Below are 72,089 nucleotides of genomic sequence, written 5' to 3'. Positions count from 1 at the left end.
TAAGGAATCATTCCTTTCAATAGATTTATAAGGATGCTTAACATACGTAGATTCAATACAAACTTGACATTTTGATTTATTGCACTCAAAATTAAGTAAAATTTCTAAGTTGATCAGTTCTCACAAGAGTTTGTAATTGATATGTCCCAAACGTTCATGACATAAACAATTTGACTCAAGCAAGTAAGAAGGACCAGAAATATTGAGTTTGAAAAGACCCTCCGTGAGGTTAGTCTTTTCCTACAAATATTTTGTTCTTACTTAATACAATTTTGTCAAATACAAACATTGTTTAAAGTCAACACATTGTTAGATATCCTTTCCAATAGGACCTTTCCATAACCTTCAATTTTGATTGTTTCAGAATTACCCATGAACATAGTCTCATCGGATCCAATAAGAGCATATGAACCAAATGCTTCTTTATAACAGAAAACATGACAGATGATTTTTTTTAACCAATATTCATGTCTATATAAATAATTATATTTTAATAGACATGTATTTTCATGAAAGATCACAACATTTTAAGTGACTTTTTTATAAGAGAACACAACTCTTTCATACTAGTCATATCATATTATATACTAGTAAAAGAGAAACTCAACTACCAAAATATACTCCAAGAATTTTATGGTCTAACATAATACAAGAATGTCATTCAATTTCATATCTTGTGTTTCCATAGTTAAATTAGACACCAAGTCTAATTTTATGTTTATCACAAGCAAAGAACCCCCACATTTTAAATATGATTTCAAAAATATTTTTCAAGTATTTGAAAATAATTTTCCACATTTTTTTCTCATTCTTTTAAATGTGTACTAGCAAAATACATATTGGCAACATAAACCCCTTCTAAAGATAACATTCTACAAAAGAATTGTAGTGTTTCCATTTCTTCTGACAATCTTTACATATTGTCAAAGTTTAATTCATAGATGCATTCATTGCAGGCACAAAGTCATTAATTTATGTCACTAGTATGTTTTTTCCCCTTCTGTCACAGTTAGACAGACCACTTAGTATTGAAAATACTAATACTAAAGACGGCTTCTTTGTACGATTTATTTCTACTTAACAATGAAGTTTTTTATTCTTCAAATCATCAACTGAATGAACTTTGAATGCTGATGAAGTTTTTATCACTTCAAATCAATTTCAAATTTAGACAGAGCAGAAAACCAAGAAGTTTTAATCTCCAAAAACCAAAAATACAGCACTGTTTCTAGTTAATGATGAAGTTTAATATTCTTCAAAGCGTTTACCCTTTATATTCTTGACGAAGTTTTTATACTCTTCAAGTAGGAATATTCATTCAAACACAGTGTTTAATAAATTAGTGAAGTTTTTATATTCTTCAGTTCAAATTCACATTCTGATTTATTCGGTGAAGTTTTTTATATTTTTCAAACCAAAGGAGTAGAAAATCAAAAGATTTTAGTCTCCAAACATAAGACACAAACGAATTCCACACAGAGTAGAAAACTACCCAAGTTTTAGTCTCCAAAACAGAATTAGAAAATCATAAGGATTAGATTTTCTTTTCAAAAACTTTCTCTCATTACCAAGTTTGTTGGACTGACTTCAAATCTATGAATGATAAATTCTATAGAGCTTCCACGTAGTCAGACCAAATAATATTTTCTTTTCTGGAATAAATTTAATATTTGATGAAGTTTTTTATATTCTTTAAATTGAATATTAAACTTTTCTTTTCTTCAAAAAAAATATCTTGCCATCTACATTCTTGGATTAAGATCCTTGAAAGATGCCTCCAATAGTGGATGTAATACACACAAAGGTATTTCTCTACCCAATTTTTATCACAACAGATAATAAACCTTTGAAAATAGTTTGTAAAAACTATTAAGACAATAATACATTATTTAACTTAATCATCTTTAATTTGACTAATGTTATGGTAAGAAAAAAAATACTACTTTGTACTATCAAGCCTAAGATTCCTTCATAATATACTTAGACATAACAGAATCATATAAATACCATGTAAATGACATCTAAGATCAGTCGTGCCCCAATCCAAAAATCTCAGATACAAGAAAAAATATTAAATTCCTTAAGCTTGTTATTCTTGTATCAAAGTTAGCAAACAAGAAACAATAAAGATGAAAATAAAACACAATATCCGAGTCCACAGAATTCACTGTATGTCCTTAAAGAATTTAATCCCCTCACTGTACCCGAGGTTATGGATTATTTCCTCCCAAAATAAAATGGATAAACTATTAAAGAAGTAGCGGTACCTCAAATTTCAATAATTTCAGCAAACTCAAAAGTCAGCAACAAAATCACACAAACACTCAACTTTGTTTGTAAGAAAATATATATGCAGAAGAGGGAGAAATTTGATGTTTAAAAATGAGAGGAAAATCATCTATTTATAGACAACAAATGATAGTGTGAACAGGTGCTTATTGTGATTTATCGAAAAAGTTACAACCCTTCACAAAAGTCACAACCTTTCAGAAAAGTCGCAACTCTTCAAAAAAGTCACAACCTTTCAAAAAGTCACAGCCTTTCGGAATTGGCACAACCCTTTGGAAAGGTCACAACCTTTCGAAACGGTCACAACCCTTTGGAAAAGGCACAACCTTTCATAAAGGTCACAACCTTTCATTTCTCATTCACACCTTTAAAACCCAACAAACATGTTACATCAAAAACCATGAACCCCTCAAGCTACAAATAAATAAACAAAGGCATATATAAATGTGTTCCTTGACAGTTAATACATTAACAAATCTTTCAAAACTCTCATGCCATAAAGGGAAAGCTTTAGATAAAATGCAGCCTTCGTACCAACACCGGTGAGTTCTTTGAAAAATATACTACTGTTGAAATGTTATTTAGGTAGAAACTGTAAGCTTGTTCAAATTTCAAATGTATCAAGTTGAGGGATTCAATATGTAACCAGCTCTGCCAGATTATTGCTTAGCAAGTTCCCTCTTACACATAATTATTATTCCTTTTCAAGTATAAACATTCTACCATCTTTGACACATCAATCTCACTATTTCCGTCTGGTAAGAGATAATTCTATGTCATTCTTCTGAGGGTAAAAAAATTTGAAATACAAAAGTTGGATATCTATAAGATTTCGAATTCCAAAAAGACATGAAATTTTATCCAATGAAAAATAATATAATTAAGTAGTTAATCAAAATCACACTTGTAAAACAACTAACATAAGATGATCTTATAATTGATTTGGAGTTAGTGAAAGTCCTATTTAGATTACTAACTACAAGAATGAGCTACCTCTGATGTTTATTCTTAACTAAGGTCCCAGGTTCAAGTGTTAGAAATTCAAAAACCTTTCAATAGGAAGCACTTTACCCTTTAGTGCACAATTCAGTAAACAACTAGGAGAATGATTAACGAACCTCGTTAGAGGCAACATCAAGCTTCTTCTGGTCCTCTCCTTGAAAATTAACAGCACCATAAACTCCAGTAAGTTTGGAAATACCAGCTCTTTGAACCAATGAAGCAATTTGCTTACAAGCCATCGAAATACTCGAAAGAACAATAGTAAGTTCAGCATCAATAACCCCATCTTGTTCTTGTTTCAACAGCCAGCTAGTTAAGGTCTGCAGCATATACACACTCTTTTTCTTAGTCTTTGTAGCCTCTGCTGCACTACTCTTCTCTAAAACCATGCACTTCACTTGATCTCCCCTGTGTTTACATTTTGTCTTTATTATGCTGTTTTTTGTGCACAAAAATGAAGTCTTTTTGTGTTGGAAAAAGATGGAATGAGTGCTGGAGAAGCTAAGGTTTGAAGTTGTTGATGTTGTAGCTGTTGATGCTGCCATTGGTAACTTTGCTTTACTTTTTTTAATTTTTACCTTAGTGAGTTGTGATCACACGTTTTGAATATCTAAAATTTTAATTCTATTTAACTTCAAAGATTAATCAAATTAACTCTCAAAAATCAAAAACTGTCACATAATAAGTGTTCAAAGAGAAGCTAACTTTCTTTTCTTTTCATATGACAGGACAAGAAGTTATGATCTTAATCATGGCACTATCTTTTTGTGGTTATAAGAATTTGCGTTTAAGATTAAAACGAGAAGTTTTAAATTAAACGTCGGTCTAAATACCAAAAAAAATCTCAATTTTCTTAAAGAAAAAAATATCATATGGGGGCTGATTGGCAATTGTGGGGATGAAATTTAGAGTTAAGTGGGTCCCACTTGTCCATCTTTTTGGAACTTCCCCTTTCATTCGTGGTTAAGATTTTCAAGTTATCCGCAAGGAGTCACATACATTCGACGTCGTATAAGGATTATAATTTTGAGACAAAATTTATTATTAATTCTATTTGAGATATTGGATGATTTTGGAATCATTTTATTCTACCACTTAATTATAACGATGAAATTACTATCTTATTATAAAAAAATAAATTAAAATAATCTCATAGGTAATTTTGTAAGTGCTTCCAAAAAGCTGTTCATAATGTTCTTCATAACTTTTATCAAATTTTTTCATATGATCGACTTCTATAGACATGCAAATTTTTCCTCAAAAGACTAAAAAGAAAAAATAAATAAAATGTTGTTGTAAGTGACGTTATGAGCTTCCTTTTTGAAGATAAATGATACTTGTCAGATAATTATTTGTTTTTTTTGACTTAATAAAATAATTTTAAAATAAAAATAATAATTCTTAAAACTTATGATTTTAAACTAAAAATATATAAAATATTTTTATTTTATTTTATATTACTTGACCCCTATTGATCTGACACACTCCTAAAAGACTTTAATTAAAGGGTTAATCATACAAAAGGATCGCTCGATTAATTCATTTACAAGAAAAATGGCCAAATTGGCCTTTTGGCTATAGCTTCTTCTTCCATTTATTTTAACCATAAATGGTTTCTCTTCATTTCTCCTCCTCCTTCGTATTTCTTTTTCTTTTTCTTTTTCTTATCGAAAAGATTTTATATCTAAATTTTGAGATTGATTAAAGGTGATTTTAAGTTAATCGAGATAAATAATCAATGTATACTTCATATATAGTTAACTTATATTCAGCTTTTTGAGTGTATCATAATGTATAGTCACTATATAACTCATGTATAGGTAAGCTATATTTCCTAGTCAATGTATATTTTCTAAGATTTTTGGCAAGCTATATTGTATAGTCATCTTATACATTCTATGACTTTTGACTATTTTTATGTAAGTAAAACATGACTATATTTGTTGTAAATTAATTATTGTATTGTATATAGGGCACAATGTCTGATTTACCCCTGAACTTTATGATATGGAGCTGATATACCCTCTGTTTAAAAACTAGCTCATATATACCCCTGTCGTTATAAATTATTTTTTATTAAATTAGAAATACATTTTTTTACTAACCTATATATAATATTTTTCACAAATGAATTATTTTTGAAAAAATATATATACCCATACATATACCCTTTTCTTCTAACGGAAGTGAAAAAATTATTTTTAAAATTATTTTTTAAAGTTTTTTATTAAAAAGAAAATACATATAGGGGTATATTTGATCTTTCTCACACATAATTTATTTTTTTGATTCAACGGCTAATTTGAATTTATTATTTAGATAGTCAAATTTATTTTTCTCACCACTTTTATAGTAAAATTTATTATACATGCCTCAATTTTTTTTATAGATACAAAAACTAAATTACAATATAGCATCAAAAAAATTTAGTTTTAAATTACAATATAGCTGCAAAATAGTTTTAATTTTTTTTTTATTTTTTTCTCTTTTTTTCCATTAACACTTTTTTTATTTCTCTTATATTTACACCAAAGAATGAAAATATAAAAATAAAATAAGAATTAGAAACTCAAATAATAATAATTAAAGAAGTCAAAAAAAATTATGTGTGAAAAAGATTATATATACCCCTAAACTTTGCTAAATTTTTTTTTTTTTTACATTTATGGGTATATAAATTATAATTTTTCATTTTTTTACTTTCTCAAAAAAGATATATACCCATTCATGAATTTTTTTAAAATTAAAAATCAAAAAATTATTTTTTTTCACTTTCTTAAGATGAAAGGGGTATATGTGAGCTATTTTTAATTTGTAACGGTGGAGGTATATATGTGTCATTTCAATAACGGCAGAGGTATATATGGGCTAGTTTTTAAACAGAGGGTATATCAGCTCCATATCATAAAGTTCAGGGATAAATCAGGATTTTTGCCCTTTATTAATGATGTTTTGAAACTCTAAATTTGATTATTACTATTTTATATAGTCATTTCTTACTAATGGTGCACTATTAAAATATCACTATTTTTCCACTGAAAAATATTCAGTAGATATTCTCACAGATATTTTGATTAAATCAGTGAAAAAGAAAAAATAGTAATATACATTTTTATACAGAAAAATTTGGAAGTTTTCCACTATTTAAGTAGGAATCGATTTCCCACCATACATTTTCCTAGTGAACTGATTCGATGGAAAATGAGTGAGTAAATCATGTTCTATAGGACAAATTTCCCACTGATTCACGATGGAAAAAACTTTTGTTTCTAATAGTGATAGTACGAAAAAAAAGTAATAAAATTCTCTTGATTTGTTATAATAAACAAACAAAATTTCTTGATTTGTGATTTTAATATGTCACGTAAAAAGTTAGAATAATTTTTTTTTAAAAAAAGAAAATAATATCTTATAAACAAATTGAACCGAAGAGCGTAAACAATTGAGTTTTGTTGCGTGCATGAAATGTTGAATGATTCCAATTCTTATAAACAAATTGAGCCAGTGACGTATGAATACTACCAGGAAACCTGTACCACTTGTAACACTAATATTGACAAAAATAAAAAGAAACCAACTTGTTAAGCTAGAAAAAGATATTAATACATGGGATTGACTTGACTCACTAAGAAGTGACTTGGGTAATTGAGGCGGTTAGACATTATAATTTAATTCTGCGTTTTATTACAAAAAATTCAAATTCACATAAGCAATATGAGGCTTGCGTATACCATAATGTTGGTATTAATTTCAATTTCATATCAATCCCATCATCAACGACACATTTATGTTTTTTTGGCGAAAGCTTTTCTTTTAAAATCTGTTGAGAAAGACAAGGTTAAAATTTAAAATAAAAATTTATTCGAGTTCATTGATCTAGTTTAAATAAAATTCACCATTTATATTATACCTTGTATGTGTCAATTTTAATTTAATAAACTAAACTTGACAAACAAAATATATTCAATCCCCAAATTATAAACTCAGTAAACTTATGTACTAGTATAATCAAATAGATTCTCTTCAATTTTTTGGTCCTAATAAGTAAAGTACAAGTTGTTGCTGCCATTTTTTTCCACGCAACACAAGCTGACCTTTGAATTTTTCTATAAAATGTCATGTATATGTTTAATTATGATCTCAGAGTTTAAAGTTAATAAAGCTATTAAATACAGTGATCCTTTAATAGTACGCGGTCAAAACATAGTTTATTTTTTTCGTTAGTGGGTTTGCATATAAATTTATAGTTTTGGAACCTAAAAGAATGTATTTAGCCAAATTCCAATTTAGTACTCCCTCAGTTTTTTTTACTTGATCTATTTTGACTTGACATTTCTCTTAAAAAAATATTAATTAGAGATTTATTTTATTAAATTAGTCTTATTGGTTATGTTTTTAAAATTTAAATTTGACTATTAGGAGTCGTTTGGGTGCTAGTAAAGAAGTAACATATTCATGTGTTAATTTTTGTATAGATTATATAACATTTAGTAGTTGGTTAGAAAATAAATTATTTATGTATAAAATTAATATAACATTTAATTTAGTTTGTAATCTATAAACCTGGATAACAAATAATATATGTATAAGTTACGAGAGAATTAGTGTATTTTCTTATACAGAGTAGAAGATGAAATAGCTAATACCGCATAATTCTAACTAGCTACCAAATGACTCCTTAATACTTCATGTAGTTATTTAGTGACAAGGTTAATTTTTAGAAACAAAATATTGAATTCTCTTGATTTGCTAAAATGAACAAGTAAAAAGAAAAAAAATATTTTTATTATTTGGGCCAAAAAAAATTAAATGGAGGGAGTGCTTAAGATTAATGATGGTTAAGCAAGCTAAAAACATAGTAATAATTGTGTCAACTAATTGTTGAAAACTTGGTTAAAAAATAAAATATACTGTTAGACTTTTAAGTGTCTACAAATAGCAAATGTAATGTGTTCAACTTTTAATCATCCCTCAAAATTAAAATTTCATAATTAGTAAAGCTCTTCTTTTTTTTTATTTTATCAAAACTCTACTCTAGAATCCTTTTAAATGGGGTATCTAGCAAACTCATTTTAGATATAATTTCGTGGATTCATAATGTTTTCTCTAATACAGTATAATTAAAATAAGGAAAAATCATCAAATTACACACCTTATATTTCTATATTTTTAATTATTTCCTACCATTTATAAAAAATTCAAAAATCTCTCTTCTAATACATAGGAATTGTTGGGGGAGGAAGCACCACAACTAAAGTTTGATATGATAATAAATAATGGAAATAAATTAGACACGAAGATTTTACGTGGAAACCCTCAAACAAATAGAGGAAAAAAACCACGGGATAGAAGGATTTTTACTATTATGATATGGAGTACACCGTTCTATCTAGAGCATTAAATTCTTTATTCTATAATAGAGACTTTAGAAGTTATGGTATGCCCAAATGGAGAGCAAATATGAATCACCTAGCATATGCAGATGACACAATAATATTTTCATTAGCAGATTTAAGATCTTTGGAGCTAATTATGAAGGTACTACAAGCATATGAGCAGGTTTCTGGACAACTTATAAACAAAGACAAGAGTGCTTTCTATGTATACAATAAGATTTCTGCTAACTTGATACAACAGGTGGAAACTATTACTGGTTTTAATAGAGGCAATTTTCCTTTTACATATCTGGGATGCCCTATCACTCATTTAAGGAAAAGAAAGGCTGATTATAATGATCTAATCAAGAAAGTGAAGAATAGGTTGCATACTTGGAAAGAAAGATTGCTATCATTTGGAGGGAAAGTTGTGCTGATCAATAATGTACTAATGAGTATGCCTATCAATCTCCTGTCAGCTATTAAACCTCCAAAATGTGTTATCAATGATATGCACAAAATATTTTCAGCTTTCTTCTGGAATAACTGTGAGGAGGGTAGAAGAAGACACTGGTCTTCATGGTTAAATCTATGCAAGCCAAAAGAAGAAGGAGGAATAGGAATTAGATCTTTGTTTGATGTATCACAAGCCTTAAGTGCAAAATTATGGTGGAAATTCAGAACAACAAACACCATATGGGCAAATTACATGTGGATCAAGTACTGTAAAAGGCACAATCCTCAGACAGTGCAGTGGAAGGGAGGATCTCAAGTATGAAAAACTATGATAGAGGCAAGAGATAAGATTGAGCAAGAAATATGGTGGGAACCAAGGAGTGGAACTGCAAATTTATGGTTTGACAACTGGACAAAGCTAGGAGCTCTACATCATATCATACCAGAAGATTTCCAAATAGATGAATGTGTTCAAGAAGTAAATGAAATAATGATGCATGAAGGTTGGAACTTACCAAAACTACAGCAGCTGCTCCCTGGGGATATTGTAGCACATATCCAAGAAGACTTACACTTTCATGAACAAAAAAAAGAATGGAATATATCAAGATAGATGATGACAGCATCAGGCAAGTTTACAGTAGGCACAACATAGGAATTACTGAAGAGCAAAGCAGTCAGGTCAGATGTTTACAACAATATATGGATATCAGGGGTCCCTTTTAAGATATCCTTCTTTTTCTAGAGATTGTGGAAAAACAAAATTCCACTTGGAGACGTATTAAGAAGCATTGGGATAGAAATTGAGACAACATGCTACTGCTGTGATCCCCCACAACATGAATCAGTGGAACACTTGTTTGTAACAGGAAAATTGGCTACAGCAGTGTGGAAGTATCTTAAAGCGGTTGTTGGCATCACAGCACAGTTTCAACAATTCAGGCAACTAGTTCAACTATGGTGGAATTTAGAGTTTCCATCAAAGTTAAGAACTAGCTTTAAAGCTATCCCAATGGTCACAATGTGGCAGATATGGAAATGGAGGAACACAGTGCTACATGGAGGGAAGATGTCCATCAACAAAGTGATTTATGAGATAAACATGATTACAGATCAATTGACTCGAATGAGCTACACAAGGCAGGAAAACTTACCAAGATGCATACCTCAAATACTGCAAAAATTTGAAATATACAGGGCAAGATTTGTAACTAGAATAGTGAAATGGGATTTTCCTGAACAGGGATGGTACAAATGTAATTCTGATGGAGCTTCTAGGGGAAACCCTGGACCAAGCTCAGTTGCCTTTTGTATTAGAAATGCAGTAGGAGACCTTCAGTATGTAGCAGCAAGAAGGATACCAGATGGATCAAATTTGATAGCAGAAGCGAGGGCATTACACGAGGGACTTCAGCACTGTGTTACACACAGACTCCTACCAGTGGTGTTGGAAACAGACTCAATGACAATGAAAATGATATTGACTGGACAGTGGGAGACTCCATGGAGCATATCAATGATCACAAATGATATCTCCAGACTGAGGAGGGATAAGGAAATGAGGGTGGAACATGTCTTGAGAGAAAGAAATGGGCTGGCTGATTTCTTAACAAACTATGCTCTTGATTTTGCAGGTAACCATCACTTTGATAATTTTTGTTCACTTCCTGTGACAGCAAGGAAGATGCTAAACACAGAAAAGTTACAAATACCATATCTGAGGATTAGGCGAGCTAAAGATCACCACATACCCGGAGATTAACAACTACCAGGAGAGCTGCAGTAAATATTTATGCATCACAACAATTCATGAGAAAAATAAGAACTTCGAAGCTGATTCGACGACAATCATTTTCATCTTCAACATAACGACAGCTACAACTGAAGGAACATAGAGAATTTCTACTACATCTTTCAAGCCTGAATTATTATTCTTTTGACTTTGAACCATAGCACCCGGTGAGAGCTTGTTGGTATCCGAAATGGTATTGAGGTAAGGCTGGAGGTCGCAACAGATAATTCCACTTGGTAGTTTGGCTGTAGATCATCACTTTAATTTTCTGCATTTGTTTATCTTCTTAGAATAGTTTGTACGGATCCTTTTATTCTAATAAATCACTACCAAATTTGTTTTGGTGGTTTTCGTTCAAAAAAAAAGGACTAGCCAAATATATGGAAACTTTGTGTTTTTCTTTTAGGAAAAGGAAAACTCAATTATACTAGGAAATTCTTTTCCTTTTCTGCTTACTTTTTCTGTCTACTCTTTCCTTCTTTGAATTGGACTTTACTTAGCAGCCTTTGTTGACTTTTCTTTTAGGAATAACGCTGATACATCACGATTTGATACTTAAGTCATTTTCATGATACATCTCTAGTTGATATACACCAAACACATAATGTATCAGTAAAATATAAGTTTTAATGCTATTTTTGTTGTGTTCATGCTAAATTAGGTGTTATAAGTTGATTCATAAGTTTTATTAATATTACAATGTTTGATTTGTATCAACTAGCGATGTATCATGAAAAAGACTTATGTATCAAATTGCGATGTATCAATGATATTCGTATGTATCAGAAATCTGGAAAAAAAAAAGAGAATTTGGATAATTACTAAAAAAGTCGAAATAAATTGTAATTAGACTTTTTCACTATGAGATTCTGAAAAAATTACCTTAAAATAACCGCATGAAATATTCTTATTTATCCTATCATACGTATATCACACGAACCTAGCTTTATCGACTTATTCTCTAGCCATGTAAACCAAGAGAGTGTCTGTATGAGAAGGTAATTTTGTAAGTAATGTTCTTCATAACTTTTATCAAATTTTTTCATATGATCGACTTCTATAGACATGCAAATTTTTCCTCAAAGACTAATAAAATAAATAAATAAATAAAATATTGTATTAAGTGACGTTATGAGCTTCCTTTTTGAAGATAAATGATATTTTTGATAATTGTTTGTTTGATTTTGACTTGATAATTTTTTTTTAAAAAAAATAATTTAAAATTTATGATTTTAAATTAAAAATATATAAAATGTACTTTCTCTATTTCATATTACTTGATCCCTTTTGACCTGACACATCCTTTAATCCTTTAAGAGACTTTAATTAGAAGGTTAATTATACAAATGGACTGCTCGACTAATTTATTTACAAGAAAAATGGCCAAATTGGCCTTTTGGCTATAGCTTCATCTTCTTCCTTTTATTTTAGCCATTAATGGCCTCCTTCTTCTTCATCGTTGTTCTTTTTCTTATCAAAAAGATTTCATATTTAAAATTTGGGAGAGGTGATTTTGAGTTAATCGAGATAAATAGTCAATGTATACTTCATGTATAGTCAATGTATACTTCATATATAGTTAAACTATATTCAGTTTTTTGAGTGTATCATAATGTATAATCACTGTATAACTCATATATAGGTAAACTATATTTTCTAGTCAGTGTATACTTTCTAAGACTTTTGACAAGCTATATTATATAGTCAATGTATACTTCCTACGACTTTTGACTATTTTTTATGTAAATAAAACATGCTTATATTTGTTGTAAATTAATTAATTTGTTGTATATATTTGAAATTAACCCTTAATTAGATGTGTATTTTACTAAATTAATTTTCTTAATGATGTTTTGAAACTCTAAATTTGATTATTACTACTTTATATAGTTGTTTAATACTAAGGGGGCACTATTAAAATATCACTAGTTTTCCACTAAAAATAGTCAGTGGATATTCTCACAAATATTTTGATTAAATTAGTGAAAAAGAAAAAATAGTAATGTAAATTTTCATTAAGAAAAATTAGAAAGTTTTCCACTAGTTAAGTGGGAATCGGTTTCCTACCATACATTTTTCTAGTGGACTGGTTAGGTGGGAAATGAGTTGGTAAACCATGCTCTATAGGATAAATTTCTCACTGATTCTCAATGGAAAAAACTTTTGTTTCTAATAGTGATAATATGAGAAAAAAATAATAAAATTCTCTTGATTTGTTAAAATAGACAAATAAAATTTCTTGATTTGTGATTTTAATATGTCACGTGAAAAATTAGAATAAATTTTTTTTAAAAAAGGAAAATAATATCTTATAAACAAATTGAACCGAAGAGTGTAAACAGCGTGCATGAAATGTTGAATGATTCCAACGCTTTTAAACAAATTGAACCAGTGACGTATGAGTATTACAAGGAAACCTCAATGTACCACTTATAACACTAATATTGACAAAAATAAAAAGAAATCAACTTGTTAAGCTAGAAAAAGACATTAATACATGGGATTGACTTGACTCATTAAGAAGTGTCTTTTTGGGCAATTAAGATAAACTGTAAAATCATTGTATTCTGCGTTCTATAAAAAAAAAATTCAATTTCACATGTGCAATTTGAGGCTGGTGTATACCACAATATTGCATTATTTTCAATTTCATACTAATCCCACGGTCAATGACACATTTATCATTCGCGAAAGTTTCGCTTTCAAAGTTTGTTGAGAAAAACAAAGTTAAAATTTAAAATAAAAATTTATTTCAGTTCATCTATCTAGTTTAAATATAATTCACCATTTATATTATACTTTGTATGTCTCAATTTTAATTTAATAAACTAAACTCGACAAACAAAATATATTCACAAATAATCTTATGATTATCTAATCCCCAAATTATAAACTTAGTAAACTTATTTACTGTAATCAAATAGATTCTCTTCATTTTTTTGGTCCTAATAAGTAAAGTACAAGTTGTTGCTGCCATTTTTTCCCACGCAACACAAGCTGACCTTTGAACTTTTCCATAACATGTACTGTATATGTTTAATTGTGATCTCAGAGTTTAAAGTTAATGAAGTAACTCCCTCCGTCGCATTTTAGTTGTCATGATAAGATTTTGCACAATTCTTAAAAAATATTAATTAGGAGTATTATTTAACTAATATACCCCTTATTAATTCTTTAATCTAATCTATGCTAAGGGCAAAGTTGGAAAAAGATAATTCATTCCCTCTTAATTGTTTAAATTAAAAACTATTTTGAGACAAATATTTTTAATAAATATGACAACTAATATGAGATGAAGGAAGTATTAAAGACAGTAATCCTTTAGAATTACGCGGTTAAAACATAGTTTATTTTGTTCTTTAGTGGGTTTGCATATAAATTTATAGTTTTGTAACCAAAAAGAATGGATTCAGTCAAATTCCAATTTAGTAGTCCCTCAGTTTTCTTTTTAATTTGGTTGACTTGACACTCGAAAATATTTATTAGAGATTTGTTTTATTAAATTAGTCTTATTGGCTATGTGACTTAATTAGGCGTCGTTGGTTGCTAGTAAAGTAATATATTCATGTGTTAATTTATATATAAGTTATATAACATTTAGTAGTTGGTTAGAAAATAAATTATTCATGTATAAAATTAATATAATATTTAATTTAATTAATAATTTATAAATCTGTATAATTAATAATACATTAGTTTAGCGGACTTGCACTGCATGTGTGTGTCGCATAAATGGCTCAAAAAATATTATCATTTACTAATTTAATAATTTATGAATATTCTTTTAATATAATAAAAATAGATTAAAAGCTCTTTTTAAAAAAATAAAAGTAATTTTAATAAAGAAGAACACCGAAATCATAGAAACTAATCTTATAAATAATAATTGGAAAAATTAAGGACTCCTAAATCAATTATAACTAAAAATAAATAAATAGTAATAACCTAAATAATAATATAATATTAATTGTAAATTAAATAACATTTCAACATTGGAAAAAAGTATGATACGAACAGTTCTTTTTAAAACTTTTCGAAATATAACATTGATTCTAGTCGGATTAATTTTTTTTTTATTCAAGTGTTACCAACAAAAAATTGCTTATTGTTTTGAATTTTGTTTAGAAAATTTTTGCCTAATTGATTGGAGCTTTTTTTAGCTATACATTTTAGGACATTTTTAAAAAATCGTTTCTGCCTTCTTTTCTTTTTTGGATAATTTTTGATTATTTTTTTTGGAACTTTCTTAAATATTTTTGCCTATTATTTTGAAAGTTTTTTTAACTATTTCTTTTACCAAGTCTAGTTTAGTTGAAAAAAATTCTTCGTGTAGAACTTTAACCATATAAGACAATCTTCTCCATTCAATTTTTATTATAATTAATATTTAATATCATTAAAATAATGATATAATAATTGAAGAAAAATATGAAAAGATGATTTTTTCTAAAGTAGAATTCTTTAATGAAGGGCAAAAATTTCAATCAACATTTTAAGGGTCTTCATGCTTTTAATATAGTATAGATGTATAAGTTATGAGAGAATTAGTGTACTTTCTTATACAAAATAGAAAATAAAATAGCTAATACCCGCATAATTCTAACCAGCTATCAAACGACTCCTTAATACTTCATAGTTAATTAATGACAAGGGTAATTTTTCGGAAGAAAATATTGAATTTCTCTTAATTTGCTAAAATGAACAAGTAAAAAGAAAAAAAATATTTTTAGTATTTGGGCCAAAAAAATTAAATGGAGGGAGTGCTTAAGATTAATGATGGTTAAGCAAACTAAAAACATAAATTGTGTCAACTAATTGTTGAAAACTTGGCTAAAAAATAAAATATATTGTTAGGCTTCATTTGTTTTCATCAAGATAAATACATCTGAATCTGAATGCATAATTGAATATTAAGATGTGTATTGAGATTTAGAGGTCTGAATCTGAATACATATTTGAATATTAAATAGTTAACATTGTTTGTTTTCTAAACATCTGAATGTATAAATATTATCTTTATTTAAAAAATAATAAATATAAAATTCAAATAAAATACTGAATTGATCTATTATTATATCAATAAAATATGTTAGAACTTTTATATGGCAATTAGTGGTGGTGATGGCTAACGATGGTAATTGTATGAGTCAATTTGGGATGGTGTTCACTGATGATGGTGGTTATGAGTAGTATTATGGTATAGTGGTTACTAGTGATTGATGAGTTGTTGTTGATAGCAATTGATAATTAATAGTTGAATGATATTGATAGCTAATGACACTAGTGAATGACGATGGGGGTTAGTGATATATGATAATGACTAATGGTGGTAATCATCGATAGTGATTAGTGAATGTAATATTGGTTGGTAGAGATAATTGTTATTGATGGCTAATGGTGATGACAGTTGGTTTTTATGATTGACGGTAGTTATGGTTGGGCTGAGGATGGTGGTGGTGATTGGTGATAGTTGTGGTTGGGTTGAGGATGGTGGTTGTGGATAGTAGGTGGTGGTGATTGATAGTGGTTGTGTATGGTCGGTGAAAGTAGATAAAGTGACAGTGAACTGTCATATTTGTAAAAAAATTTAAATAGGCATATTAATGTCATTATGACTTTGTAATAGATCTTATTCATTACCCATTAAGTAGTTGTAAAATTAAAAAAAAACGCATTTAATGATTAAGATTCAAATTTTAAAAACAAGTAGACTTAATGACTGACATCTGAATGATTAAAATTCAAACTTTGAAAACAAACAGACTTAATTACTAAGATCTGAATGATTAAGACTAAGACCTTCATTAAGTGCAAACAAACGAGCCCTAAGTATCAACAAATAGCAAATGTAATGTGTTCAACTTTTAAGCATCCCTCAAAACTAAAATTTCATAACTAGAAAAGCTCTTTTTTTATTATTATTATATCAAACTCTACTCTAGAAGCCTTTTAAATGGGGTATCTAGCAGACTTATTTCAAATATAATTTCGTGGTTTCATAATGTTTTCTCTAATAAAGTATAATTTGTGAATAAGTTCGAGGATATTTCCAATTTTGCATATAAGAATTCACAAACGTAAAGTAATGAGTGCAAATAACACATTGAATGATAAGCGATTCTCCCTTGATAATATTACTTCAATTGCAACTTCTGGAGTTTGAAACTTCAATTAGCAGACATCAAACACGTAATAAGATGAGATTTTCTTGGATTATGGAGCACCAATCAAGGGCTAATTACATTAGCCAAAAGAGTTGGATACGGAAATATCTATTGATTGTCTAGTTGATAAAAGAAGATAGACAAACATGTATAATGGCGGAGTCAGAAATTTTGTTAAAAGACACAAAATATAAATAAGCAAATATTTGAAAAAATTGAGATTCAACATATATTATCTATTCATAAAAAACAATAATTTAGCCTTACCTATAAAGTATATTTTTTCGCCAAAGAGTGGCTCCGCTGATGGACATATAACGTCATACTTTTAATATTCACATTATGTAGAATGCCTTCTCTGTCAATAGTTACACACAAGTTTTTAGAACATAGAATTTAATGGGTTTAAGAGGGGTGGGAATTAAGAAATAAGAATTGAAAAATGTGAGGGAATCACGGAGAATGAGAAGTTATTTCTTCTTTATTGATAGAAAAAAGAGATAAATATCAAAAACACACTTAAACTATCCCATTAATTGAGTTTCATACCTAAATTATTGAAAGTGTGAGTTTCATACCTAAAATATTACTTATTAGTTTGAAAAATACACCTCAGTGGTGTGTGTAATACACTCTCTCCACTCTTTTTATTTTTTAAAAAAACTTGTCACATGACATTTCACATGAATAAATTATTTCACCTTGACAAAAATTAAATAAACTATTAATATTACTTAAAAGTTAAAGACTAAAGTATTTCTATCCCCAAAAAAATAATTATTTTTTATAAAAGAAATTATTTTTATTAAAAATAAATTTAAAATATTTGCTCACGCACTTCACCCCCCCCCCCCTCCCCAATCCCCATCCTTTTATTTTTAAAATTTTTTTAAATTTCTTTTATAAAATATTTTAAAAAAATTCATATTTCACCCCTTTTCCCACTCCTTCCTAAAAATATTATTATTTTTATTTTAAAAAAAAATAAAACCATACCCACCCCATCTAGCCTTTTGCTCTTAATTTTATATATGTACATATATATTTTTGTGTTAAACATGTACATATATTTTTAGGGAAATATTTTTTCTACTTGCGTAGTGAATATAACAAAAATAAAAATTTCAGTTTAAGAAAAGTCTAACACAAAACGAGAAAAGAATTTGAAAGCAGAGGCGGGTTAGGTGGGGTGGAGTAGAATATTTTTTAAAAAAGTAAAAACATCTAAATTATTATTTGGGAGGGGGGGAGAGATATGGCGAGAGAAAGTGATGGAGTGAGATAAGAAAAAAAAATTATATTTTATTTTATAATTTTTTTGAGCGGGAGATAGTAATACTTTAATCTTTAATTTTAACTAATTCTAATAATTTATTTAATTTTTTTTAAGGTGACATGTTTTGTCCATGTGGAGTGTGATGTAAAATGTTTTTTAAAATGAAAGAGAGAGTATAGTAAACACACCGTGATGAGAGTGAAATAAAAAAGAGATGTGTATTTCTCAAACTAATAAATGATAGTTTAGGTATGAATCTCACACTCCCAATAGTTTAGGTATGAAACTCAACAAAATGGGATAGTTCAGATGTGTTTTTGACACTTATCTCTAAAAAAAGAATTTTTTTTTCTTATATTAGGAAACATTTCCCTTAGCCCTTATAATTCACCGAATGAAACTACTTTGAATTTTGTAGAAATGTTTCGAAAATGACCTGTTTCTTTCGAACAGACATTTCTTTTCTCAAAAGACACTGTCTATTTTGAACAGATGAGTTTGGTCTGAAGAAATAAGTTTGCACTTATAGAAGGCTATAAATAGAGGTTTCCTCTCAGTTTTCGATATTGAATCTCCTCCTCCTTCTACATATATTTTCTTACAAATAAAATAAAGTCTTTGTGATTTCGTTATTGAATTTTGAGTTCGCTAAAGTTATTGAAGTGTGAAATACCACTACTTCTTTTATAGATTATCCATTTTATCTTGGGAGGAAATAATTTATAACTATGAATATAGTAACGAGACTAAATTCCTTTAAAACGTATTAATGGTATTTCTAATTTACTATTCTTGATACTGCAGATAACATAATTATGAGATACCTATGACGTATACGTGTTGAATGGACAAAATCCTGATTGAATTTTACTTTTTCATTAGAGGAGGTTCGCCTATGTTCTCCAATAATCCTCGTGAATAAGGACAACCCGGTGCACTAAAGCTCCCGCTATGCGCAGGGTCCGGAGAAGGCGATCACAAGGGTCTATTGTACGCAGTCTTACCTTGCATTTCTATCAGAGGCTATTTCCAAGGCTTGAACCCGTGACCTCTTGATCACATCGCAACAACTATACCAATTACTCTAAAGCTCTCCTTCAACCCCATTGAATACCATATGAAAAGTTCTTAATTATTGAAGATCGTATGCATTTGTTTCAAGTCAATAAGACAGGCATATCCTGAGAGCTGCAAACAAATAAGCCGACTTTTCTGGCCAATGAAAGTCATACAACACGTACTACTTATTAGGCGTCAACTAGAACTTAAAAAGACAAGCACTCCCACAATCTCATATTAGATGAGTATTTTATTAATAATATTTGTCCATATTATTTAATCACTTATTAAATTAAAATAAAATTAATTAATTATTTTTATTTTATCCCTACAATTAATATGACCTTTTGAATGTAAATAATTTTCAATATTAGCTATTTCTATACTCTATATATATTACATTGATATAAACAAAGAGTAAAATGATAAAGTCTTCTAATGTATTAATGATTTATTAATCACTGTGTAAAGTTGGAAGTGTCAATCTAATATGGGATGGAGATAGTAATTTTTAAAGCCTTTTTCATTGTTCAAAATAGTTGAATTGTTCAAAGTTCAAGAGAAATCTTTGAATTTTTTTTCATGTTTACCCTTTACATTAATGAAGTCTTGTAATTTTTTAGGAATTAAACTACACTACTTACAAAGTTATACTTCAATTAGAGACTATTTGTATTTATGATTTCACATTTAATCATTTTTATAAGACTGGTTAAACAAAAGTGTAATAGAGAAAAATACGATTCAAATTTTATCCTTAAATACTTTTTTTAATATGTGTGTATTACTTTAAAAATTCAATTAATAGGAGGGATTAAAATTTACAACAAACAAACAAACAAGAGAATCAACAAAACAATATTTAATTAATAATAAGGAATAAAATTAAATTATAAACAAAATAAATGACAGAAATAACGCGTGGGCTCCACTAACTTCTACAAAAGACCCTTCCCCATCTCTTCGTGCATTCCAATTTCATAGAATTCGTCAAAATTTAGTAGGGAATATGCATTATTACAAGTTGAAAATTCTTAAAAATAATATTAAAGAAAATCAATAGTATCCACAAAAATAAAAAATAAAAAAATTGAAAAAAACCTAACTAAAAATGTAACAAAATTTAAAGTACATATCGCATTTTCCTCCTCTCTCTCATCCTAATTTTTCCTATATATACTCAAGAAACCCCTTCATTAATCTTCATCTCAAGAACCCATAGTTCTTCAATCTATTCTTTTCCTTGAGTTCATCATCAACCTAACAACCCAATAAAATATTTCACAAAAAATATAACAAAGGAAAACAATAGAAATGACTTCTTCTATCATGAGATCCTCTTCCATTCTTTTCTTTGTTAGCACCCTTTTTCTCCAAGGCACTCTAGGTACATATTTCATAAAATTGCATTGTCTTTTTATTTTATTAAGGTTTCAATTGAATCTCTTTCGTCAGAAAACTAATTATTTGAACATATGTAATTTCTTAACAACAAAGATGGATTAAGAATTGTTTCAATTGACACATTATTTCACATATTCAATGTAACGAGTAGAAGTAGATTTTTTGATCATTTGGTTTGTTGATCTTCAGGGAATTTCATCTGTGAGGATTTGCCAACAAATGTATGTGGCTTCGCGATCGCGACATCTGCCAAAAGGTGTTTGTTGGAAAATTCATCAGGGAAAGATGGTAAGGTTGAGTACCAATGCAAGACATCTGAAGTTGTTGCAAACATGAGGGAATACATTGAGACAGATGAATGTGTCGATGCTTGTGGCGTTGACAGAAACTCTGTTGGAATTTCTTCTGATGCTCTGCTTGATTCTCAATTCACCTCAAAACTTTGCTCCCCTGCTTGTTACCATCATTGTGCTAATATTATTGACCTTTACTTCAACTTAGCTGCTGGTGAAGGTAACAAAATCAATAGTTTAAATATCGCGCAATTGAGTTATTTCTTCCTTACAAAAATTAATTTTATGACTTTACTGTAATTTCGATTGTTCAGGTGTGTATTTGCCCGATTTATGCAACAAGCAGAGGACTAACCCACACCGTGCCATGATTGAGCTATCGAGCAATGGAGGTCCAATCGAAGATGCAGCTGATGCTCCAGCTCCGTCCCCTGTTTCTTTCTAATTTATTCCTACACACATTTAAAAATTTGTACTACTACAACATGTACACATACTTGCAAACATTTTTTTAAAAATAAATAAATATTGTCATTGTTGTGTTTTTATTCCGTGAAAGAGGGGGAAATGTGGGTTTATTTCTAATTCCCTTGGATTTGTTCCGAGAGATTCTTTTTAATATTCTTCTGTTGGGATTGCATCAATTCTCTTGTCTTCTTTTAATTTTTTCTCAGTTATTTCATGTTTTTCGTTTTTACAAAATGAGTAGGAGTAGTAATGCACTCACTATCTCTTAATGTGTTAGAAGGTATATAACTATCATTTAACCAAACTTAATTAATGCATATTTTTTCTTTATTTAATTATGGTAAATTACATTAGTTTTGTAGAAACACCTGGTGTGAGTAAGTATTTATCAATTTTGAAGATAGTGTATATCAGCCCAATAGTAAAGCGAAAAATACTTACAAGTTAGAAGCTAATATAACATAAAGGAAATGGCACCATACTAATACACATAATTCCATACCAACATTTAAAAGTCCAACAACATTGTATATTTCCAGAATGCAACAAAGACATACTCCTGGTTCGTATATAGTTGCAAGAAACATTCATGTACCAATACTGAAGTACAATTGTATAACTTGACATACACTTTGTCTATCTCCATGTCAAAAGTCAAAACTTGTCCCAAGAATGCTTAAATGACGAGCGCAAAACATAATAGTAGAAATAAGCTCATGTTGCGTAAAATATTGTATAGAAAAGTGTCAATCACACTGTTTTATCAAAATAACCAAAGTGTCATATATAAGTTAACAAAGAAAAAATTAGACGACGATTATTAAGGCATCAAAGAAAAAAATACTATAAAAACATGGTTTGGTCAATTGATCTACATATAAGCATTTTTACTAACATAACAAACAATACAAAAATATCAAACTCCCCCAAAATAAGACTCTTTCAACTGTAAAGGACTACATTGTGTATAACTGATAGAATCGGTGGAAGCTCAACAATATTTAAGGAAGCTTTGGAGTATCCAAAAGACCCCAAGACAAGATCCCAAATAAGAAAATTTCAAGACAATCTTGATGGACTAGAATTAGCAATTAAAAAGTGTTTTGTTGGGGAAGAAGAGCTAAAGCCCAAGGAAAATGAATTGTCCAAATGATACAATTATTTGGTGGCCCAAATTCAAGTTCAAGAGGAGGAATATTAGGATCCAATTTCGTGTAAAGTAGGCCCAAATTAAAGTTTAAGATGAGAGGAAATATGACCAAAATCAGTCCACAAATAAAGAGAAAAATTTCAGCACTTATTTAGTCTTTTAACTAGTTTCTAGAACTAGTATTTAATGTCATTTTCTTTCTTTCATGTTGACCTTATGGTACCTATGTGTGTGGGCAACCTTCTTGGACTTTAGAAGACGATATTTTACTCTTATATTTTGGCATTATAAGTCATTTGTGTGGGCAGCCCACTAAGACTTTAGGAGGCGTCATTTTTTTCTTATATTTTGATATTATAAGTCATATGTGTGGGCAACCATCTAGGACTCTAGAAAATGTCATTTTTATTATTTTCTTTTATCTTGAACAACCCCTTCTTACTACTATATAAAGGGGAGTTTTGTTACTTTAAAATGCAGATTTTGAAGAATAATATATTGAGAGTTCTTTGAACCTTCGTGGCAAATTGCTTTTGAATTTATCTTTCAACCTAACTAGTTCATAGTTCAAGATAGTAAGATAACTTCCTATTTGATATCTTTTGTTTTTTCTTGGTATTCTTTAGAAGGCGGTTAGTACTCTTACTAATTATTGTCTAGCATTACTCACAAAGCAGTCAAGATCCGATTCTAAAACTTGATTAGTTTCTCAAGTAAAAGCATTTGGTTTAAGTATTAACCAATTCGTTGTTACTTGGATCATGTCAAACCCATATCTTTTAATTCTTGTTTAATTTTTTTAATTAGTTTTTGGTTTTGCTTCCTCACTTGTTTCAGTTAATACTTTAATTTGTTTTGGATTACCATCTTTAGTGTTATCAAGTGGTATCAGAGCGATTCTATCAAGATTCCGTTCTTGATAATCTTGGGAACTTCTTGAAGAAAGAGCAAAAAAAAATTTAAAAAAATTCTGTAATAGTGAATAGTATCGCAAAAAAATGTTGTTTTTCAAGAAATTTTCTTCATCTAAATATTTTTAAAAAAAAATTGTTTTGTTAGAACACAAGAAGAGTGGATCCTAGATCTTTATCTTGTTCTAAAAATCTTATCTTTTTATTCGAGTCTTGTCCAAACTAAGTCTTATTCTTTCTAGGTTTGGTTCTTCATTTTTTTTCTTGTTGTGCCAAAAAAAATCTTTATCTTACTACTAAGGACTTGATACAAATTGAATTTAACTATAAATTCATAAAGTATTTTTCCAAAGGTAATTTGAGAGGAAAAAAGGCAAGCGTGGGTGAGAACAAGTAAGGAGGAAAAGCCAAAGTTTGAGTGGTATACTATTTTTTAAAAAAAATGTCTAATGTAGGTAGTAATGATGAAAGGAGGGATTTACATGAGGCCGAGATCCGAGCTAGAAATAATTTCACTTTACAAGCCATGCACCAACAATTTGAAAGATGGAACTTGCAGTTTCAAGAGATAAATTATTCAATTGCTGAACAGAATGAGACAATAGCTGAACTTAGAAGGGGAAATCAATATGTTGTACCACCTCAAAATAATCCTAGGAATCATAATAGGAGAAATGTACCCCATCCCGCTGTTGAAAATCAAGATAATTATATAGATGATTTTGCTGATGATCTTGCTGTCAATCTAGATAGGATAGGGAGAGATAGAAGGGGACAACGAGATAACTTAGAAGATGACAACATTAATAGCATAAAGATGAAGATATGATCATTCAAGGGAACAAGATATCCAGATTTGTACCTTGATTGGGAGCGAAGAGTTGAGGCTATTTTTTATTGTCACAATTATTCAGAAGGTAAGAAGGTTAGGCTTATTATTATTGAATTTTCTGACTATGCTTCTATTTGGTGGGAAAAGCTTACAAGGGATAGACAACAAGATGGAGAACCACCCATTGCAATCTGGGATGAGATAAAGAGAGTCATGAAGAAGAGATTTGTGCCTTTTTATTTTCAAAGAGATCTATAACGGCGTCTTCAATCATTGGAGCAAAGAAACATGACTGTTGATGAATACTTTAAGTCTATGGATATGGCTATGATTCAAGCCAATTACAAGGAAGAAAAAGTTATTATGTATAGATTTCTTAATGGTCTAAATAGACAAATAGCTGATGTAATAGAAATACAACCATATATAACTTTAGATGAGTTGGTAGATTTAGCTGTAAAAGTAGAAAAACAAATAAAAAAAAGGCAGCAAGTTAGGTCATAGAAGAGTAGACCTAGCACCATCTCTAAAAAATCATGGTCAAAAGAAGAAGTAGCTTCTAAACTTCAGAAAGTCAAGGACAAAGGTAAAAAAGATGAAAAGAGGGAGGTAAATCTTTTTTCCCTAAGGCTTATAAGCCTCCTAGTTCCTTCAATGTCATATATGTCACGAAAGAGGGAATATGATGCATGAATGCCCAATTAGGAGGAACATTATCATGAGAGAAGATGGAAACTATGAGAGTGAAAAAAGTAAGGAAGAGAAAGAAGAGGGAGGTATGAGTGAAGATGATGTAGAATTACCTAATGATGATTTTATTGGGGTAGCTAGGAGGGTTCTTAACACAAGATCTAAGAGTGAAAAAAGTGAGAAAGAGGAAGAAAAGGGAGATGAGAGTGTAGATAATATAGAACTTCCCTTTAATGATGGTTTGGTTGCTGTAGTTAGGAGGCTTATGTCTATCAATTTAGGAACCAATAATGAAGAACAAAGGGAGAATATATTTCATACTAGGTGTGGAATAAAGAGGAGAACTTGTTCTATGATTATTGATAGTGGTAGTTGTGCGAATGTGGTGAGTTCACATTTGGTAGATATGTTGGGGCTTGCGTGCATCAAATACCCTAAGCCATATAGACTCCAATGGTTAAATGATAGTGGTGAACTGAAAGTCAACAAACAACGCATAATTTTATTCACTGTTAGTAGGTATGAGGATGATACCCTTTGTGATGTGATTCTTATGCAAGCTTGTCATATCTTACTTGGTCGTCCATGGCAGTTTGATAGTCATACTTTTCATGATGGAAGAAAGAAGATATATTCTCTTGAGCTTAATGGCAAGAAGTATACTCTTGCACTTTTAGCACATTCTCAAATGTTTGAAGATCAAAAGAGATTTTGAGGGAATCAATGAAAAAATAAAAAGGAGAGAAAAAAGTGAGCTTGATGAAAAATAAAAGAGTTCTAGCCAAGAATTAGAAAAAAAAAGTGGCCAAAAGAGACAAAAAGAGAGTTCGAGTGAAAAAGAGAAAGTTGTGGTGAGAAGAAAGAGGCTAAGGAAGAAAAAAAAAGAGTTTCTATATAAAAGCCAAAGAATGTTTGAGTGCAAGGAAAGAGGGAATTCCCATAATATTACTAACTTACAAAGAAGTCTCGATTAATTCTAAGCCATTAACATCTTCTTTGCCAAGTAGTGTTTCTTTTCTTTTGCAGAATTTTAGTGATATCTTTCTTGAGGATATCCTTAAAGGTCTACCACCTTTGCGTGGCATTGAGCACCAAATTAACTTTGTACCTGGTGCACAAATCCCAAATAGGCCAGCTTATAAGAGTAATCCTGAAGAGATAAAAGAGTTACAAAAACAAGTTGAAGAGTTGCTTGAAAAGGGATTTGTCTGAGAGAGAATGAGTCCTTGCTCTGTTCTTGTTCTATTGGTACCCAAGAAGGATGGATCTTGAAGGATATGTGTAGATTGTCGAGCCATCAATAAGATTACGGTAAAGTATCGTCATCCTATTCCACGTCTTGATGATATGTTAGATCAATGCATGAATCCAAAATATTTTCTAAAATTGATCTAAAAAATGGTTACCATCAGATTCAAATGAATTCTGAAGATGAATGGAAAACTGCTTTTAAGATCAAATATGGGCTTTATGAGTGGTTAATTATGCCCTTTGGCTTGACTAATGCACCCACCATTTTCATGAGATTAATGAATCATATTTTTAAGAATTTTCATAAAAAATTTATTATAGTTTATTTTGATGATATCTTGATCTTTTCTAAGAATCTGGAAGAGCATATAGAACACCTAAAACAAGTTTTTGGAGTTCTTAGAAAGCAAAAACTATTTTGCTAATCTCAAAAAGTGTCATTTTTGTATGGATCGTGTGGTATTCTTGGGGTTTATGGTTAGTTCTAAGGGAGTTGAAGTAGATGAGGAGAAAATCAACGCAATTAAAGAGTGGCCTAAATCTAAGAGTGTAACTGAGATTAGAAGTTTTTATGGGTTTGCTAGTTTTTATAGAAGATTTGTGGGAGATTTTAGTACCATTGCTGCTCCTTTGACTGAAGTTATTAAGAAGGATACGATTTTTACATGAAAAAAAGAACAAGATAATGCTTTTAGCTTATTAAAAGAAAAATTGTGTTCTACTTCTCTTTTGCAATTACCTGATTTTTCTAATTCTTTTGAAGTTGAATGTGATGCCTCTGGTAGAGAAATATGTGCTGTTTTGATGCAAGATTCTAAGTCTGTTGCATACTTTAGTGAAAATCAGAGTGGAGCAATATTGGACTACTCAACTTATAATAAAGAGCTATATGCTTTGGTAAGAGCTTTAGCTACATGGCAACATTATTTGTGGCCTAGAGAGTTTGTGGTTAAAACTAATCATGAATCCTTGAGGTAAATGAAGATCCAAGGTAAGGTTAATTGTAGGCATGCAAAATGGGTTGAATTTATTGAAATTTTCCCATATGTGATTGCTTATAAGCAAGGAAAAAAGTATTTTTGCCGATGCACTTTCAAGAAGGTATGTCTTAATCTCTACTTTTACTTCAAAATTGATAGATTTTGATCAAATCAAAGACCTTTATGCTAATGATCTTGATTTTGAAAAGGTTTTTGCAGAATGTATGATGGGACCTTGCGATAGGTTCAATCTGAAAGATGGATTTCTTTTTAAAGAAAATAAGTTGTGTGTCCCTAATTGCTCTTTGCCTGAATTATTTGTTAGGGAAGCATATTGTGGTGACTCATGGGACACTTTGGAGTTCCTAAAACTTTGGATATACTTGTTGAACATTTCTTTTGGCCTGGCATGAGAAAGGATGTTGAGAAAGTGTGTTCTCAATGTCTTGAATGTAAACAAGCTAAATCAAAAGTATTACCACATGGTCTTTATACTCCTTTACCTGTTCCTACTTCTCCTTGGATTGATATTTCTATGGATTTTGTATTAGGTTTGCCTAGAACTAAACTTGGTAAGGATAGTATATTTGTAGTGGTAGATATATTTTTAAAAATGGCTCATTTCATTCCATGTTTGAAGACTAATGATGCATCACATAAGGCTAATTTGTTGGTGAAAGAAGTGGTTAAATTACATTGTGTACCTAAAATTATTATTAGTGATAGGGATGAAAAGTTCTTAAGTCATTTTTGGAGAGTTCTTTAGAAAAAGTTAGGAAGTAAACTGCTATTTTCTACCTCTTGTCACCCACAAATGGATGGGAAAACGGAAGTAGTGAATAGGACTTTGGAAAATATGTTGAGGATTGTTTTAAAAGAGAAACTTCTTGGGAGACACATTTGCCCATAATAGATTTTGCATATAATAGAACTATTCATTCTTCTACTAGTAAGTCTCCTTTTGAAGTTGTTTATGGGTTTAACCTCCTCAATCCCCTTGATTTGCTGCCTTTGCAAACTAAGGATATTATTAATCTTGATGGTAGTAAGATGACTGAAATGATGAAGAAGATACATGAACAAACAAGACTTGTAATTGAAAGGAAGAATGAACAAACTTCCTTGAGGAGAAATAAGGGGCAAAAATCAATTATTTTTAAGCCTGGAGATCTAGTATGGGTACATTTTAGGAAGAAAAGATTTCCTACTAAAAGAAAATACAAATTAGACCCAAGAAGAGATGGTCCATTCGAAGTCCTTGAAAGGATTGGAGACAATACTTACAAATTTAATTTTTCTGGTGAATATCAAGTTAGTGCTACCTTTAATATTTCTGATCTTTTTTTACTTGATGCATGATTAAATTCGAGGACGAATTTTCTTGAAGAAGAGGGGAATGATAGCATCGATGGAAGTTCAACAATATTTAAGAAAACTTTGGAGTTTCCAAAAAGCCCCATTACAAGATCCAAATAAGAAAATTTCAAGACAATCTTGATGGACTAGAATTAGCAATTAAAAAGTGTTTTGTTGGGGAAGAAGAGCTAAAGCCCAAGAAAAATGAATTGTCCAAATGATACAATTATTTGGTGGCCCAAATTCAAGTTCAAGAGGAGGAATATTAGGATCCAATTTCGTGCAAACTAGACCCAAATTAAAGTCTAAGATGAGAGAAAATATGGCCCAAATCAGCCCACAAATGAGGAGAAAATTTCAGCACTTATTTAGTCTTTTAACTAGTTTCTAGAACTAGTATTTAATGTCATTTTCTTTCTTTTATGTTGACCTTATGGTATATATGTGTGTGGGAAACCTTCTTGGACTTTAGAAGGCGATATTTTACTCTTATATTTTGGCATTATAAGTCATTTGTGTGGGCAGCCCACTAAAACTTTAGGAGGTGCCATTTTTTTCTTATATTTTGATATTATAAGTCATATGTGTGCGCAGCCCACTAAGATTTTAGGAGGTGTCATCTTTTGACTCTATTTTGACATTATGTGTCATGTGTCTGGGTAGTCATTTAGGACTCTAGAAAATGCCTTTTTTTATTTTTTATTTATCTTGAACAACCCCTTCTTACTATTATATAAAGGGGAGCTTTGTTACTTTAAAAGACAGATTTTGAAGAATAATATATTGAGAGTTCTTTGAACCTTCGTGGCAAATTGCTTTTGAATTTATCTTTCAACCTAACTAGTTTATAGTTCAAGGTAGTAAGATAACTTGTTTGATATCTTTGGCTTCTTCTTGATAGTCTTTAGAAGGCGGTTAGTACTCTTACTAATTGTTGTCTAGCATTACGTGTGAAGTGGTCAAAATCCGATTCTAAAACTTGATTAGTTTCTTAAGTAAAGGCATTTGATTCAAGTATTAACCAATTTGTTGGTACTTGGATCATGTCAAACCCATATCTTTTAATTTTTGTTTAGTTTTTTAATTAGTTTTCGATTTTACTTTCGCGCTTATTTTAGTTAATACTCTAGTTTTTTTCGTATTACCATCCTTAATGTTATCAATAACATTATAAAATGAGAAGAGAAGCTCAACCTCAGTTTATAAGACTCCAAAATCTTTTACTCTAAGAATTAAAGGATTAGCCATTTATAAAAGATTGATATTTTCCTTTTAGGAATAGTAATGCTGATCATAAAAATGTTTTATCATTTCTTACGAGTATAAGAAATTTTCAAACATGATAATAGAAATTCAGAACAAAAACCTAACATATACATGGATTGGGATAGTTTGCAATTTATTAATTCTTCTTAGCTAAAAGTAATTAAATTCCAGTTATTTTCTTTAAAATCAATCCAATTCTTCACTAACAGCACGGTAGGGGCCCAAACAACATCATTGTTGTCATGAATCATGTGTAATATTAAGGTGCATTTCGTTGTAATGAAAAAAATTAGTGCTGCTGCTTTTCTTCGAAGACACGGCGGCAGGAGCGGATCTAAGGAGCGGGAGCGGGTTCACCCAAATCAAAAAGATCAGGAATGAATCAGGATGTCATAAGTCTAAAGCAAGAGTAAGGTTTAGACAGAGATCAATCATATACAATCCAACCCGATTCAATCCAATCCAATCAAATCAGAGTACTATCAAGACCTATATGGGATTTTCTCTCATCCGACAACAATCACTTATGAGCCAGTGATCGTACAACAAGCCCGTTACTGTTGCCACAACCGTCCAGTACTTTGTCAGGGTTAAGGACGAATCATTCAATCGAGGATCCAATCAAGCGATCAAGTCCTATCTTTTCAGGACATTAAAATAAAGGGAAACATCCGACTTTAATGGTTTAATCCTCTCCTACGCTGGCTAGGTAGTTATTGGGTTCGAGTTATTACTTATTCTTACCCAATTCAGTGCTCGATACTCCTCCCAAGACTCAATGCTCATAAGACAATCAATCCCAATCAACCAATGAACAAGCATCATATGAAATTTTATCAGTTCATCGGTTCTATCAAATCAATCTTTTCAGACAATCAATCTTCCAATCAAACCAATTAACAAGTCGCATATGGACTTTTATCAGTTCATCATTTCTATCCAATCAATCCTTTCGGATAATCAATCTTCCAATCATACTCAAATCATTCATTTATGAGTAGTCGGACAATCATTTATGACAACATTTAGTTGGGACCATTCAATTGAGTTCAGTAATGAAGATGAAAAGACTATCAAGTTTCATCAAGACAATCATCATACTCACATCCAATCACAATCTTACATTCACAAGTTCGAGGCTTTAGACTCAATCCTTAATCATATTCATCCAATATTAGTTAAAATATCATGAGAGTTTAAGAAGTAAATAGTCAAAAATTAGTTGTTCAAGAACAAGTTCATAGAAATCATCAATTACGCAAAGTTTAAAGAAAAAATTTCAAGAAACATAATCATGGGGACTCAATTCATTCATAAATCAACTTATCACAATCATGGAGCACAAGGAAGAATAAAGTCCATACTTTAGTTTAGTCTTATATACCTGGGATGAAGACAAGACAATCGATCTTGCAAGATATTGCTTGAATCTTTTGAACCTTAGCCTCTTTTTCACTCCTTAGGCCTAGCTCTTAAGTTAATTTAGCGTAAAAAACTTTAAAATGCATTTAAGAACTCTTTTAAGGTCGAAAATAACCTATATCAGTCGTGGATTAAGTGTAAGAAGGTGGGGAAAAGATCAGAATGCCCCTTCTTAAAATTAAAAAAATGGGCAGAAAAATTAGCCTGTGGGGGACTAGGTCCGACGCAGACTGGTTCTCTCATAGTGCAATTTTGTTCCAATTTTTTTTGATTGAATTCTAACCCCGTATAAAATAACTAGGATAAAATTAAGTCCAAGTTCGCAGTAGGTCCGCGATGCGGACCTGTCGCCAACTTCTCTAGTTTCGTCACTTCACTCCAAAAATTTATCTTTTGATCCAATTGGCCAAAAATTCATCTAAGACCACTTTCCTATACAATTTTTCATACTAATCAATATTCCGGCCTCGGATTAACCAAAAAAAATAAGAATAATATGTTGTGCGGGCGTTCTTTAGTCTAGGGGTATTTTGGTACTTTTACTAGGTGTAATATGTACTTCTTCGACATGAGACATGACAGTCTTGCTATCAACCATCTTATAGTCCAAAAATTTTGCAGCCACAAACTTCTTTAAGCCTGCATCTTCAGTTTTGTATTTCTTCTCAGGAGTATACCAGAGTTCTTTAGAGGTTTTACAAACACTGAAGACATTATACAAGCCATCTTCAAATTCATTGAGTATATAGTTCTTGCAAAGAAAATCAGAATGTTCCCATGACTCAGTCACAATAAATTTTTCGTTTTCAAGAGTTCCTTCCTATACCACAGGAACATCTTCATTGATAAGCTGTTGTAGACTAAGTGTAGTCAGATAGAAGAACATCTTCTGTTGCCAACGTTTGAAGTCAATACCAGTGAACTTTTCAGGCTTTTCTTCATTGTGTTTGCTTCAAAACTTGATACATTTGTATCTCCCATTTTGTTTGACAAAACAAAAGTAATGTTAAACAACAGAATAACCAAATGAGAATTTTTATTCAACTTGATGAAGTTTTTATATTCTTCAAATCGAGAAAAATAAAAATTTAATTAACTTGATGAAGATTTTATTTCTTCGAACCAAGTTAATCACTGGTATAGAAAGTCTTTCGATTTTCATCTCCAACCCCAAACAGAATATAAGATGAAGCAAAAATATACAACTTGTTTCTAATTTAACGATGAAGTTTTTATATTTTTCCAATCGTTAACCGAATGAATCTTGAATACTGATGAAGTTTTTATATTCTTCGAATCAGTATTAGATTCAGATAGTGTAGAAAACCATAAAGGTTTTAACCTCCAGAACCGTCAAATACAGAAAAAAATATATTAAATTTTTTCCTCCTGTAGCTGTCCGAAAGCCAGGAGCAACTACTAGCCTAGACTGATTGTAAAGAAAGAAGTTTGAAGTCAGCAAATCAGAAACAACAATGATGTAAAAAAAATAGTATCCGAGTCCATAGAATTCATTGTGTGTGCTTAAGGAATTTAATCCTCTCACTGTATCCGAGGTTATGAATTATTTTCTCCTAGGATAAAACGGATAGAACATTAAAGAAGTAGCGATACCTCAAACTTTTTTAATTTCAGTGAACTCAAAAACAACAACATAATCACACAAAGTAACAACTTTGTTTGTACGAAAATATATGTAGAAGAGGGAGAGATTTTTTGATGATCAAAATTGAGAGGAGGCCTCTGTATTTATAGCCAACAAGGTTTTTTTTGGGAAAGGAAGTTTTTGTTCGAAAGGAACGGGTCCATTCTGAATCCACGAATTTCAAATTTTATTTCCGTTTATTAGTTAATTCGATAATTTTAATTCCGCGAATTTAATTAATTTAATTAATCCATGAATTAATTAATTAATCAATAATTCTGAATTAATACTGAATTAATATTAAGAAAAAGGAAATCAACTAATGAGATTAATAAATAAATTTTGTCTAATAAATTATCAATCAATTATATCATTTGCCAAAGATAAAGCCGAAGAGGGCTCGGGGCACCCTTTACTTAACCCTTTATGAGTTAAAGAAGTATTTCCTAATATAATGACAATTTTTTTCTTTCTTCAACAATGAGGGAGAAATTATTTTTTATTTTTCCTTTATTTGGTTTCCCCACATTTCTCAATTCTTCTTTCTCATTCTTTTCCATTCACACTCCACTTAAACCCAACAATAAAGACAACAAATGGGATTAAGTTGATATGCATCTGCTTGCCACCAATTTGAGTTGGGCTTATTTACTACTAGTACTTAGAAGTGAAAGCAATATCAATATTATAAGTGACTTAGAGTGTAAATTAGTTTGATTTGGATTTTATTTATCTTAATCACATACATGGGCAATGAGCGATGAACCCAAATCTGATGTTAGTAATAAAATTATGGCAAAGTTAAAAAAAAATACAACAATAAATTATAACAGTATTTTTTATGTATAAAATAATATTAAAAATCACATATATTTAATATCGGTTGATTTGGTCCCAGGTTAACTTTTTATACTTAATATCAAACAAAACTATTTATGTATTTTTTATATAAAAAAAATCAAATCAAATTATTAGTCATTTTTTTTTCATTTTGACTCAATTTGTCAGTTTGGTGCAATCTGCGGTTTAATTTTGTTCACCCTTATCCCATTCTCGGAGGTAACCAACTTTGAAACAATATAATAAGTAAAAAATGTCAAATTAAAGAAGGCTAAGTACACTATCACAATACTCGAGTCGATAGTATATCATATATTGACGATCCCATTAAGTACTAGAACAAATATAAAAACATCATAACGCATTCTTAATTAACAAAAGATAATATCCATAATCTTTCTTAATAATCATGCACTCACAAGCAATCATAAAGGGTGCACACTTTTCATTCATCACATAAATCATTAAAGCAGTACTATATACATAATTAAATATCTCACATGACCCCATCTTCTTTTTCAAGGTCCACTCAAAGCTTGTGATCATTTAAATATCGAAGTCTCAAAACATGGCTCTCTACCTTCATTTTGGTCACTTCAAAGCTTTTGGAGATTTAAAAGTAAGGAAAATTTACATAGATATACTATATTAAAAAATATTTATTATTTATAGTAATAATATTATTATTTTTGTTGAACACTTATAATATAGTTTTAATATATATTATAAAAAATAATTTATAAAATACTTATTGATAGGTAATACATTTATCACACACTTTAATACATTGTGTTCAAGCATAATATATTTTAAAAACACTTATAATACATTTGTATTACATACATAATTCACTTTTAATACATATTACAGATTTATTATAGTATTGCTATAAATAATAACAAATAAAAAATATCACTAAAATCAGTAATTATTTATTAGAAAATATTATTCTAACTAAGTTTTACTAAAAGTAACATTTTGCATTGGCCCGACCCTTCCTTTTGGGTCAGTAATTGGCATATCAACTCAATCAAGAGACATCAACAATTAAGTAGCCAAACATCATCAACATAATTATCATTAAAACATAAAGGGATCATACAAGGCATGAAACACTTTAGAGACTTATTTCAAGTAATATTTTACATTTAAAATTGAGTCACTTAACATTAAACAATTCAAAGCTCCGAAAGTGTCCAAGCACATCATTTCAACATTTTCGTACGTCGTAAGTTGCATGATTAATATTCAATTCAATTTATTTATAACACATGGTGAGTCATCACCAATGAGCACTTGACCTGTTGACCACGAAATATTCACTTATACGAGATCTAGGCAATTGTTTGGTTGCTCACTACTTATATATAGAGATTATAATTAATGCAAAATTGTTTATGCACTAATTAATAAAGGAATAATACATAACTATGACTGAAATTTCAGCGACACACATTAACTTAACTAGGGTACTATTACCTCCTAAACTATTTTAAAACGGAATAAATACACCATAAAAGCTGACGTGACACTCCCTTGAAACTGATGGGGCTTATGCATTAATAAAGGAATTGTGACATCGTGACTAATAATACATGAATATTACGATATTTTATAAACATGTTTTAGAATACTTTTATCCGTACATGTCCTACATAATACATAAATTGTTGCCTCATGAATTATACTACTTATATTAAGTTAAGTACTACTCATCAAACACACAATATCCAAAATATTGTTCAATACATATGCCAAAATTATTTATATGCAGGGGTATATGTAATCAATTTACATTGTTCTGAGTAATCGGATTCATGTCCTAGAAGACTTTGTTACAACTTGGAATTATAATATAAAAAAAGAAGAAAAAAGAGTAATGTATAGCATCCACAAAAATTAAAGAAAACGAACGAAGTCATTGGCCAAGCAGTTTATAGATCATACCGCAATCTCCTCCTCCTCATGTGACCTCCCTATATAAATTCAATAAATCCTTCCATTCTTCTTCAACACAAACCAAAAAATATAATCAAAAAAAGAAAATTTTAAAAAAGAAAAAAAGAAAAAAGAAAAAAAAGTTAAAAATAAAACAAGTAGAAAATGGCCGTCGTCTCAATTAAATACTCCTCCATTCTTTTCTTGGCTAGCGCCCTTTTACTTCAAGGCGCTTTGGGTATGCATACTATACTGTATATCTAATATTCTTCATATTCACACGCACAAAAGAATTCACATCATTGTATCACGATTGTACCAAAAATACTACAAAAAAGAACAAAGAAAAAAAAATCACATCACGATATATTGTTTCCAGAATTATGGATTGTAACATGCATGTAGTAAATTAAATTCATTTCTCAAGTGAGATCTCTAAGGATGAGGAACAAGTTGGCCCTTGCGAACAACTTGATGCATTATTTCCGTTCAACCCTTTGAGTGAAATGTCGATCTTCTATCTGTGGTCCAATGTCACAACATCTGCATCAATAACAAACATATATATGTTATGAATTATATATATATATATGTGTGTGTGTGAAATCAAATTATTTTAAAAGTTAAACTATAAGATCAAATAGAACATTTAATTACATTATGTACCAATACATCCCTCATGTCTAGGCTTGATTTATTTTTCATGAACCAAACACGTGTAAATTTATAGTATACAGTATATATACTATACATTGAATCTTCTTGACTTTAAAAAAAGTATTTACTTTCCCCTTGGTGAGAATCCTGACAACTTGACATGTAACACACTTGTCACACGTACTTAATGATAGTATGCATCAATACATATTGTTCATGATCTGTGTGTTGATTTGTTCAAACGTTAATCGTCTCAGGGGATTTCATGTGTGAGGATTTGCCAACAAATGTTTGTGCATTTGCGATCTCATCATCAGGGAAGAGGTGTTTGTTGGAAAATTCAGCTGGGAAAAATGGGAAGGTTGAGTACTAATGCAAGACATCTGATGTTCTTGCAAAAATGAAGGAACATATTAGACAGATGAATGTGTTGATGCTTGTGGTGTTGATAGAAACTCTGTTGGAATTTCTTCTGATTCTTTGCTTGAGCCTCAATTTGCTGCCAAGCTTTGCTCCCCTGCTTGTCACCAACATTGTGATAACATTGTTGACCTTTACTTCCATTTGGCTGCTGGTGAAGGTAACAACATTGTCCCATTCATAATATCAGTTTTTAAATTTCTCTTAAAAACACCAAAACAACAATATCTTATCCTGTGTAATCTCACAAGTGGGGTATGGTGGGACGGTACATCCTTTTCCAACCTTGACCAGAGGTCTTGTGTTTGTGCCCTAAGAATCGAGTCGTCTTTGATATTCAAAGTGACACTTTCTCGGCACAAATCTAGATTATTTGGTCCTCTCGTATTCATGTCCTGAGAATGGAGTCGTCTTTGATATCCAAAGTGATACTTCTTGATACAAATCTAAATTAATCGGGCTTCCTCATGTTCGTGCCTATGAGAATGGACTAAGATATCAAAAGCTAGACTTCCTAGCACGAATCTAAATTAAGTACGTTGGTATAATTTTTTTTTTTTTTTTATATATATATATATATAAAAGGTAACTATTTTTGGTATCACTTTTAATTAAGGAGTGTTCCATAAGCATAAGATATTTGCTTGTAATTAATGAGTTAATTTGGAGATATCGTGCTTAACAAAACTTGTTGCTTAATTTCAGTTAATTATACTTTTACTTGGGTCAAATGACACTCCTCTAATAGTAATATTGCCTTTCACGAGACTAATGGAATCTTAAGTTGATTAAGACCACTTCCTTCTCAATTCAGACAAGCAATATATGACAGTTACATTCACTATTTGAATAATTTATATAAAGTGATAGTCGTAAGTAATTTTATACTTTAAGGAACGTCAATTGTGTTGCTTATTAATGGTAAATTGTTGCATGGACCTTAGCAAAGGTTACACTTCACAAGTGTTGTCGTAGAGGAAGTAGAAAATGCTACGCTCAGAAGCGTGGCCAATAAGGAAGCAAAGGCAACATTTGAAAGTGTAGTTGTATGAAATAAAAGTGTTGCTATATGATATACTACAAAGCGTGGCCTTTGTATCTCATGGACTACGCTTTTGAAGTGTAGCCGCTAAAACAACACTTGAAAAGCGTGGCCTAAAGTCAAAAAGTTACGCTTTTTTAGGTCACTCATGCAAAAGCGTTGTCTAAAGTCAAAAAGTGTTACCTTTGATCACTTTTTGATAATTTAGGTGGCATTTTGACGGGGTGTGGTGTGGCTAAAAGCCTAAAATGTTGTAGTGAAAAGTCAAAATAAAAAAAAGTAAATATATATATTTTAAAAATTCATGTATATTGGAAATGTGCAGGAGTGTTTTTGCCAGATTTATGCAACAAGCAGAAGAACAGCCCACACCGTGGAATGATTGAGCTATCAAGCAATGGAGCTGCTGCTGAAGATGCTTATGCCCCTGCTCCATATTACCGTGATTTTTAATTACTAAGTACAAATTTACCCGCTCTAATTTTCTAAATTAATTATAGGCTCGGAAACAGTTGTCTCTCTTCTTTCATAAACTAGGAGTAGGAATATTTATACACCATCCTTCCCAAATTCCACTTATAGGATACAGCGGGTATGTTGATATTGTTGTAATAGTATTTACTATGCTTAATAAAACTATCGCATCTTAAAATTTCATGTGTTAGCTACAAAAACATATGTATATTGTTGTTGTTGTTGTTGTTGTTAAAGGCAAAAGAAAAAACACGCAAATATTTGTGTGAAAAATAGAGATGATTTTTTTGAATGCGTCAAATAATTCTAGATATTTAGGGGAACTTTTTAGAGTTTTGTAGAGTTGTTTGTTGTATCTAAGAAATTTGTAGATGTTCTAGAGATTAGATATTTGTTCTTAGGAAAAATCTAAATAGTCTAGAGTATTAGATATTTGAGAGAGATATTTGTAGAAAGGGTCAGAATAGTCTAGATTGTTAGTATATAGAATCATTCCTATACAAGTATAAATAGAAGTAGCATTAGGCATTTGTAACTAACTCAAAACAAAAAAAATCAAAGCAATTCAAAGAGTCTTCTTTCCTAACCAAGTTCTCCTTTCAAAAATCTTCCTTCTTTTTAATTAGCTTCATCTTCTTTAGTTGAATCTTTCAATCTTAGTTAACGATCTTGGGCTAGTAGAAGGTCTCTACAATTACACCTTTCTTCTGCTATTCTCTACAATTTGCATTATTATAATCCTATTACAAGACGTTATACTTGTTAGGACCGAAATAATCAGGTGTCATGCGGAAGCTAGCAAAACAAACCTAGAAAGACCACGAATAAGAGGACAGGCAAGAAATATATCAAAAGAGACAGAAACATTTAACGTGATTCAGTCAATCTGCCTATATCCACAAAATGAGATGAGCAATCTACTATAAATATGAGAATATAAAATATCGAGAAAAATAACTCCACACAATGTACTTGAAATACAAAGAGGTCCACACAAGTGTTAACATAACACTTGTGTCTCACAAAATTTCTCATCTACCCAAAACTTTCAAAGCCCCTAGGACTACATTGTGAATGCTACCAAGTTAGAAGAAATGAACCTCTATTTATAGAGGTATAAACCTTTTCCGACAAGAAAAAAAACTAGCCAAATATGAAGACTTTGTATTTTCTTTTTAGAAAAAAGAAAACTCAATTATTCTAGAAAAGTCGGGGCAAACACAAAATTAATTAGTTAATTAATTAATTCAATATTACAATTAAACGACCCCTTATCATCAATAAGTTGATAAAAAAAGTATTATATATCCAACAAGCGGTACACACAAGAGAGTACCTATTAAGTAGAATTTTAGTTGCTTTAATTTCCCCTCCTATTTTTCCCTTTCTCATTATATATATAACTAGTTTTGGGAACGTTATTGCTATATAAAATTTATAAAGATCTAACTTTTGTTGATCATAAGATAGTACCTTTATTTTACTGTGTCCTACTAAATCCGTCCCCTAATTAATCCATGTAACTTAAGAAATTTAGTAAAGATAAATTTTGTTGAAATAATTTTTTAAATAAAAACTCTATTTATAAGTGGGAACTTTGATGTTACCCAAATTCAGTTCAGAAATTTGGGTTAAAATTAACATAAATAAATTAGTCTGAAATTACTCTTGAATTTTCAAACAACATTCAATAATTATAGTAAAAAATTCATGAAATTTCTACTTGAAACAATAATAATATCATATGGTATGCTAAACTTGCTACTTTATTATGTCTAAAAAGATAAATAACATATTTGAACTAACAAAATAACAAACTAATAATGAAAATGCATATACATAAATAATTGGACAATGTAATAAGAATCTCTATTCTCTATACAACATTACATGTTCTTTTAATTTATCAGAATCACACAAACTTAAAAAAATTATAAGAAGTACATTTATAAAAATTGAAATAAAAAATAAAAGTTAAAGAGAAAATATTTGTAATAATATCAAAATAATTAACGTAAAAAATAATAAAATACACATGTCAACTTACCATACAAAATGAAAGAAGTTAAACAAAACAATTTATCAATAAGAAAAAAAATGACCAATGAATAAAAAATTACATAAGAACTATAAGATGATGAAACACAAAGTGTAGTGAATTAACATTTTCTATCCAATTTATAAAGGGAGAAATTGAGTACATGAAAGGTTGTGAATGAATGTGTTTGATTTTAGAAGCTAAAAAGTTTGACAATTAAATTTATTAAGTAGTGGGAAATGATAAGTTGTACTCCTTCCCTTCCATATTTAGTCAATTTTTGAGGGATTTTTCATTGTTAAAAATAATTGAATTGTTCAAAGTTCAAGATAGATGTTTTGAAACTTTTTCCATATTTGCCCTTTCATTTGTTGAAGTTTTATATTTTTTAGGAGATAAATCACAATACTTGCAAAATTATATTTATGATTTTACAAAGGGCAATAGTGAAAAGAATGATTCAAATTATATCCTTGAATGTTTTTTTTAATATGTGTGCATTACCTCACAAATTCACTTAATATGGAATGGAGGAAATAACATCTAATCATGTATTTGGTCTAGTTTAATTGTTATTATTGGTTTAATATTAAAAGTTACTAGAAGAATTTTTCATTAAAAAAATTAGTGATGGACATTTTCGTAATCCAACTTTGAACCTAAAATCTTCTTACTTTTAATAATATATGATAGATATATGGATCTACCTCAGACCTTAAGATTTTTAAAAGGGAATAAATATGATAAGGTGTTAGTGAAAGAATTTTTAACTAATTTAAAGATTTAATTAAAAATTAAAGTTACAAAGAAAAAGTCCATGTCAAAGAAACTTGTTTTATTTACACTAATAATAAGCAAAAGGTAAAAACTTGGGAATATTCTTTCTATACAATTATTAAGAAACAAAAAAATATCTTGCTTGGTTTCAAAAAATATTATAATTAAAGAATAAAACATAAAGTGGTCGATGGTTGCAAATTAATTATGATTGTCATCACTCACCACCAACTCCAATAATAGAGTTAAAAAGGAAAAAAAGAAAAATAACAAGAAAAAAAGGGCATTAATACGTGGTTGAATTTAATCTGATTACACCAACCATTTCGTGTGTAATTATATTCATCATGATCACAAAAATGGAAAACCATATAATCCATCATTAATCATATTATAATTTTTTTTATTTTCTGTTTTTTCAAGCACCAAAAATGAAGTCACAAGTCTTTTCTAAGGTCTGAATCAATTAAGTTGCAATTTGACTAAAGGGTATTCCTCGTGACTGCTAAACATTTTTTTTTTGGAAGTATTAAATTATTTACAGATTTATGCTACACACTTTATACACAGTCCAAGAGGGTTGAACTGAGAAATATCTAGGGATATGCAAAAATTGAACTAATCAATAAATTAAATTTTAAAAAATATTTATTAAGTTATTGTTATTGGATTATTGAGTTAATGGATTTTTAATGATTTCATAAAAAAAATTATCAGGTTATTGGTTCGATATTGATTTTTAATATTGGGTTATTGATTAAACCGATAACCCATTAAGACAATAATAATTTACTACTTTACCCCTAAATAAATATTAAATATTAATAGTAATACGTTATTGGTTACTACATTTGCCCTTTAGCCTTCAATTCATATTATTGTCCTAGTTCTTTTATTTACGTTGCACTTGCAGAGTTCTTTTCATGTTAGTCACTATTATTTCTATTTTATGAGCATTCCGTAAAGTTATATTATTGTCTTGTCGTGCCAAATTATTGAAGAAGTCATATAATTATTTTATGAGCATTTTCGTATTGGTTAAACAGAAAATGGAACCGTTAATTAATGACCAAAACTGATAAACCAAAAACTGATTAAAAAAATCTTATTGGTTTGTTATTGGTTTAGCATATTTCAAAACTGAAAACTGATAAAACGAATCGATAATACATACAATCAAACCGAACTGACCGATGCACACTCCTAAAAATATCTAGGGTGTGTTGGTACGAAGAATAATATTTTTCGCATTCTTTTAATAAAAGTATAATTAATTGTTAACTTATTTTATGGTGTTTGTTATGTAATTAAAAAAATATTACCTTGATAAAATATATATATAATCTAGCAAAGTATTATGGTGTGGGATAAGGGAGGGGCGTGAGGTTTCGAGATGGCTGGACTGGCATGATCAAGGGGTGGGAGTTGTTGTTGTTTGGTGGTGAGAAAGAAATAATGAACTTGGAATATTATTTATGGAATTTATTTTTCATACTTCTATTATGAAAGTCATTTTTCTAATTTTTAAGAAACTTGTCTTGAAAAGAATGTATTTTCAAGACATTTTGATCAATCAAACATGAAAAAAATTCTGACCACTAGGTCATACCTTCACGGACCCAAGGGTGTAACCCGTTGGTCAACAAATTGAGTTTAGAATCATGAAATCTTAGGTTCAAATCTTATAAGAGACAATAATACAAAGTGATTTCTTTCCATCAATCCAAATTTTGGTGGACAAAATTATTTGATACTTATTGTCGGTAGAAGATGACAATATCTCATGAAATTAGTTGAGGTGCGTGAGAATTAGCCTAGACACAACAAAAACAACAACGATGGCATACTCAGTGCATTCCCACTTTGTGATTTTAGAAAGATGAAGTGTCTACAAACCTTATCCATCTTAAAAAATTAAGAAGTTGTTTTTAATAGATTTTCTGACACTATTGTTATTAAAAAAAATAATTAAAAAATCACCCCTAATAAAGTTCTTTTTCTTCACTAGCTAAACCTTATTCAATCCATGAATCCAAGCCGAAACAAGAATAGTCACAAGACCAACTGTTAACAGGGTATGATATTTATTCCTTACTCAAATGGGAAGGCAACATACTATTTTGATCTATAAATATTATCTTAAAATATGTTGAACATTTTAAATTAAACATGATAAGCTTATTCAAGAAGAATACATTTCTTGCTTTAGGTGCACTAATTTTTTTAAAACAGTTATTTCATTATTTATATAGAGAATAGGGAAAAAAGAAGGAAGAAAGAATTGAGGAATTGAATTCCGCACCGATTGTGTGGGAGACTACCTACAATCTACATTATCTAAAGAATAAAATATTTTCATGGCGTGTTAGGATAGAAAATAATTAGGTGTCAAAGCTAGCAAAACAAACTTTGATAGATCATGAGTAAGAAGAGAAACGAGAAATATATCAAAAGCCACAAACATTTAATGTGATTTGATCAATCGACCTACGTCCACCAGAGATAAGATAAAACTTATTTTTTTGCTTGTACTTGCTCACATTGAGAATTTTATTTTATTATTAATAAAAGATCATTAAATAGTCTATTTAGTGGTAATAATTAAAAAAAATCTCACACACAGGCTTAACTCACATTTCAGTAAGAATGTGAATGTACTTAAAAGTCATATTTTGGTAAGAGTTAGTCGTCAGTTTTAGAATATTGACTAATTGTCACCAGTTTCAGATTCGTCATTTTTGAAAAACCTCAACTGTTATGGGACTTTAAAAAAACACACAAGATCATCGATATCTTCTTCAGAACCAGATCTAGGGTATATCTTATGGGATTAGACAACACTCATTAGCTTTAGTCTATAATGTCTTAAAAAATTTAATAAACATGTATAGATTATTAATTTAAAATTTAATAACTTAAAAAAAATTAAAATTTAGAATTCGTAAGTTTTATATTATGGGTTCGATTATGTTTGAATTAGCCCCCATAGTCGATCACCCATTCCTTTACCAACTTATGTAAAAAGAGCAGTAGATAATGAAATTCAATATTTTTTATGTTAAATTAAAATATAACAAATAAATAGAAATAAAAAGACAGTAACTCATAATGCTATAAAAATGATAACGAACTTGCTATCACGTGTTATGAAAATATCTTTTAATCACATAACTTAAAATGCACGTATTTTAAAACTCCACCAACTCCTGCTACTACTGTGTAATCACATCACATCACATCTCACTATCCTCTCTGTGACCTCTTGGGGGTAGGCCCCCTGTCTCACAGCTATTAGAACAGAACCATGAGCCATTTCCTTTTTACGTTATTGTTCTTTTCCCTCCCTCTTTTCACTATTTTTAACTCTCTCTCTTGTTCTCTTTATTTATTTTTTTTGTTTTTGGTTCTAATAAATTTAAGATGTTTGAGTTAATATATCACCAAATTCATCACCCACGTCGTTAAATTCTTCATATTTATAGATGCAGAAGCTTCAACTCATGCATTATATCATAAAAACGAATCTTTGAAGTTTCAAGAGTACTAAAGTCTTCAGCTTTTTCAAGGGGATTAATGCTTTTTCTTGAATTTTCTGTTTCTGGGTCATTGAAATGGCAAGATTAGAGGTACCCCAAGTGGATTTGGAATGCTCCGGTCACAGTCGTCGGAGCTCCGTAAGTGTCAGTTTTTCAGATGCCGACAAGGGTTCTTGTTATTCTCAGTTTTGTTCCACTGCTGATGGGTCTAATCAAGATGATTATAGATATCCACATGGAAGTGAGTCTGCTGATTCAGTTAGTATAGAGATCGGAGATGATGAAAGTAAGGGGCATTTGGGGGAAACTGAAAGAGATTGTAGGATTTGCCATTTGAGTTTGGTGAGTTGTGGAAATGAGTATGGGGTTGCTATTGAATTGGGATGTTCATGTAAAGATGATTTGGCTGCTGCACATAAGCATTGTGCTGAAACATGGTTCAAAATCAAGGGAAATAAGTAAGTAAACCAAAACTTCAATTTTTCTTTTTCATTTGGATTTTCTTTCTTATGGTTGGTACCCTCCTTGGACACGACTCGTAGTTGGTTGGTGAATTTTGAACTTATGATTCCTATATGATCAATGTGGCCTTTTAAGATAAATCTTTTTTTTATTTCCCATCTGGTGTTCGATACTCTATTGAAACTGGACTAAATCTGGATTTGCATCAGAAAGTACCACACTGGGGCTAGAGTGCTCCCTAGCGCGACTCCGTATGTCGAGGAATTGGAACTCGAGACCTCGGATGAAGGAACTTACCACTCCACTGCAGTCCTTACCCTTGTTGGTTGCCTTTTAAGATTATTGCTCTGCATGTTAGATGTGATGATGCTCTTTTTTGTGGCTTATGTTATGTCCAAGAATCTTTCAATTTAATCTTTGCAATGATATGGTTTGATGATTCTTGTGTTGGAAGTGTGTGCTTTTGATGTCAGTAAATGATCTGTAATGTTGGAAGTGTGTGCTTTTGATATCAGTGAATGTTCTGTAAGAATAATGTTTTTTTTCTTCTGTTATGTCTGTTCTTGTTGAGAAAGAGATCTCACGATATATTTAATAGAAAAAGAGACAAAAGTTAATGAAAGAAGCTGGATGGAATAAAATGAAAAGCAAAAGACTAAAGCAAGGACAGGTATAATTCAGATTTGTAAGTACTGATGCTTCTACTATAGCCTTTTATAAGCTTTTGCTGTTTAGTTTTCTAGTTTCCAACTGAAATTTGACATATACATTTCTTTATCAAAGGGGAGATTGTCCTTGAGGAAGAAAGTGTTTATTGTAGGATTATAGTTTTGTGTCCTGACATGCTACCTATTCCCCAAGTCTTGGAGGATTAATGACCATAAATGGACCCAAAGGATTACTAGCAATTGTGTAAGATGCATCTCTTAGGCTTATTTGATACTGGCTTCGTTTCCTCAAATTCATTACTCTTCACTTTGATAGATACTAGAGTTTAAGTACAAGGATTAAATGGAAATATGGAATCATAATTTAAATCCAAAAACCAAAAGATCTCCCAGACTGAATAACTATAAATGTGTCATGTAAATTTGGACAAGGAACGGCATACACTGTTTTGGATATCTATTGTATTGGTAAATGGTAACAGTTTTAGTTTTGCTTCCATAACTTTCATGGACAATGTAGATTCATATACAATCACTTAGCTCTCAAGAAAATAATGAACTTCTGTAAAAAGTTTGTATCGTGTGTGTTTGTATGAGTGTCCATGGGGAGGGTGGAGGGTGGAGGGGTCGGATATCACTTGTGTCTCTGTTACAACACAGAAAAACTAAATGTTTCGAATAAGTTGATGGTTTTGAGTCAATGCTGGAAATCCTTTTTGCACTGGTTGTTTGCTGTAATCATCTTTGGTTCTTTTTAGCCATATAACCATTTGAAGTTATTTTTCCAGGACTTGTGAAATATGCAATGCAGTCGCACGCAATGTTGTTGGGCCAATTGACATTGAATCAGCACAGCAAACTAATGAAATAAATGATTTGGCTACAAATGCAGCCCCTGTACAAGTATCTTCCTCTTCAGAGAGGCGGACTTGTTTGAACGGTCATCGATTCTTGAATTTCCTTTTAGCTTGTATGGTGTTTGCCTTTGTCATTTCTTGGCTCTTCCACTTTAACATCCCCTCATAGTATAGTAAAAGGTTCATGTACCATGTGTAAAGGCCCTGTGAAGGTCTGAGATGTTAAAAAGAAATATTTGCACATTCTTTTCCGACTAGCTTTGCAGTGCACCTACTTACCTACAAGGCAAGCAGGGAAAACCTCGAGACTTGCCATAAATGAGATTGTCGATAGAGGTTGAGACATCTCCTCCACCAAGAAAACCTCGAGACTTGTCATAAATGGGATTGTCGATAGAGGTTGAGACATCTCCTCCACCAAGAAAACATCGAGACTTGTCATAAATGGGATTGTCGATAGAAGTTGAGACATCTCCTCCACCAAGAAAACCTGGAGAAGCGTCCAACACTTCAAAGATAAGTCTTCATTTTCGAGGATTTCGTGTAAATGTTTTACCTTTAAGTTAGTAATCCCATTGCATGATATGATATTTGGATTTGGAGTTGTAATTGTCAAAAAGCGTTTGTTGTATGCAACCAAAGGATAAATATATGGAGCATGTCTTCTTATACAATGAAGTTGCTCAAAGGATTTGGACATTTTTTTCCTCTGATCTACCGCTCCTCCAATGTAACAGACTCACTCGTAAGTGTTTACTTAATGGTGGAAATGTGACATGGTGTTTTAGCTAATTTTGAAGGTTAAACATAACAATCCCTACATTGTCAATTTCTGCATACCAATCACATTATTGCGCTAAAAATATCTACATTATAATCCCAACATAACTAGTATGCGAAACAAATGATCCCAAAATGTAGTTTCACATGGAATGAACAAAACAAGGCAGATATGGGCTATCGTGTCCATAGAAATAGAGCATTGCAACAACCAAACACTCACTGCTAGAAGAGCAAGAAGTTTCATGTGCTGTTTGGTGCAGTCTCCATCTTTTTAAGTAAACCTTCTAGCAAAGAGGTAATTGGCCATCCATAGATTTAAATATGGGACAAGGCATTCAATTGTATCTACTGACCCATGCCACTGTTGCATGGAGGAACATTACATGCTCTTTACATCCCATGTTGCATCAACTGTAAGATTAAGCAGATATCTATCCCAGTCACTTTTGCTAGTCATTAGTCATCTGTGCTAAATTTCTAGTCAGAGAGAGCACTTCATTTTCATCCCTTTTTCTAATTTGACAGTAGCATTCCGATTAGCATATGTGACTTACCTAACACCTACTACCTTCTACCAACACAAGTAACAATAACTTTATCCACCAACGCTTGGATCTAAGACTTGACATATGGGAAGGATTCACTAGTGTTGCCTCTACAGAAATTCAAAACATTTCTTAGTGTTGTCACTCCAACTAATCGATGGCTAGACTCAAATTCTGAAAAAATTAGAAGCCAAAAATACAACTTCAACATATTGAGTGTACTCCCACAAGTGAATTCTGAGGATGGTAGTGAGTATGAAGCCTTACCCTTGTCTTGTAGAGGTAGAGAGGTTGCTTTTGATAGACCCTCGACAGAAGGAGGGATGCAACACAAGAACTTTGAGAGTACAAACTAAAAAGATAATTTATTGACTAAAGATGGAATCCATTATACATTTGATAATTTTTACCAAAGGGAACATGGATACATCAACAGCATTGAACTTGGAGAAACATCAGGAATCATTTGTCAAACCAACCTTGTGATGATATTGCACAGAAGTGCCTTTTACCATATTCGGTTAGTTGCAGTCCATGTATCGTAGATACACCATTCATCACTGCTTCAACATGCACTGTGCTCCCATGCTCAATGATCTTTTCACTAATTTGGGTTATGCACACCTATACAAAATCCAGAACGCTTCTCTACTTCCATTCTGCAGGATCTCCAGAATTTCCATTCAGAAGTTTGTGATTCTCTTCCTTAGTCTTGCTATCTTTGCTCAGTGGTAGAGCCAACACTACACTAGTGCGGTCAGGCAGTTCTGGAAGAAAGTACAGTGCTTCAGAAAATTGTTTATCCTTCCCTTCTAAGCAAAAAACAAGAAAGGGGCAGGTGGAGGAAGTAGCCAAAATGAAATTCACTCAATGTGAGGATTAGGATGCTAAACCTGGCAACTGTTTGTCAACGAACACTACTAGATTAACAGTGTACCTGTTACAAAGTAATAGGGCTCAATCAAGTCAGATAATATTATTTGCAAACAAACGTTCCAACACAGATTTTCAAGGTGAGGGTTCCACTCACCAAGCCACAACAACGTCCACAGTGTAATGTTTGCGGGATGCAACAATCAAGAAGCTCTGAAATAACAGCTAACCAAGCAAACAATTTTATAAATCTGTAGAATCAAATTGAGCAATCACCAACAACTTCTGGCTGTGGTAAAACACTTAATTCAAGCCTTCTTTGTTTTTAGGGCATCGATTTTAAATTACAGAAAACCAAACAACAACAACTGCATCTCAGAAAACCTAAGAAAATAAGACTGTAAATGAGAGATAATATAGTGTGTCTGCATTCACTGGGAAACAGAACTCTAATCTGATTATCAGACTGTACTACCAAACGAGAATATTATAGAGTATACAACCGCTAATATACCACCTTCGTGTCCCGTATTTATGATATGTCCGCACAAAGACGAGAGAGAATATCATATGAGATGAAAATATCAGATCACCACAACCGTAAAGCATGCCCCTAGGAACTGCACATTCATAAACATAACATAAGTACATTGTAATGAGAACAATTGACAAAATACAGTGAGGGAAGGCAAAATATATCTCACAATTAATCAACAGAACTTCTAAAACACTATTCGGAGGAGGCAACGTGGCAAGGTTTGAACCCTGCAATATCATAAGATAGACAGTTAACATAACATGCAGCTCATAGACAACAGAAAGTGCAAACTGGCACATCAATTATCAACCAAATGAGACAGGTCTTTACCTCACGACAGTGATAATTTGGACCAGGAAGCTGTGTAGAGTAGAATGTTATGATCCGAAGGAACTGACAAGCCTGTAGTGAACAATCAGTCAACGACTTAGCAGATCATATTGGATACTATGACTTCTCTCTAAATGTTCTCTAATTTGTGGGTAACCCTATGGAAAAATAGTGACGCATTCATGATGAGAATTAAAAGTTATCTTGATTCTTGACCAACATTTAAACTGAATATATAAATTATGAGATTCCATGAGACTTTTCTTCTTTTTTTCTTCGATAAGTTGAAACTCATTGAGACTTTCACATATGAAACAACACAAGAATGACGCTCAAGAGAACTGGTCACTTACAGCTAAGAAAGCCAAGACCCTGCACCATATCAGAACTGCATAGATCTTTTTGATCTTGAAAAAGAAAGGATGGAATGTCTACTGTGTAAAAACATGAGTAAGCCACTGTGTAAAAACATGAGTAAGTGTTAGAACAATTAGATACAATATCAAAACCTAAATGACAAATAAACTGAAAATTCCAACTGACTAAAATCTCCAAAATCAGTTGGAAGTTATGGAAATATTCCATAGTTAGATTCAGCATTAGTTGGTGACTGAAAATTACCAAAATCAACTCACCAAGACAAAAGACAGAGAGAGTGTGGTGAATACAGTTTCACTTATGTAACCTTTGTCTTGCCCAAGCTGCTGGAGTTCTCATTTTAAAAACAAAAAAAGTAAAAGGAAGAAAATGAGTGAGCATATCCCGAGGGAGTGGAGATAAAGAGAACCAACAATCAATAAAACCAACCAGAAGAAGAAAGAAGCCGACATCCTGAAGAGTAGGTCCAGGCCGATGTATGTAGTGAACCCCTCGAGCAGCAAGTCCATGTATGTACTGACAAAAGGTGATATATTTTACAACTTGGTAGATTTAATAAGAACTAAGGTCATGAAGAAAAACAATTACGGAACAACTAAAAGGGAAATGATTTATCAAATATGACAATGACAAATAGTAGCCTGAATCACTTTCAACAGCAGCTAGTTATGCAAAAAAAATAAAATAATAAGAAATTGCATCATTCAATAAGAGGTGAAAGAAAATGCAGAATTTGATTGCTCAAACTTCCGCTTCTTACCTCTTCCCCCTTCTCCTCCCTGCCCCTAGACACAATAAAGAAAACAGAAAGTATTGAAGAAAGAAACTATCGACTAGGCAAATATTCAGAGTGAAGAGACTGAACCAAGATTCAATTTCTTTTTTAAGATTATTAAGTTTAAACCTAAACTTATATAGGTCTTTAAAGAAGATGAGCCATAATTTTGTAGATAAGTAAAAGAAGATTATTAATTTACACATCTGGTTGAATAGATAATCAAGTCACAATCTATGATCAACGACTCCTAGTATCTTCAACTAAAACCAACCCACCCTCCCACTAAACAAAATAGTCCCTCTGTTCCAATTTATGTGATATTCCTTCATTTTTTCGTTAAAAAAAGAATAATTTATTTCTATATTTAGAATCATATTTATGTTTAACCACCACAAGTTTCAAAAGTCTTGCTTTTTTCACTTAAACTCCGGGCAGAGTCAAACTTTGTCACATGAATTGAAACGGAGAGAGTAATTCTTTTATGTGCCACATACCTTACATACAACAAAGACTACTATACTAAAATGCCTCTATCTCAAATTAGTTACACGAATCATCTATATTCATATACAAGAAAAATTGGGAAATAATGCCTTACTAACCAAGCAACAAAGAAAATAGAGGTTGATGATCAATATGAACCTGAAATATCAAACCTCCAAGAATATACTTCCAGTTCTCCGAAAGAAGATTAATTTCTATTGCAATCTCCGTACAAATCCTCTTCCATAGCTAACAACAACACAAAAAAGAATCACAAAAAATTACTATGAAGCAATAATAACAAGAAAGTTAAAAAAAAAAAAAAGGAGTTGTAAACTTGAAGAAATGGAGTAAAAAAGGAACCTTTGAAGCCTCACCATCAATGTAAAACGACATCGTGGTACTCGAGTGTGACCCGCTAATTTCTTGTCACAAAATTGAATTTGAACCCCACTCGTAGGATTACACGGGGTATGCTGTTGTTGTAAAATTGAATTTGAACAAACCTAATTAAAGTTGAATCTGATTGCTAAACTTAATTAGAGTGAGTATTTTATGGCAGATTGAAAGTGGAGTTTTCAGTGTGTTTTATATGGAGAATCTAATCTCCTTTGATTAGTCTGCTAAAACGCGAGTTGGACACGGAGCGGCAGTTGAAATGGGGGGAACTTTTAAAAGAGAAAAATGGTAGTTTTAGCCCTTGAGTTATTCATATATTCTCATTTTGATCCTTATATTATTACATCGACCACATTTTACCTCTAACTAATTTAATCCTTCAACTAACAACTTTTCCGTTAATATTTCAATCAATTTATGTGCTTTTCTTTTGGACCTCTTCACGAAAAGGCTAACCCCTTGTTTGGATGGTTATTGCCCGTTATATTGTATTGTAATGTTAGTCTAATGTAATATTTATTTTGATTGTTATTTAAAGTATATTGTATTTTATCGTTTAAATTCATTATTAGGCAACAAAAAAAAGAACGATCGATTTGGTAACGATGAAAAGAGACATTTTACGTAATGACCGATTTGGTGTGATCGCATCATTACCTTAATTTTTTTAATCTTTTTTTGTCTTTATTTATTATTTAATAATTATATTTCATCTTCTATCCTACCTTTTTCGAGTAGCTCTACCCCGTACCCTACTTTTCTTGGAAGTTTATCATTCAAATCATGGAGGTGTTATATTATGTAACGACGAAAAATGATGCAATCTATCCAAACACTATATTCAATAAAATAATACAGTACGATATGATACGATACGATACAATATAATATAATATGATACATTTTGAAACAATATATAACAACCATCCAAACAAAGTGTAAGAAGCTAATTTCACTAGCTCTCAAACACACTAACTTACTACAAGTTACTTTTCAACAAATTGGCTAATATATTAATCAGATTACAAAATTTATCTTGGGGCATAAATTTTGTAATATCTGATTTACAGGCAAGTTCTTTTTTTTAATCAGGCAAGTTCTTTTTTTTATCAACTTATGCTGTTGTATCATGATTGAACTTTTGTCCAGTTGCATAACCTGTGTTTTGAGCTTACTTTTTTTTTTGCCTTCAGTCATAACTTGTGTCACTGTACTTATATTGGAGTATAACTTATGTTCTTGAACTTATACCTTGTAATATTTTTTTTTTACTATTAAAGGCATTTTCGGCTATTTTTTGTATTTAAAGCTTTGAAGAGTAAAAATTAAAAACATGCAATTTTGAAGGACAAAAATTAAAGTACTTGCTAAAAAATTAGAGGAATTTTCACATAGAACCACTCAGAAATACATTAATTATACTCCATAATTATAGTTTGGGTAATTACATTTCGTAACTATAGCTATAGCAATGTTTGTATAATTCGCTATACAATTCGCAGTTTTTGTATAACGTTTGTATAATTCGTTATACAATTCGCAGTGTTTGTATATTTCTGTATACAATTCACATCATTTGTACAATCGCGCACATCGTTTGTATAATCGCGCGAATTATACAAAACTCAAACTGTAATTACAGTTAGATGTTTGCTACGAGCCGTAATTAATTCAAACTATAACTATATTAGCTAATTAACTAGTATATGTTTAACTATTCGCATAATTTTCCCAAAAAATTATGGGCATTGACCCGATTTCTTATGTTCAATTATCAGCCCACTTGAAGAGTGCATAGTAAACTAAAGTTGAAGTTTTCTTGTAAGCCCAACTACTATTTCCCCCCTACCTGGACATATAAAGTCAAATCACTTCCTTATCATAGGACACCGTAAAAAGATAGAGCTCTCTGTCTTCTTCGGCCAAAAATTTGACAGGTAATTTTAATCTCTTTCCTAAATTCTTCTTTGTAATTTTGATATGGCTATGGTAACTGATGATTCATTGCCTCTATTGGCCCATATACAGAGTTGAGCAGTTTATGACTTGAATGGAGGTGGCTTCGAATTTCCAAACATTGTCTTTTGGACCTCGAATCAGTCGAACCCACTTCGGAAATATCGTGAGTTTTTTTTTTCTTTTTGGAAATGTCTTCTTGTTCCTTAATGTTGCAATAATTTAGATTTTTGAGTTGTTGGGGTTGTTTATAAGGGTTTTGCTGTTCTTTTAAGGAAAAATGTTGGGATGTTATTTTGACAAGATGAGCAATTTTATAGTTTTAAGTTCCTTTACTCTCTATATTGTTCAGGAATACTTTATGTGATGATCTAATGCAAAGAATATGTGTACTTCGTTTATTGTAACCAGCAAAAAACTGCATTTGTTGCACATTAGTTTTAATGATTGTTTAGGCTTCCTTTTTTTTTTTTCATTCCGATGATGTTGAATTATGATGGGGATGTTTCTTTTGAGGGATCTTACTTTCCTCTTTATCTCTCATATGGAAATAGTATTTCTCTATTCTATGAAATAAACTTTCCAAGAGGTATGCACTTTCAATATTCTTAGTAAGTGTTAGTTTCCCAAAGACCTTTTGAGTTTTGATTGATTATAGGTTCTTTTTGTGGGATCAATGCCCAAATATTTGAACGGGATAAAAACAAAGTTGTGTGGAGAGCTAGTAAGAATTGTGCCTGCCATCCAATTTTTGACGCATGGCGAGATTGCTTACCTTATTATTATGAAATGAAAATGAGAAAGAGCTTTTTTTTTAAACGGATGTTGCTTCTTTCACTACACCCTTTCACTCTTGAACTACTTGAACAAGGAGGGCAGAGGGAGTGCTGCCTCCTTTACCTATCAACCGTATCTTTTTTCAATTGTCCGCTGGTAAACCTGGTCTAGCGCTACATTGTCTCCATTGTGCTGGATTTCTATGCTTAGAGAGAAGTCCTTAGCTCTTTCTAAGTTTAATACATAGAAAGTCTGGAAAATAAGTAAAATCTCCGGATCAAAAGATTGAGGTTTGAACTCCGGCGGAGAATACATGTCAAGGGTGTTTGATTTTAAAGCCCCTCTGACTTCCCCTTTGGGCAAGCAACCCTCTCTCCTGCCCTTTGTATCCTCGACTAAAAATTAATTGATAGGACTATATATCCTGTCTCGTATAGAACATCTACCCAAGCAAAGTAATTAATACCACTGATTACAACTTGATGGTGTCAAGAGACTACCACACTTTCTAAATAAACAACATTCTTTTATTTCACACAACTTACTACAATATTATTCAACAATAATTTCTTACAGACTATAGAAAATAGTCTGTTGATTACTCTCTATTTCTCTCTCTGATTTTGGTGTATTCTTAAATGTTCAATTGCTACTCTATTTATAGAGTTATTGAACCTCTTGCTTGCATCACTAATGACACAAATGTGATAGCCAATTTCCACAAAGTATGGCTGTCAAATTCCGCAAAGTTTGGTTACTAGTTTCCACAAAGTTTGGCTGCTAATTTCCACAAATGTGGCTACCAATTTCCATGAAGTTTGGCTACCAATTTGATCCAGTTAACTCTAGATTTTTGTTGGATAATGCTTTCTTCAATAAGTATCCACTTTTCTAACTGCTGTAGTATTTCTCTTTCCTGAACATTCAAATCAACTCTAGCTTGTGCTATTCTGGTAGTAACCCCTTTAAACTCCACTGCATTTAACTTCTTAAAAGCTGATTTGAGATTTTTCAGTTTCAACCATATTTCTTTCATTCCATCATGGTGTTGTCTATGCTTCCAACACTCCTCTACTATTGGTAAAAACTCCTTATGATTAGCCCATATATTAAAGAATTTGAAGGAGGTTTTAAATCTGCTGCTATCTGTTTCAATTGTAAGATGCATAGGTGAATGATCTGAGAAGTACGGTAACTTGTAATCAGTTACAACATGACCATATCTCATCAGCCAATCAGTATTACCTAGCACTCTATCCATCCTGCTACATACCCTATCTCCTCCTCCTTGTTTATTTGACCAGGTATAATATTCACCTCTCCATGGTACTTCATTGAGCATAAGGTCCTGAACACAACTAGCAAAATTTCTGATCTCCATGCTTGTTACTTGAGTTCCAGCATGTCTATCTTGAGTAGTCAGTTAAGCATTGAAATCTCTCCATAAGACCCAAGGCTTAGTACAATTGTGGCTTATTCTTCTCAGCTGATCCCATAACAATTTCCTTTGTTCTACAGTGTTGTAACCATAGATTACAGTCATTTCACAATCCAATCTCATTTGTCTATTGACCACATTACAATGTATATATTGTGCTTCCTCATCTAGTTTAGAGACCTCATAAGTATTGCTGTCCCAAATTATCCACACTCTACCATTTTCAGCTTTGGAGTAATTAAACTCTGCCTTCTACCCTTGTGTAATCTTATTCACTATCAATTGTGCCTTGTGCTCCTTGACTCTTGTTTCAACTAATCCAGCCAACTTTATTTTGTGATTAAGAAAATAAGTAGTTAATTCTCTATGCTTATAGCGCTTATTTAGACCTCTTACACATTCCAGGTCAGCCAACTCATTAGTCTACAGAGAAGCCCCCTCCTGAGCTAGGGGGTAGGAAGGTTGCCAACACAGCATTATTCAATTGATGTCTGCCTTTGGAGTGATGTATCTGCTCATTATTCTCAGGAGACAAATCTGGCAATTGAGTTTGCTTCCCTTTATGCAGCTGCTTTTCCACATCAGCTTGCACTTCTGGAACCTGCCCCTCTTGATGATTTGAATCACTTCTTCTTGGCAAGTTTTTAGGTCATCAATTGGACCTTTATTAGTAGGTTTGGCCAACCAAGTGGGAACTAACTTTGGTTTTCTCATAGGAACTTGCTTAGCAGGTTGTGAATTCTGCTTCAGAACTTCACAGTTGTGCCCTATCTTCATGCATTTTCCACAATAGGTTGGCTTCCATTCAAATTCTACCTTCTGTTGAAATGTTCTCCCAGAGGGATCCATCACTTGCACTACATCAGGTAATGGCTTAGTAATATTAACCTCTATAAGCATTCGCGCATAAGAGGTTCGAGTTTGTTTCGTAGTACATTCATCTGCATATTTGGGTACCCCTATAGCACTGGCAATTCGACTCAGTGAATCACATCCCCAACAGCTCATAGGGAGTTTGCGAAATTTAATCCACAAAGGAATGTCTGTCAAGAACTCTTTTCCAAAATCAAATTCAGGGGTCCATTGCTTCAAAATCAGAGGTCTATTATTCATGGTATAAGGACCAGTATACAGAACCTCATGGAGACTTGCTATGGTAGAAAAATTGACTACATAGCATCCCCTCCTCATGGTAATATATATCCGGAGCTACTCTCTTATTATTGCTATTTAACATGGATATTATTCCTACGTGGGATTATTATTTTTCTAACACTTTTTTTGCCAGTTGAATATTTGATTGGTTAACACTGCTTTCATCCAAACAACAAATGACATACTTTCAAATTAGTCCTCAGTTCTCTCATATTACTGCTCCCTTTCCCTGGGTAGATGGATGTTGTTGCTGTGTAATCTTCCGAAAATTAATGAATTAATGTGAAACAAGGTTGGCATGATTTAGGTAGTGTTGGTGAAGGTATGAATGTGGTGCAAAGTTGCTAGTTGCCAAAGGAAGACTATAGGTCCTATAGTGAATTTGCCCCGGGGGCTTTGGTCTAGTGGTAGGAGCACTACGCACGATCTGTGGATTAGACGCAAATCACAGGTTAGAATCCCGCCGCTGATAAAACCTGGTATTTAGTAGAGAAGGATAGAAGAGCGGGCCCATTATCTACTGAGTTTGAAGAACGCATCACTCACTTTTGAAAACTTTTTGGTTATAAAAAAAGATCCTAAAGTAAATATTGTTTCATTTTTCGATAAGGTAATGATTTTCTAGAAGTGAAGGTTAAGGTCCCACAATAGAGCTATATAATCTTTTGGTCCAGCGGAAGTGTTCTTGTAGTTTTCGTTTGTCCTTTGGTTTCTGTAATCTAAAGTTTTGTTACTAAATATCTTTGGGTCCGAGATTCGTGGTTCATGATTTCATCTACTTCTGCATGGTAATGATGATGTTTCACTTCCTGTTGCTCATCTGCTGCTGCCACTGTTGCTGTTTTTGCTGTCTTTCTTTCTACTCATGGATTTTTTAATACGCTTAAATCCTAAGCTTTTATTTTGCCATTCTGCTGATTATGAGCTCTTAAGCCTCTCAATTCATCAGCTAATAGTAAATTGCAATCAGTTTAACCGCCAAATGTGTTAACTGGACCGCTGCACTAGAGTTAGTGAACACGACAATTTGGTCTGGGTAAAGGGAGAAAGTTTAGCAGTTACCTTGTTACAATAATACAAGGAATTGTAGTTGAAATTCCCAAAAATGGAGGAATGTCTACAATTGTGCAATTGTCATCAGTCTAAATCATCTTCCATTACTATTTTTACTTATGAACCAGAGTGTTTGCTGAATTTGATATCGTATAAATGGAGAAAGTCCAACACTAAGATGGTGCGTTAAAAATTATGAAGTGTGCATGACCTCAATCATATCCAGCACGGGATCTATATCATTTACAATGGGAATTTGGTATGAAATTTTATTCCGTCTTCAACTGTCATTGTAGGGACACATTGAGTTCAGAGGATACATAGCTTCAGCTCATTCCAACATCAATGGTGTTCAGACTGATAATCGCTTTCCTTCACCTTTTCAAATGCAATCCAATGCAGTTTCAACTGGCAGAATTAAAATAGGGTCTGGACATTTTCCTGGACATGGTGCTTTTGATTCAAGAAGTGAAACTTTCAGTAAGTTATCCTTGCTTAGCTTGAAGATATTCAGAAAGTATGACTTATCTCTCAAAGGAAAGTTGTTTACAGCTTATTGATGAATGCATTAAGGGGTCATTTGGTTGGAGGGATTAGGAAAAATAACCAAACATAAAAGTTCACATAAAATAATACAATGTTTGGTTGGAAGGATTAGGAAAAATAATTTCCGAATAACTAAAATGCTTGGGTGGCTGTACAAGAAAAAAATTCCTGTATAGCTTATGCGACATTTGGTTGGCGGTATTAAGTAATACTTGCATGAATGTTATGTAGGAATTTCTGTGTTATGCATGTAGAATATGGAACAATAAAAAAAGTGTATCACCAAGATGAAGGAAGGTATTAAAAATGAAAAGAAATGCTGTTAAAGTAGGTAATCCGTGCATAATGTACCCTCTATAATTAGCATGTGATCCAAACAACCAAGAGTATGCAGTATCGTATATAAGCCCTTTATAGATATTTGTTGGCCTGCTGATATAGGCTGTTTAAAAATTCTTACCTTCTTGCATGCGTTCCAATTCACGTAACTTTCTGCTGCTTTCTTTAGCTTTAGAAGCTCATATTAGGATTATTGGGTAAACTGTATTTATCTATTCTTTAATGAATTGGTTATGTGAGAACTTTTGATTTTGAATGTCTGATATAAATCATTTTAATTTATCTTTGTTTTGGTGTGGGCATGTGGTAATGGTAAGAATACATGTTGGTTCTCCTTTTCTGCACTTCTAATTTGTGACATAACAGACGAGAGAGGGAAACACTCGGTGTGAAGTTACAAATGCAGAGTAGTTACAGAATTTGGTGACTTACCGTGTTCACCAGAAATAAAATCAGTGTTAAGTTTTATCTCTTCTCAAATGACGCTTTAGATTTCTTCCATGAATATAAACACAACATTAATGTGGAGGAATTTTGCAATTTAACCTTGGGAAACTTTGATATAGAATTCAAGGTGTTTCTATGAAAAAGAACTTATCTTTTGTATTATATCAATATCCAGAGCACTTATTCAAGATCCTGTAATTTCTTGACCTTTCTCAAGCTTCATATGCAGTTGAGAGATGACAACTATGAGAAGAAAAAGTATAGCTTCCACTTGCTTCTGTTTTCTCTGTAGCATTTAGCGGTTACGACCTCTATCTAGACATTAGGAACTCTTTCTCGTGTAAGCAAGTGACCTATTATATTGAAAAAGCAATAAGTCAGGTAAACATTCTGTTTTGGCATTGTAAGTATTTGAGCATTTGCTTCTTGTTATTGTACTATTACCTCTTTATAGTTATCTCAAGTGCCCATTTCTATCATTCTTAATGGCCGGTGTCTTAGGCCTTGAAAATTGTGTTACGTGCAGCATGTCTCGTACCTGCTAAGTATGTTGCATCTGTTCAATTTTTTTTCCTTTTTTTTCATTTGATATTTGAGATACTTCAGATTTCCTCTATCCTAAGATGTAAAATCATCTAATTATGTATTTATTCAGAACAGCGCCTTTTAGGCAGGGCCCCCATTCACATTCACTGAGACCATGCCGGGTCATGAGTGAGGATTCCGAGGGAACTTTGAGTGGTGAAAACATCTTGCTAAATGAGGAAAGCTTGGCACAGGATCTTAAGACTGCTATTAAAGAGGAGAACTATGCCCGAGCAGCAAAGATTAGGGATAGCCTCCGGCTACTCCAAGAGGACAGTAAGGCCTGTGTACTAGCAGCAAATGCTCGCTTTTACAATTCTTTCAGAAATGGAAACTTAGCTGCAATGCAAGCCCTCTGGTCACAAGGTGAGAATGTTTGTGTCGTGCACCCTGGTGTTAGTGGCATAATAGGCTATGATCTCGTAATGGGAAGCTGGGAGTTTGTCTGGGCAGAATATGATTTTCCACTTGATATCGAGATCAGGGATGTTCAAGTTCACGTTAGAGGTGATATCGGGTATGTTACATGCATTGAGATGGTCAAAACTAAAGGCAGCAGCTGGGGAAAACAATTTGCTACCAATGTTTTTGAGAAGGTTGATGGGCAATGGTGTATGTGTATTCATCATGCATCCTATATCGACTTGTAAAATGTGAACTATAAAGTTCTTGTAGAAGTTGTGGATATTGAGTGATGAATATGTTAGGCGCGCAGAAGTTTTGTAGCTTTTCTTCTACTATAGTTGTGACCTATTATTAATGAATTATAATACTTTGCTAATGAGAAGAGGTAATGGATGTATTATGATCTTTGTGTTGTATCTCTGAATGTTTTGGTAATCGCACCTTTTTGTTGTTACGGTTTCTTGCATATATGTTCCGCGCTGCTTTGCTTTGTACTAACCGTATTATTGTAATTTTTGCTTTTGATATCTAGCATCGTCAAATGTTTAGTCTGTTTCGATTATCACAATTATTTGTTGTTCTTGTACATTTTTACATTGTTTTCTTCTTCTTTGTACTTGGATGTACTGCATTTGAGCCGAGAGTTTTTTGAAACAACCTCTCTACCTCCATAAGTTGGTGGTGAGGTTTGTGTATACTCTACCCTTTTCAAACCCTACTTGTGAGATTTCACTGATTATGCTGTTGTGTTGCCCAGAATTTGAGCAGTGTATGAGGTTTGGATTTATGCAATCTCTCACACTTTTCACTTGATGGACGTCTTGAAAATGTAACATATATCTATTCTTGAAAATCTTTCAATAATAAATAGAGTAGACCTATTCTTTTGAAACATGAGACTACATTAAGTATGAATGAGAGTTAAAAATCAAGTTATTTTAAGAGTAGAATCTTGTGACTAGTCAAAATAGATAATTTCGTCGCATCAACACAAATCATGTGCATTCTCATATCCTTCATTTGTCCGAACATTGATGGACGTAGCAAGTACCATGTGGAACTAATTGAATTGCTTACAAACTGACTCCAACAAAAAAATAGAAAAATAGATCGATCCTATCCTTGAGAATAGATAATCTCATAATTTTGATATAAATTTAATCTTATTATAGCTACAAACCAAATCTAAAAGTTTAATCAAATTGCCTTCTCTACATGAATGTAATCATAAAACCACTCTAATGGACTAAAGTTACTGTATAATAAATGCTCTGTCGCCTCCTTGAAGCGCTGACGGTTACATTTCCCACATCGGATATTCAATAAGAAACATAGTCCTTTAAATTTTAAAGCAAAAGTTCAAAGTTTACCATTGGGGGTGTGGAGCTGAAATTGCACACGATTTGTGATAAACCCTAAACCACTTCTGTAATCAGAAGATTGTTGTTTAAAGGGGGTGGTTTGCCCGGTGTTTTCCCCCAGTTGTTAAACAAAAGAAACACTGATGCCTATGCGTGTGTCAATTCTCAGAGTTGATTTATCTCCCGGCAGGTTAGAAGGTAGTAGCCATTTACATGGGACATGTCTGATGGTCACTTTGTTCCTCGCTTGCCAGCACCCCCTCTTTTTGATAGCTTGTAACTATTTATTAGTTTAAACAATTAATAAGCATATAAATATAGATATTTAAGTTACTTTGCACTCCCTAAGGCGAAGAATCTATCATCTTTTTTGTATTCTTCTCCTCTTATTTTTATACTCTTGTGTTTTATTATTATTATTATTATTGTTTCAATGTGAAATTTGGGGAGACTGCAACTATTTTTTGTTTCACTTACCTTTCCTAATTAATATGTAAAAATGTTGGAGTTTCAGTCGAAAGACAGAGAGCCTGTTGACCAACATTTAAGTTGTTTTTTAATTTTTGAAAGTGTTTGACAAATCAAAAAATTATTTAAAATAAGTTAAAATTTACAAAAAAAAACTAATTTTAATTGGTCTCCCACTTTTTTTTTTTAAATCGATCCAAACAGTCTCTTCATTTTGGTGAAATGTACATGTGACAATTTTTTTTTTTTTTGCCTCTTTTATAGCTAGACTAGAGTTCGAGAATATTTCACATTTCTTGAGCTTTTCCTTTGCACAGTTTCACGGGGATTAATCACCAAATCAGTGCACAATTTTTATCTCTGTGTCATTTGTCTTTTTTTTTTTTAATTGTTTGTTTTTCTCATACAATTTAATTTGTATACACTAATTTAATGGAGTATATCATTGTTAACTTTAAAAACAAAATTGTGTTGGATATTAAAAATCATGAAAAAGGTGCTTAATTAGCAAGGATTTATTTATTATATACCAATTTTTTTCATGACCATGCGAAACGCGAATAAGTACACTAATTTTTCAGCATAAGTTATACCTTATAAAGACAGTTGAATGGGCATAACTTGTACTTTAACGGAAAAAAAAAAGTGGGGGTGCTGTCAAGTGAGGAACAAAGTGACCATCAGACATGTCCATTTCAATGGCCACTACCTTCCAACTACCTTTTATAAGGCATAACTTGTGCTTTAATGAAAGAAAAGTGAGAGGTACTGGCAAGCCAGGAACAAAGTAACCATCAGACATCTCCATGTCAATGGCCACTAGGCACAGCCTTCCAACTACCTTTTATAAGGTATAGCTAGGGCATAACATAGTTCCTACAATATTTATGTCATAAATTCAAATATTATTATTTTTAAGGCTTAATTAATATACGGTTTCTTAAAGTTATTTACCTATTTCATTTAGGCATCTCAATTTAAATTTGTACGTATTGAACATTTTAACTTTAAAAAATTTATACCTATTAGACATAAAATGATAATCAATTGAAAAACAAAATTGCGTGTTTCTCAAAAGCAAAAACATAGAAGATGTATCAAGGAAATGATGACATGTGGCCATTGGATCTAATTTTTTAAAAACTCTATTTAAATAATCCAAAAAGAATTTTTAAAAAATAAAAATTAATTTTTTTAATTAATGCCCCCTCCTTCAGTCTTCTTCTCCGTGTGAGCCTATTTTCCCTTTTCGCTGGCGCTAGCGCCCACGCCAACCACACAAATAAACCATCGTCCCACTCCTTTATTCTTCTCCATCTAATCTTATCCTTTTCACCGACATTGACAGTACACCATTATTGTCCACCCAAGCTAAATCCTCATTTCCTTCCGATTAATAAACATTTATCACAATTACAAAAAAAAACGAAAACATTTTTTTACCGGAGAAAAGCCAATTCCGTTTTTTTTCTTCAGAATAAATGGAACTTCATCGGAATATTTGGGACTTGAAAAAAAGAAGAAAAAGCAAAAGAATAGTTAGAGAGGGTGAGAAAAAGAGAGAAAGGTGGAGGGGATGGGATGTATGTAAAGAGCATATGAAATTATGGTGGATGCAAATAGTTGAGGAAACATCTAGGGGGAAGAAGTTGACTTCTACTATTATATTATTGAATGTCTTTTTTCAAGTGGGACCTACCCACGTGACAATTTAACAATTTGGGCAAATTGCTCTCTTCTTCTTGTACCTATATAATAGGCAAAATTTTACGAAATGTAAGAAGAGACAGAGAACACACGCAATACTTTCATGTCCTCTCAATCTCTCTATCTCTCACTATATATCTCTTTTTAATTAATTTACTGAGTTAGTTTATTTCATAACAGGTTATCAGCACGAGCCTCCATCACTTTGAGTTATTTTTTTAAGAAGGTAACAAAATGGGTAAGAATTTTATTTTCTTAAAATGTCTAATATTTCTAAACTTAAATTTGTTTCTCTTGACATATCTGAAAAACCTACTCATCATTAGCACTAGATGCCGAAATACATCTATAATCGATGGGTCTGGCAGACACCATCAAAGATGACACTACGACATCTAGTCAAGATCGTGTCAAATCCATGGTATTTCTCCGCCACCATCTTGACGAGGAGTTAAAATTACAATATCTCATATTAAAAGACCCTCTTAAACTATGGAAAAATTTAAAAGAAAGATATGACCACCTAAAGTTGGTCGTGCTTCCATAAGCATTGACTGAAGACTTATTCACTGCTCGATTTGCAGATTGTCGGTTTGATGAAATAACTTTTTCGCCATTAGGAGAAGAGAAAAAGGAACCCACAAAAGAAATTGCTACTATGTCATTTTGATCCACGCACCCGCACATGTGAGCAGGAGGTCCAGAAGATCATCCACTTATAAAAAATTGCAAATCAAATGCCAGATGTAATTACTAATTTGAAATGGATAACTAAGTCACATATCCCTACAGTGAATGTGCCTATCCGAATTGATGTCCCAAAAGGACCATCTACTAGTATCATAGCTTCTAAATTCCAAGCACTCCTGAAGCGTGGTAGACCATTGGGTTCAAAGGATAAAAATCCTAGAAAAAGAAGCGTGAGGAATAATAGAGATGATACTACAACAGAACCTCCTCAAGAAGGTCAAGATTTGAGTAATCCTGATATTCCTAAAGAAATCAGTGAACCGAGACTCAAGTGAATGAAGAACTTTCAATAAGTTCTACCAGTGATGAGATACATTTAGATCGATCAAAAATTACGGTGGATAATATTTTTGCATATAATGTTGCAATTAACCTCATACAAGATAATGAAATATTTGAGCCTAATTTCATCAAATAATGTCGACGTAGATATGATTGACCAAAATGGCAAAAGACAATTCAATCAGAATTAGACTCACTTGCTAAACATGAGGTTTTTGGACCTGTAGTCCAAACCCCTGAAGGTGTAAAACCAGTTGGCTATAAATGGATTTTTGTGTGAAAATGAAATGAGAGAAATGAAATTGTAAGATACAAGGCACACCTTGTTGCACAAGGATTATCTCAAAGACCCGAGGTCAACTATGAAGAAACATATTCACCTGTTATGGATGGAATAACTTTTCGATATCTCATCAGCTTAGTTGTATATAAAAATCTTGAAATACATCTAATGGATGTAGTTACAGCTTACCTTTATGATTCACTTGATAATAAAATTTACATAAAAATTTCAGAAGGATTAAAATTGTCTGAAGCATGTACTAAATCTCGGGAGATGTACTCAATGAAACTGCAAAGATCATTATACGATCTGAAACAATTAGGGCGTATGTGGTATAATCGCCTTAGCGCGTACTTGATAAATGAAGGATATATATATGATGTCATTTGTCTATGTATTTTTATTAAGAAAACAAAATCAGAGTTTGTTATACTCGCCATTTATGTTGATGACATAAATCTCAATGGAACCCCTGAAGAGGTCCAAAAGGCGATTGCATATCTAAAGAAAGAATTTGAGATGAAAGAATTTGAGATGAAAGAACTTGAAAAAACAAAACTTTGTCTAGGTCTGCAAATTGAACATTTAGCAGATAGGGTTTTTGTTCACCAATCTGCCTACACTGAGAAAATTTTAAAACTATTTTACATGGACAAATCACATCCATTAAGTACTCTAATGGTTATTCGATCACTTGAAGTGGAAAAAGATTCATTTCGACCTCCACAAGAGGATGAAGAACTTCTTGATCCTGAGGTAACATATTTCAGTGCTATTGGTGCACTTATGTATCTTGCTAATGCAACCAGACCTGATATAATATTTTTTATTAATTTACTGGCAAAGTATAGTTCATCCTCAATGCGAAGGCATTGAAACAACATCAGGCATATTTTGCGATACCTAAAAGGGTACTATTGATATAAGTTTGTTTTATACTAATAAAGGTTGTGCAGACCTTATTGGTTATGCAGATGTAGGTTATTTATCAGACCCACATAAAATTCGATCTCAGACAGAATATTTATTTACACACGGAGGAATTGCTATATCATGTTGATCTACAAAACAGTCTATTGTTGCTACTGTCACGACCCAAATTCGGGTGTGATGACACTCATCTCAACCCACCGAGACAAGTCATCCTAAAACTCAATGGAAATTAAATGCAGAAGTAATTGAGATAAAACAAGGTTTAACTTAGTCAAAAATAAATAAATAATCTCCAAAATCCCCCAAGACTGGTTGTCACGTATACAAGCCACTAATATATTACCGAAGTACGAAAGAAAATATAGTCACAATGTCTTTGTCTCTAGAGTAGGACTAAAACATAATAAAAGAGTAAGAGGTGTCCGCTAGATAGATGTAACAGCTACCTCAACACTCGAAATTGATAACCTCAGCTGTAGTGGAAAACAGTATAAGATCAAGCAGGTCCGGGCTCACAACCTACACAAGTGTGGAAGCAAGGGGTGAGTACCAAACAACACGGTACTCAGCAAGTGGATAGCTAAAACTAAGCAAAGCTTAATAGATACAAGTACTCCTGTCCTCACAACCAAACCTCCTTAACTACAACCTGCATAAAATCAGCCTAACTCTACACTTGTACAATAACAACAGTAATACAGTCCACAAATACTCATCAATAGTCTCATCAATGAATCATACCAAGTCAAGTTCAGCACACAAAGCAATATGGGGGTAAACACAAAGTCACAAATATCAAAAAGGTGCAATGCAGTGCAATGAAATGATGCATGTCTGTCCTATCGGTATACATCCGCTGAATCACAGTCCGGAACCCATGGGGGACATTTCTGTCCATATATCCTGCCATGAAGAGTGTGGCCCGACCCCTTTATTTCATAATACCTGCCACGGAGCGTGTGGCCCGACCCCTTTATTTTATAATACATGCCACGGAGCGTGTGGCCCGACCCCTTTTGTTTCATATCATTTTTAATCTCAACACAATATGTCAGAACCAATGCAATCAATTCATGTTCATATAATTCACGATAATAATATGACAACAACAATATTTTTTCCTATCTCACATCAACATAGTCATTTCACATGTCCAAAATAAATCCACAATCATAACATATCAATTCCACTAATACATGTCATTAGATCACCATTTTCTACCCTCATCTCCATTTTTTTAAGGTCAATCATATAGTCAATAATCTAGTCTAATTCTCATTACTTCCTAATACACATAACATAGAAATACAAGTATCTATAAGTTTAAACTGAGGTTTAGAAATTCATTTGCCTTAATTAATCAAGCAATTACACCGGTACTTGAGACTTTCCTTTTCGTTGGGTCTCTAAATCAATGTAATCTAGTCAAATAAATAACCACAATAAGATTTTGAAACTAACAACACCCATATTATTATATGTCTAGCCTAGACCCAAAACCTATCCAAATCTATAATCAAGTTCTTAATGTTGACGTCAAATAACATGTCAACTCTCATATTTTCAAATTTTAAGCCTAGAGTTAGGTTTTAATTTCCCCAATATTATAAATTTAATGTAATTCATAAAATATAATATACCTAATATTTAATTATCTATTTTAATATATCAAAATTCAGGAACTAACTCATTCTATGTCATTGAAGTCAAATCTGAAATTTTCTTTCCGATTATGTTCACTCATGATAAAATAAACTCACATGTCAAATTTCAGCTAAAATGGATCGTTATACGACCCTCAAATCAAGATTTTATATAAAGAACCCTAAGGTCATATTTTCTTATTTCAATATTGTTTCTCCACCAATATACCCTAAAAATATGTTCATAATCACATAAAAATTTAATGGAAAGGATGAGAATAATTACCTTGACGCTTTAGAATGAAAATCCCTATTTTTCTCTTCTCCTTTATTTTTCTTTTCTCCATTTCTTTTCTTTCTTCCTCCGTATTTTTTCCCCCAATTTTTCTTCTTCTTCTTTTTTTTCGCTGCGCCGCTGTTCTGTCTTTTTGTTTTCTTTATATCTGATGGCATTAGGCCATCATATTATATATAAAAAAATCTTTTCTTTTATTATTTTTTTTCCTTTTCCAAACTAATTATGTATTAAAATTTACAACCCCTACTAACCTATTTTAATAAATATAAAAAAAGTGGTATAGAATATTAAATAAATTAACATTTTAGCCCATCAATTAAATTAATTATTTAAAATCACCCATCAATTAATTAAATGAAGTTATCGAATAGTCTAAAATTTACAATTTAAATGTACGGAATGAGTTTTTTATGAAGGGAAGAAGACTCGTTCTCAAAATGACCTAACGGGTCATTACATTATCCACCACTAAAAATCATGTTCGTCCTCGAACATAAAGAAGGAAAAGGAAGAATAGCCGACGTTACCTAAAGTTTGAGTTATTATATTCTAGAGTCGGTGTTCATCCCTCCAAGTGAGCTCCTCCTTAAGACCATTCCATCAAGATCAACTAGTAAGAACTGAATTTTTGAATCAAACCTTGGTAGATTTACAAATCAGGAGTGATTACCAAGCCATAAACTAACCCATGAATTCAATTTGAATCGAAACCTATTGAATCATAGCACAATCACCAAGGCGAGTCTTTTCTCACATACTTACGATGAAGTTCTTAATACCGGCTACAACCAGAAGTGAACTTGAACAACCACCATATACTCATAATGTGCAAATCATCACAGGTTTTGTCAAGATTCCATTCTCACTACCAAAGCTTCCCACGATCTTAAGTTATACAAATCTGATCTTTAGGCATTAGGTACTCATTACTGGAGATTATGATTTATCTAACCCAAAGAATGAAATGATTGAATACCCTCCTAGCGAGCGATACACCCAAGCATACAAAACTTCTAATAAAACTATCGAAAATGGTAGATTAGTAGTTGTGATTGTAAACAACCCTTAAGAATGGTAACACTAGACCCATTGGCCCCCCCACATTCTACCATACATAGCCAGAACGAGACCCCGACGAGAGTTAAATCTTAAGACTGTTGGACAATTGTAAATATCCATGGTAGCTCTTCTATAAATTCTTATAAAAAGAATTGTGCATGTAAAATTACTATTATACTTCAACAATCCCTAACAACACCAAATCTATCACAATTGAAATGACCAAGTTTGCAAAAGAATCCTATCCTACCAAAAGGATATCGCAGGATCGGTACACCGATCAACCACTAGGGATCCATCCACTAAAGTAGAAACACATGTAGGCATAGGCAACGAATCATACTTCAAATCATGTCCAAAACAAAATAGGTAGTTACATAAGAATATACGAAATCAAGATCGAATAACATAAGATACTTCTCCCATAGTGCTTATATCAAACATTTTCATTCATCTGACTCCATCACTTTGATTCTTTTTTTGCTACCCACAATCAACCAGTCTGTTCTCTATACCAAAACTTAGAGAAGTTCTTGGTCACCTGAATAATCCTATATAATATGATCACATAACCTCTATTTACCCTCTAGTGCCTATGTAACGCATCACAATAGTTCGTATAATCCATCAATAGAGTAGTATCAACCCAATTCGATATCCTTAATAACCATGAAGAACTATATCCCATCTTGTAGTGCATCTATAAGTCACCTACCATAATTTGAGAGTCTAACCTTACATAAAACACATAATCTTCGACACCTCATTATTTGTCATTCAAACCAAAAAAAAAACTTCAAAAAGGTCATTGTTACATCCCTCATAAGTATGTGTCGAACCAATTAACATTGTATAGTCAAATCTGAACACAAGGGCAAAAATTTGTACAATCTTCAACTTTGAACTAAGGATCTACACATAGTGTCTTATTTCTTATCATTTCTTAGATGCTTCCCATGAAGCAAATTTCAAATACCTTGAATTGTTTAATATATCAGACTCTTATTCCTTTTGCTAACTCATTTACCAACCTTATTCTTTTGAATCAAAATTTTAAGTGAAGCCCTTTCTTAAGCCTTTTAATGATCAAAAGTAACAATCTGTAAGACCCAAACTCTACACAAGTATTTTCAATTGCTCAAGCTCTAATGTGATCGATCATTTCTCAGCTTACTAATCTATACCTTGACGAAATCTACTGCCATAATGTAGACTTAAAATGAACAGCTTGAATTTCGAATTCCATTCATGTAATCCAATCCCATTATCTATCAACATTAGCTCATATATTGAAGACTTTTATGAATTCACGTATCTTAGCTATCATTGATCGCCTCTCCATTGATCTTATTGTATCCTTCATTAAAATTTAATTATACCAGTTACCAAACTTGAAACCACAAAAGAACTTATTACCATACTTGAGTCAAACGCCTATAGAGTTATTTCTCAAATCTTATCCAATAATTGGTAACCCATATGAATAATACATAACACTGCCACCATAAACAAAGCAAAATAAATAGAACCACGTGTCACTAAATTTAATTCTCTACTCTCTCTGAAGATACATTCGGCCCTTACAACCAGAGAAAATATCATTATTCTCACCTTGTTTCGAAGGCTATAGTACATTCCACTAATTATTTTTATTTATGGATTTAGATTCTTTCAAATCTATTAGAGCGGTGTATCAACATATTCTACGACTCTCCATACAACTATGCCACTCATCAAATAGTAGAAAACCAGAAATTTAGATACCTACAAGTCATTATTATCATATCGAATTTATTTAACCAAAAATCCTTAAAGTATGGTTGTGTCCTGATCATAATACATCACAAATTGTTATTACCATTATGCTCAATAACCATTGCCATCATCTCGAAGTAAACCTTCTCAATCGACAAGACACCTTAAACCCAGTTATACCAACAAAATCCAATGGAATAAGCCAATTTTTTGCGCACCCTCACTAAAATTCTTAATTGCATTCACACAAGTATAATTACAGCTACTTTCTTTATCCATAAGCTTATCATTCTGATATCAATCCACTCCCTTGGAGTTTACAGTTAAGTTACAAGTCCTCAGTTAGAATTCTAGGGATACACTTCACAACCTAAACGTATTAATCATACCCAAAATCCACCACTAAGATCTTTCTTATAAATAATGCTTACCCCAAGCGTTCCTAGTAACAAACTAGTTGGGTTGTTTTTCAAATGTGAATGCAACATCAAATCTCATCATATGAGAAGATGATACAACTGCTAACTCCTTAAGTAGTTAGTAATCACACTTGATAATCGATGTATTTGTTTTTGTATACCAATAGTACCACACCATAAAAATTTGATAGATCCACCACTAAATACATCATACCCACGGTAAAGATCATACCTAGATAGTCTACACCTTCCTATCCATTGCGTAACTGTCATATATTATCAATGTATTTTAGTCTCCACTCAAAATTGATATCACCCTTCAGTAGGTAAGGTCAATAGCAGAAGTAACACAACCCATAATCTTAACCAAATAATCACAAGTACCACGGTATTAGACTTATAATAACTCTTCCTGATATACATCCACCCTATCAAACCGATGTAGAGATTCTAATCTCGATTAGCGCAAAATCATCCTTATCACACACTATGTAACTCATTTTTTCACGATGAACTTCACAGTTTGTAGTCTC

At 31.7% G+C, this 72,089-nt stretch overlaps 4 protein-coding genes and 2 pseudogenes across 7 annotated transcripts in view; 4 read left to right on the top strand and 2 right to left on the bottom strand.

Moving 5' to 3' along the window:
* Positions 1-4,002, bottom strand: part of LOC129875917 (fructose-1,6-bisphosphatase, chloroplastic-like) — an 11,836-nt gene extending 7,834 nt beyond the window's left edge. Inside the window, exon 1 of the mRNA XM_055951155.1 lies at positions 3,408-4,002. Within this exon, the coding sequence (XP_055807130.1) occupies positions 3,408-3,836 (429 nt within the window). The 5' untranslated portion in view covers positions 3,837-4,002. The remainder of the gene's footprint in view (positions 1-3,407) is intronic.
* A 16,621-nt stretch (positions 4,003-20,623) lies between these two features.
* Positions 20,624-21,662, top strand: LOC129876900 (uncharacterized). The gene is made up of 3 exons (XM_055952377.1): positions 20,624-20,800; positions 21,007-21,330; positions 21,425-21,662. The coding sequence occupies exons 1-3, from the start codon at positions 20,728-20,730 to the stop codon at positions 21,553-21,555; spliced, it is 528 nt and encodes a 175-aa protein (XP_055808352.1). The 5' UTR covers positions 20,624-20,727; the 3' UTR covers positions 21,556-21,662.
* Positions 21,663-35,764: 14,102 nt separating this feature from the next.
* Positions 35,765-38,466, top strand: LOC129877551 (uncharacterized; annotated as a pseudogene).
* A 6,128-nt stretch (positions 38,467-44,594) lies between these two features.
* Positions 44,595-47,594, top strand: LOC129877345 (uncharacterized). 2 transcript variants are annotated; one of them, XM_055952839.1, is made up of 3 exons: positions 44,595-45,261; positions 45,475-45,586; positions 46,722-46,806. In XM_055952839.1, the coding sequence occupies exons 1-3, from the start codon at positions 44,879-44,881 to the stop codon at positions 46,728-46,730; spliced, it is 504 nt and encodes a 167-aa protein (XP_055808814.1). In that variant the 5' UTR covers positions 44,595-44,878; the 3' UTR covers positions 46,731-46,806. The 2 variants fall into 2 exon arrangements, with proteins under 2 accessions (XP_055808814.1, XP_055808813.1); XM_055952838.1 differs by lacking the exon at positions 45,475-45,586 and having other exon boundaries at positions 44,599-45,261; positions 46,722-47,594.
* A 772-nt stretch (positions 47,595-48,366) lies between these two features.
* On the bottom strand, positions 48,367-52,156 carry LOC129876655 (phosphatidylinositol:ceramide inositolphosphotransferase 1-like; annotated as a pseudogene).
* Positions 52,157-53,734: 1,578 nt separating this feature from the next.
* LOC129876490 (uncharacterized) lies at positions 53,735-61,052 on the top strand. Of its 3 annotated transcripts, XM_055951941.1 has the most exons (5): positions 53,926-54,019; positions 56,474-56,704; positions 56,785-56,934; positions 58,573-58,756; positions 60,269-61,052. In XM_055951941.1, exons 3-5 carry the CDS (start codon positions 56,896-56,898, stop codon positions 60,841-60,843), a joined length of 798 nt encoding a protein of 265 aa, XP_055807916.1. In that variant the 5' UTR covers positions 53,926-54,019; positions 56,474-56,704; positions 56,785-56,895; the 3' UTR covers positions 60,844-61,052. The 3 variants fall into 3 exon arrangements, with proteins under 3 accessions (XP_055807915.1, XP_055807916.1, XP_055807917.1); XM_055951940.1 differs by lacking the exons at positions 56,474-56,704; positions 56,785-56,934 and adding an exon at positions 53,735-53,834; XM_055951942.1 differs by lacking the exons at positions 53,926-54,019; positions 56,474-56,704 and having other exon boundaries at positions 56,771-56,934.
* Positions 61,053-72,089: the final 11,037 nt, after the last annotated feature.

Source organism: Solanum dulcamara, chromosome 12 (genome assembly GCF_947179165.1).
Source record: "Solanum dulcamara chromosome 12, daSolDulc1.2, whole genome shotgun sequence".
In the NCBI taxonomy this organism is placed as follows: Eukaryota; Viridiplantae; Streptophyta; class Magnoliopsida; order Solanales; family Solanaceae; genus Solanum; species Solanum dulcamara.
The sequence above is the reverse complement of the archived record's forward strand: the minus strand, read 5'-3'. Positions and strand labels throughout refer to the sequence as shown.

Bases quoted from the DNA above. Each gene is read 5' to 3' on its own strand.
- LOC129876900 (XM_055952377.1), top strand. From the start codon at position 20,728: ATGACTTCTTCTATCATGAGATCCTCTTCCATTCTTTTCTTTGTTAGC. The intron at 20,801-21,006 runs GTACATATTTCA...GTTGATCTTCAG, and splicing joins TTTTCTCCAAGGCACTCTAG to GGAATTTCATCTGTGAGGAT. The intron at 21,331-21,424 runs GTAACAAAATCA...TCGATTGTTCAG, and splicing joins CAACTTAGCTGCTGGTGAAG to GTGTGTATTTGCCCGATTTA.
- LOC129877345 (XM_055952838.1), top strand. From the start codon at position 44,879: ATGGCAAGATTAGAGGTACCCCAAGTGGATTTGGAATGCTCCGGTCAC. The intron at 45,262-46,721 runs GTAAGTAAACCA...TTATTTTTCCAG, and splicing joins TTCAAAATCAAGGGAAATAA to GACTTGTGAAATATGCAATG.
- LOC129876490 (XM_055951940.1), top strand. From the start codon at position 53,948: ATGGAGGTGGCTTCGAATTTCCAAACATTGTCTTTTGGACCTCGAATC. The intron at 54,020-58,572 runs GTGAGTTTTTTT...CTGTCATTGTAG, and splicing joins GAACCCACTTCGGAAATATC to GGACACATTGAGTTCAGAGG. The intron at 58,757-60,268 runs GTAAGTTATCCT...TATTCAGAACAG, and splicing joins TTCAAGAAGTGAAACTTTCA to CGCCTTTTAGGCAGGGCCCC.